The 60,727-nt window shown below is 42.6% G+C and overlaps 2 protein-coding genes across 3 annotated transcripts; both read right to left on the bottom strand.

The window, feature by feature from the left end:
- Positions 1 to 20,255: 20,255 nt before the first annotated feature.
- Positions 20,256 to 21,103, bottom strand: LOC137432368 (histone H4-like). The gene has a single exon (XM_078783148.1). It carries the CDS (start codon positions 21,066 to 21,068, stop codon positions 20,670 to 20,672), a length of 399 nt encoding a protein of 132 aa, XP_078639274.1. The 5' UTR covers positions 21,069 to 21,103; the 3' UTR covers positions 20,256 to 20,669.
- Positions 21,104 to 30,133: 9,030 nt separating this feature from the next.
- Positions 30,134 to 60,499, bottom strand: LOC144893259 (P2X purinoceptor 4-like). Of its 2 annotated transcripts, none has more exons than XM_078783139.1 (13): positions 60,155 to 60,499; positions 59,681 to 59,797; positions 57,560 to 57,719; positions 56,825 to 56,896; positions 50,291 to 50,351; positions 50,114 to 50,195; positions 47,315 to 47,395; positions 45,496 to 45,634; positions 41,716 to 41,852; positions 40,921 to 41,002; positions 35,268 to 35,333; positions 31,945 to 32,040; positions 30,134 to 31,831 (listed from the first exon to the last, which is right to left on the bottom strand). In XM_078783139.1, the coding sequence occupies exons 2-13, from the start codon at positions 59,794 to 59,796 to the stop codon at positions 31,802 to 31,804; spliced, it is 1,122 nt and encodes a 373-aa protein (XP_078639265.1). In that variant the 5' UTR covers position 59,797; positions 60,155 to 60,499; the 3' UTR covers positions 30,134 to 31,801. The 2 variants fall into 2 exon arrangements, with proteins under 2 accessions (XP_078639265.1, XP_078639266.1); XM_078783140.1 differs by having other exon boundaries at positions 57,560 to 57,687; positions 60,155 to 60,250.
- Positions 60,500 to 60,727: the final 228 nt, after the last annotated feature.

Raw genomic sequence — 60,727 nt, 5'->3', positions numbered from 1 at the left:
ACACACACACACATGCATTATGCATATTTGTTTGCGTTGGAACCATTATTTACAGATCAGATGGGTGTCAATTTTATTTCAATTTCATAAAATTTGTCAATAATAATAATAATAATAATGCATTTATTTTATATAGCGCTTTTCAGGAAGCCCAAAGACGCTTTGACAGAGTGCAAAACATAACGCATAGCAAAACATAAAGACAATTGCAAAAAAAGAAGAATCAATAGGGAAATATTCAAAGCACAAAGGAGGGAGAAGGAGAGGAGATAGTCAGGGGTTAGATGCTGTGGGTTAAATGTTGAATGCAGTGTTGAACAGGTGGGTCTTGAGTGATGTTTTGAATGTGGTGAGTGAGGAGGAGTCTCTGATGGTGTGAGGTAGCGAGTTCCAGAGGGTGGGAGCAGCGATGGAGAAGGCCCTGTCCCCCCAGGATCTAAATTTGGTCCGGATGGGGGGGGTCAGGAGGTTGGTACCAGCAGAGCGGAGGTTGCGGGTGGGAGTGTGTCTGGAGAGGAGGTCAGCCAGGTAGGATGGGGCCAGGTTATGGAGGGCTTTGTAGGTCAAGAGGAGGATTTTGTACTGGATTCTCTGGGAGATGGGGAGCCAGTGAAGCTTGTAAAGGACGGGGGTGATGTGGTCACGGGTCCGGGAATGGGTGAGTAGACGGGCAGCGGAGTTCTGAATGTATTGGAGTTTATTGGTGATTGTTGAGGGTGAACCATAAAGGAGGCTATTGCAGTAGTCCAGACGGGAAGTCAATCAAATTCAAAATGCTTATAGACAAATAAACCAAAAGTCCATTCTTAGAAAACCCTTATGATGTCAAATTGAAATTACCCTTTCTGCCTTCACAATAATCTATCCAAATTTTGACTACACACCCATTTGCATGTCAGTCGACCATTGACCTATCAATCGTGCGGAACAATAGTCCGAAATTCCCACCTGATCATCATGTGACTCTTGTTACTTGGTTTGCCAACAATTGCAACGCAATTGTTCCAAACTTTGTAAATTTAAAATTGCTGTGCCCAAAATAGAAGATCCAATTTTGGCATTTGATCAATTAATTATTAATTTGTTAACAAGCAAAAAGAAAAATGAATCATTCTTGCTCTGAAAACTTTTCAGACACAAGAATCATTGACAGTTGTTCATGTTTGTCCAGTAATCGAATCTGTTGAGGCCAATCATCATTTGGGATTTGCAGCAATGAAGGCCTAATCATTGTCTGAGGTACCGGTAAGCACTGGTACCCTTGATCTTGGTTTGCCCCATGACCTTGTCTTCCTGTTGACATACGGACATCTTCTTCTCCAATGTCCCATCTTTCCACACTCGAAACACCGGTTTCTGTCGTTGTCTGATCTGTGCGCCTGTGCACTTGTATTGCTGGGCTGCATCTCTACATCCCTGAGTTGCCACTGCAATCTCTCGTTATCTCCTGAAACACGAAAAAATTCTCTGTACCGTCCTTTTTGGGGAGACAACTGGAAATCAGATGGGACAACTGTGACTTTCATTCCTAATTTCGAGGGCAGTTGTGCATTTGTCTCCTCCACTGTATCCTGTATCCTTTTTATTTTAAGTTCTAGTTCCGTTATCCGTTCTTGCTGTTCCCGTTGTCTGGATTCACCATCCCAAAGATGGAATGCAAGCCAGTCTACCGTTAGATTCTGTCTCTTCCTGGCTTTCAATCTTTGTTCCAATCTTTCCAATCGACTTCGCTCAAATGTACCATCTCTTGGAAACTCCTCATCATGTCCCTTTGTCCACAAATACCAATTCTCGACCTGCCTTATAGCTTCGGCACCATAACGGTCGTACATATGATGTGTACAAGTACCTTTTTGTGGAATCTCTGGTTGTCCTTGTGTGTTCTTGCAGGCTCCATTTCCCATTCTGCCTTTTATCAAAGTAGCGTTGGATGTGTTGTAGCTTGTTCCAGGTTCCTCTAAAGCTTCACTCGTAACTCCAGGAAGGATCTCTCCACCTGTTCGCACGGTGATTTCCAGAGAATCTCCCTCAGCTGTGGCTTTTGCACAATCCAATCTCACAGATCAGTATTTGCAGATGAGCCGGAGGGTCAGTATGAAGTGGGTGAATCCTCAGGTGTCCGCTCTGTTTGACGGGGAAATCACACAATGGTAACCGCACATATATATCTGTATATAAACTCACCACCTTGCTCAATTTTCCCAGGTTGTCTCCACATTGATAATATCTCGCAAAGATATCAAAGCTTCTTTCTTGAGACCGCATTTTCATCAATCAAACAATCAATATATTCAATTCAATTTATTCAGTTCAATTTATGCAATTAAATTCAATCAATTAGATTCAATCAATTAACAATTCAATCAATTATTCAATTTCAATTAATTCATCAATATTCATCAATAAATCAAATTAATCATTCTGAATGACTCCTTGCATAAGCCCTTTCCCCAATGATGTCAGGACAGGTCCATCCATTGACTGAGATCGACTCATCGGTCGTCACCTCTGGTTCGTACCTCATGCCAATTGATGAATCACCGTCCTGTCCTAGGGTCATATCTGACATATTTCCCCATTTTGCCTGGTCTCCACAAATTTTCTTTGCAACCACTAAAGGCAACTCATCCTTCATTCGTGAGACAGCCAAAATGGATGGCAGATATTAAAGTTCATTGGGAAAAATATCTCATCATTTTTCTTTTAATAGTATCCAAAATCTCTTGGCAATATAAATTTCGTAAAACTCCTGAAATAAGACTGTAAAATTTCTTCAATCATGCTAAATTTTGAAACTCCATCGCTTGTAATACCCAATTTATCCCATAGGGCTTGAAAGTTCTTTCCCAAGTTCATGCAGCATTCTGCATTTGAACCCTATGATATCATTCATAATAATCATCATGATTTTATAGTCATGGTCCTATCATAATCATCTATTTAAAACGAACATTTCCTTTATCACCACAGCTATGTGGTATAATCAACAATAGAATAAAACTGTACATAGCAACAGGCTACCTCATGGCCACTTAGTATACCTATTGACAATAAGTCATAACAATATCGAATAATCACTGAACAATTCAAAAATCGCTTCCCCTGCTCCAGCCGCAGCATCCGTGATATTTGTTTGCTCATTCACTATTCCTGATTCGTCATCAAGGATCTCCATCATCACACAGCGTACTTAATTCCGCATTCTAATGAGAATTCAACAGGATTTTACGACTCAAAGGAAAAGAACGAGCAGACCTTTTGCAGGACGATAACTGGAATTAGTCGTGAAAATATATCCAAATACACAAAAATACACACCCACACAAATAAACAACATTTATTCCGTTTAACAGAACAAACATTTCCTCTATCATGACATGCATGTCTTCAAAATTATATGCCCAAGAGAAAAGTAAAATTAATTAAAACTGCGGGCAGTGATGATCCGGGGACCATACCGCTCCATCCTGATTGGACGAGTGCGTGCTAGAGTCGTTAACAACGACAGTCCAGATCCGATTGTTCAAAATTTCAACTCAATCGATCGAAAAATGAACGCAGGGATGCATTTTAAAGGTGCAGTGGCACTAACTGAGTTGCCACGAATATGGCCACGAAATTGCCAATATGGCCATCGCAAAATATTTTCCTTAATCAATTGGCTCATAGCATAACCAATCTGCAAGTATTTCATCCGAAGATGTATCTCTGAGGAATTTTAATTAAATAAGTCATTTATAAATCAACGAGTTAATTTATTAAATGATTAATCAATAAATCAATATTTTCCTTGACAGCCACATCACTTGGTCAGTGTCATGTCCAAATATCAGCTTCCTTACTCAAAAGGTGCCTGAGTTAATGTAATGTAATTACTGTAATAAGATTACTGCAATTACTGTAATGATTACTGTAATTACTGTAATTACCGGAACTGTAATTACTGTAATTACCTCAGGTAATTACTGTAATGTAATTACTGTAATGTAATAAGAAATGTAATTAATTAAATAAGTACTTCATTAATCGTTAATAATGAAATAATTCCTGATTTCTCATTCGATTCACTTGACATTCGAATGTCCCCAAAACGTTGGAGCAAAACGTTGCAACAACGAAAGTGAAACGTTGTAGCGACGTTGTGGAAACGTCAGCAAAACACAACATTTGAATGTTCCCAAAACGTTGGAGCAAAACGTTGCAACAACGAAAGTGAAACGTTGTAGCGACGTTGTGGAAACGTTAGCACAGCCCAACATTTGAATGTTCCCAAAACGTTGGAGCAAAACGTTGCAACAACGAAAGTGAAACGTTGTAGCGACGTTGTGGAAACGTTAGCACAACCCAACATTTGAATGTTCCCAAAACGTTGGAGCAAAACGTTGCAACAACGAAAGTGAAACGTTGTAGCGACGTTGTGGAAACGTTAGCACAACCCAACATTTGAATGTTCCCAAAACGTTGGAGCAAAACGTTGCAACAACGAAAGTGAAACGTTGTAGCGACGTTGTGGAAACGTTAGCACAACCCAACATTTAAATGTTCACAAAACGTTGGAGCAAAACGTTGCCACAACGAAAGTGAAACGTTGTAGCGACGTTGTGGAAACGTTAGCACAACCCAACATTTAAATGTTCACAAAACGTTGGAGCAAAACGTTGCCACAACGAAAGTGAAACGTTGTGGCGACGTTGTGGAAACGTTAGCACAACCCAACATTTAAATGTTCACAAAACGTTGGAGCAAAACGTTGCCACAACGAAAGTGAAACGTTGTGGCGACGTTGTGGAAACGTTAGCACAACCCAACATTTAAATGTTCACAAAACGTTGGAGCAAAACGTTGCCACAACGAAAGTGAAACGTTGTGGCGACGTTGTGGAAACGTTAGCACAACCCAACATTTAAATGTTCACAAAACGTTGGAGCAAAACGTTGCCACAACGAAAGTGAAACGTTGTGGCGACGTTGTGGAAACGTTAGCACAACCCAACCTTTGAATGGTCCCAAACGTTTCAACAACAAATGGTCACAAGTCATTATCACATTGCAATGACCTCTAAACATTCCTAAACCAATATCCCATTAAAAAATTCCATTAAAATCCCATATTTTATCACCCTTTGCATTGTTGAAAGCAATTAATTCCATAACTTAATATTACCTCAATTTATATATACTAGGGCGTGCCCGCACGTACGTGCTCGCCCGTACGTGCTTGCAAAAAACATGCGTGCAAACAACAACAACAAAACTTTGAAACCACGTGGCAGTAACGACCACAGAACCCCCCCTTCTATTTACATGCAATGGTTTGGTCCATTCGCAAAGCCAAAGCGAACGACCACAGAACCCCCCTTCTATTTACATGCAATGGTTCGGTCCATCCGCAGAGCCAAAGCGAACGGCTTGCGAGTACGGTGACCATACCTTGGGACCCCCTTGTCCGATTAATTTCAAACCTTGACAAATTTTCCATTCCTTCCCTTCCTGATCTTTCGATGTAGGGCTGGGTTCTTTTTTTAGGATCATGTTGCATCGAGCATTATTTTCCAAAACAGTGTGAACATTAACCCACACCAAAACCTCTGACATCCCACCATTAACACCTATTGTAAGCGTGCCGAATCAGTAAGCATCACCCCTTCTATGAGCCTCGACCAGAGGGTGGTTGTCACCCACAAACACTCGTCGCGAGCTGTTCCATTGTCTGTTGATTCCCATTCTGCTGTTTTTGTCTCATAATCAAGATAAATTTGGAACAGCCCTTAAACTAACACCAAGCAGATCAATTTTTATATTTAAATATAAAATCATTTCGTCATTAATTCATAATCATAAAATCATTTAATCCGTGTCACCCATGCTATTTATCTAGCAAATTTCGTCAAAAAAAAAACAGCACTGGTTCCGTGGAAGCGTCCTACAAAACGCTTTGCTTCTCGCAAAACGTCCACCAACGGGAAGTAAAGGGAGGGAAAAAGAGCGGGAGGAAGAGACAGGGTGCCGGAATGGACATGAGGGACAATGAGGGACAGTGAGGGAGTGTTGGTATGCAAATTTTTTTTCCAATCGCCATCTTTCACAGTAATTCTGGACCGGCATGAGGTGGGATTGTCTGTCATGAATTTATTTGTTGATCGAACGAGTTTTAGTTATGGCGGGAAAACTGAAAAAATTCTCTATTTAAAACGGGTGTACACGATTGTACACGTGTACGGACCTTACCGAACCGGCAAACAAGTCGCTTCATGCACATCAGTGGTGCGTTTCTTCGTGGCGCGTGTCAGAAGAATTACACAGCGCAGGAAAAATACGTATTTACAGAAATCGTTAAAAAAACTCGGATAATCGCTAAAATCGTTGTGGCCGGTGTACTGTCAGGGATTAAATATTCATATTTACAATATTGTTAGAATATATATCAATGTAATCTTGTTTAAAGTGGAATTATGTTTTACTTTACGAATGAGCAAAAGAGCATAGAACTAGCATTAACATGTGGTCAGGAGAGTTAATTTCAGACAAGAATGTGTAACGCTCTCGGACCGCCACCTGTCGATCATTAATAGCCTCTGTTCAGGGCACTGCGCACACGCTGCAAATTCTTCTTCCAGCAGGTCAGAGTATTTGACCTCTTGAACAGAAATAAGTATTTGCTGGCCGAGAAAGCCATATAAGGTTTTTGGATAAGGAACACCCTGCATGCTCTGCAACATCAAAGGAGTTTGGGGCTTTAAAACCAGGAGAAAGTTGCGAGGAGAGAGAGAGGAGAGTGGACTGGGACAGTGAACTGAAGAGGAGTGAAAACTGAAGACCAGTTGAAACTGATCAACCAACTGGAGATTGTCAACAACTGAACGAGCTTCAGAAAGACCTACTGAACGAGCTTCAAAAGACCGACCAAACAAGCTTCAACAAACTCTGGAACAGACTCATTAAAGATCTCGGCTTAGTATACAACAAATTCTCTAAAGTGAATAAACCATTGATTTTGCTAAACCGAGTCTCTTGAAGTTTTACTAACATAACACCAGTAATTGTTAATAATTCTCCAACAAGTGGTGGCCCGTAGGGACTCAACTGCCCAGGTAAGCTTTGTTTGTTATCTGTGTAGTCTGATGTTAATCTGTGAAAATAGTTCAGTGTTTGAGTTTTGTGTACGTTTGTTGATGTGTGGAAGGAAAAAACACGAGGCCTTTAACAGGTTTCAGAAATCATGCCAATTTTTTTCTTCCAAAATTTATGTATACGCATTTTTGAGGGATGGTGCCATGAACTGTCACAAATATCCACTAAAGCTTGGTGTCTTTAGAAAAGGTGCTGTGCTTTCATGAAGGATTTGTTTTAAAATTTCAGAAGTCATGACGATAAAAAAAAATTTTTTTAAAAATTAATAATCAATTATTTTTTTGTTTTTTCTGTAATTTGAATTTTTTTTTTCGGTACATTTTACGAGTTTAATGAGACGATTGCAAAGAGCCACTAACGAACCCCGGGCGTTAGCCAACAGGTGCTGCATTCGTCTTGTCATGTACAACTGAAATATGGATTTTGTATATTTCTTGCTCATTTCACGAACGTCATGAATTCATGAAATAGAGCGTCAATTTTGTAAATATCTTTAAAATGATTTCCAGCAATGGTCTGCATTCAAATCTCTGCTCGTTTTCGTGATTAAATGACTTATAAGTGTGTCGATTTACCCGTTAAAATAATGGTTGAGATCCTGCTTGGTTGTGACCACAGGCACGAGCAGATTGCAGAATGGACACTATTTGCTTTATAATCATATTCGCGGTTTTTGTAGAAAGCGATTTTTCAAGCGATTTTAAAAAAAAAGCGATTAAAGCAATGATAACAGCGTCTGTACAGTAAGCCAAATAATGGTAAAATCGGCTGGATTCGATTTTCAAACATGCATTTCCAGTGTGGTAACAAAAAGTGAGTTTAGTATTTAGCATTGTTTAGTATTTAGCCAATTTGTCTGCACGAGTCGACAGACAGTCCAAAAATAGGCATTCTTTTCCACACTGACCCTGCCACTGGAATGCGTGCAGGCAGGTTGCCCATGGTAACCGTTTGGTGTTGTGTCCTGGGTCCCGTAAGATTTGCACACACTGACCCTGCCACTGGAATGCGTGCAGGCAGGTTGCCCATGGTAACCGTTTGGTGTTGTGTCCACTTATCTATGGAATCAGAAGCGATTTTAAATGTAACCTCTTTACATCCTGATTAGAAAAAATATATATATATTTTTAGGATTTTATGGCGGCGGCCATCTTGGACCACAGCTAAAAATCCTTCAATCAAGATGAAATTTAATGTGAGCCAATCCCATGCTACTGTGATCCGTAATCTCTACAAAATAGAACCATCCAATGTACCTTTGATCACTTTATATTTCATCTGTCTTTTAAGATTTTAAAAAGGGAATTTATTGATATAAGATCCTATGACATTTGCCAAGGCAATTAAATGGAGGGAAACCAATGATGAAATATATTGTGATCTGTTTATACATGAATGAATTTACATGTACATGAATTTGTTGACCCCAACCCAATCTTAATATTACTGATTGAATGAGGCATGTATAGGATTGTTGATCCCATATCCCATTGGATCCCATGTTGATTTTAGCATATCACCTCATTATGTGGCTTGCTGTGTTTTTGTGTGTATGGGTGTGGGTATGTATGTGTGGGTATGCATGTGTTTTTGCACCCCTCTCTCCCCCCCCCCTCCTCCAACCATGGCCCCAATACTGCTACAATAATTTGTGAAATGGTACGACACAGTTTAAATGGTTAAATAATACACAGATGAGTGTAATGGCTCGCACAGAAGTTCGAGAGGGAGACAGTATTTACCATATAATCTCACAGCCTTGTAAGGGAGCCATGAGTGCGGCCAATGATACACAGCTATCTTTAGGTTAAAATACAATGAGTGTCGTATTTCGCATAGTATTAATTCCTCATTCCTCCCTTGGCATTCTGCCACTTCTCCTCCTCCCTTCCCCACCCTTTTCCTCCCCCCTTTCCTTCTCCTTTCCTCCTCTTTTGCTTCTTCTTTTACCTGTTTTCACCTTTCATAGTTCTCATTGTTTTCTCATTTCTCTCATTGTTTCTCATTCTCATTGTTTTCTCTCATTGTTGATGAGATTCATCATTGTCATCATGATTGTCATATGCTGATTATTATTGATGTTCATTCTCAAATTTTGTACAATTATGGTAAATTTATATTTACAATTTACAATTACAATGATTTACAATGGTCATGATTTTACAATCATGGGGAAAAAAATTGCTATGATTATCAGGCATGTCATCATTGGGTTTTGATGTAAATCGATTGCATGGACTTTAAGGATAGCTTTATAGCCCTGCAGGATTAATGATGTATTACAAGTTACAAAGTTTATTGGAGTGTCGAAATTTCGGTATGATTGGATTCCATTGATAAATATTAAAAATTGATTGCCATTCATTGGTACACATTTCAGGAATATTACACCATTTTAATTGTCAAGAACTTTGAGTCTCTTTCAAAGTGCGACATGGTGGGTGACACATCACATGATGTGTGACATGTGACACGTGTGACATGTGGCACGTGACATGTGCGACATTGCCCAATGGACTGGCTCATATCTGTTGGATCAATTTTCGCTGATTGTCTCACAAATGAAGGGTTGAGTTGCCTTCAGTGGTTGTTCAGCTTTAATTTGTGATATAATGACCACACAGGATTGAACAAATATGTCAGATATGATCCAGAGGCAGAACGGTTATTTGTCAATTGGCGGCAGGTATGGGTACGAGGTGACGACCGACATGATCAAATACCTCCGCCAGCGGACGGAACTGTTTTGCCTACATTGCGAACAGGCATAGATATAGAGTTATCAGACTGATAAATGTGAATTTTGATATTTTGATATTTTCAATGATAAATTCAATGATGATTTGATATTTGAATTTTGATATTATCATTTATGATATTTTATTATGTATTATTATTAGGATTTTATTGATTAATGTTGGTGAATTGATTGAGATTGCATATTTGAATTGATTCTGATTCTGATCCGATTGATCTGATTGATTTTGATCTGATTAATTTAATCTGATCTGATTTTAATTTAAATTTAATTTAATCAAGTCAATTGATGGATGAATAAAAAGTGCGGTCTCAAGAAAGAAGCTTTGAGACATTTGCGAAACATCGATGTGCAGACAACCTTGGACGATGAGCGAGGTGGTGAGTGTAGTGGTTATTTGTTATATTACGTGGTTATTTTTGTTTGACCCCCCCTTAACAGGACTTACTGATCCAGACTCATCTGCAACTCTGATCAGTGAGATTGGGGTGTGGGAAAAGCCACAGGGCAGGGGGACTCTCTGGAAATCACCTGCAGTCATCAAGTGGACAGGTGGAGAGATACTTCCTGGAAGACCACAGAGTGGAGCTTATCGGAATAAGCTAGACAACAACGCATTCAACGCTACTTTGTATAAAGTGGAACAAACTTCTGCGATTTTTGCAGTACACACATTTGATAGTGGATACAGGTGTAGTCCGATGTGTAGTCCTTGTAGTTATTTGATATATTGAGTGAGTATAAAGAGGTACTCACACACAGGCAAAATGGGACATTGGATAAGGCGATGCCCATATCAAAGACAATTTCGGAAGAACAACCAAGAACAGGGATACTACCAGTTACCACCGCCTCCATCAACAAATAGGGTTCTATTGAGGAATGCCCCAAATTCAGGGAGGACCTCAGCAGACTAAATGGTCTGCCACACCCTGTTGACTAGACCAAAATGACCAAGTGGCAGCGCTTCCTTTAATCTCAGGGTCGGCTGCACAGGAACCAAGTGTTAATTTGACAGTAGGTGGACGCAAGGCACCCTTTCTCGTCGATACGGGAGCTACGCGTTCCACGTTACGACAAGCAGATTTTCCCGATATACCATTGTCAAAATACTATACAAAGGTGGTCGGAGTGTCAGGAGTTCCCATACACACGCCAGTCACGGAAGAATTGCGTGTCCAATTTGGTCCATTGACTGCACAACATGCCTTTCTTGTGGCATCTGGCGTTCCAGTAAATTTGATGGGAAGAGATTTATTGTGTAAATTGAATTGCACTGTCATCTGTAATGAAAACGGAGTGTATCTAGAAATGCCAGAACACTCCCACGACTTTATTTCTAAGGTACTAGATGGCCTGACAAGACCAACAACACATCGATGGGATATCGATGATACAATCATGGCGGAACTTTTGTGTGTTAGTTTTATGACACTGAAGGATGAAATGCCCGAAGTACAGGAATGGTTAGATAATTTTTTGATGGACTTTCTGACACGGCAGACTGATCTTCACTGTACAACATGTTATGATGCTACAGGAGAAGAGGGGTCCTATGCAGAGCGGGGTTTTAAATACCTGCACACCAAGTATGATATACATCTGACGTCATTGTGGGTGGGACGACAGGGAGTTGGGATGTCAGTGTCTTTGACGCCAGACCAACAACTCCTGTGGAATCAACCCGAAACAACAACCCCACACGTCACCTTAGCGGTGGCACAAGGGTACGAAGCAAAAGATGTTGGAATAATGATTGCAACTCTGAAAGAGTGTAACAACAGGGGATACATGGGAGAAATTCAAAGCGCCCCACTCTATGACTTAGATGGAGATGGATTTTGTTGGCAGCTCGGACAGCAGGTGCTTTCTACAACCTTCAACATGATTGTTGAATCGAATGATACTGACGATATTGGGGTATACCTACTCAGCTCTGACGCTGACGGTGACCAGGACCCACTCGATCAAATACCAATATGCTTGTGGACAACGCATCCAAATGATGTGGGACGAATCAAGAGTATTGCACCTGTAAGGATCACAGTAGATGATTCTAAGCCATTGCCTAGAAAGCGCCAATATCCATTGAGACCAGAGGCAAAAGCTGGTATTGCACCAGTGATTCGATCATTGGTGGAACAGGGAGTTATAGTTCGCACTGTGAGCATGTGCAACACTCCTATTTTACCTATGAAGAAGCCAGGCAAGACTACTTGGAGATTTGTTCAAGATCTTCGAGCAATTAATGATTGTGTCATCCCAGCCTATCCAGTGGTCCCTAACCCGATCACTGTACTGTCAAGTATTCCATGCAACACGAAGTTTTATTCTGTGGTGGACTTATGTTCAGCGTTCTTCAGTGTACCCATTCATGTGGATTCGCGTTAACTTTTCGCATTCACGTACGAAAATTTACAGTTTACCTGGACTGTGTTACCACAAGGGTACACGGAGAGCCCAACTTTGTTTTCACGTGCTCTACATGAAGACCTCAGCGATGTTGAATTTCCTGGGGGTTCAGTGATGGTACAATATGTTGATGACCTTCTCATATGCTCAACTTCAAAGGAAGCATGTGAGCAGGACACTGTTGTGCTACTGACAGCGTTGGCAGACAAAGGCCACAAGGCCTCGAGAGATAAGTTGCAGTTCTGTAAGGAAGAGGTGAAATATTTAGGACATATTTCGAAAGGCGACACGAGACGATTGTGCCCTGAACGTGTAAAAGTGATCAGGACACTTCCAAAACCTAAAACTGTCAAGCAGATGAAATCTTTTCTAGGGACGGGGAGACCAAAGCAAAGATGGGGGGCTTGAAGAAAGAGGTGATACAGATACAGCATAGGTTGTGTAAGGTAGCAAATCAGATGCCTCTTCAAGTCAGTAATGGAGAGCAATCCCAACCCAAATTGTATCCAGAAGCCAGATCATACGAGACAAATGAACTGGAAGATGAAACTCCTCCACCTTATCGGAGACATATTGTATATCAGCCACAGGTAGTGCCTGTACCTGTACCTGCCGAAAGACCAGAACAGAGTGCAGCGATTGGTTCTAGTCAACAGAGGACAGGTGAAAGACGTGACCCATTTGAGGTAACTACCCAAGAGGGTGCAATTGGGGCACAGGAACCGACTCAAAGTGGGCAAACGATGCAACCAGCTGTTATACCCTTATCATGCTCTCCATTTCACCATACAAGGAGTAAGGGTCGTGTGATAAATGCCAATCAATCTAACGATCAATGTGATTGGCTAATGAATGATCAAAAGTTGACTCTCTCACAAGGAGGGTTTGAGCAAGTGGTGTTATGAATTTTCCTCAGCGGCAATTTCCAGGGGCAAATCAGCAACATCCAGATCTGATGTATAGACCATGGCAGGTACATCAATTGAAGGCATTGCAGAGTAGTATGCCATCAATCAAAACAGATCCACTTCAATTTGCGGAGGAACTGCGGTTAATTGTGGAAACTCAGTTGCCCACTGCAAGAGACATGGAAATACTTTTAAAATGGTTAATTCCTAATACCACCACTTTGAGGAACTTAATGCGTGAGGCCAACTGGGTAAATACGGAAGATGGACAGGTGGACATGCCCACGGAGGCTAGAACGGCACAGATCAATAACTTGATAGAGGCCATAAAAAAAATTGCCACCAGTGACGGATTGGAACAAAGTGGTTACATGCAAGCAGAAAACAGGCGAAGATGCTAGCGATTATTTGGACAGATTGCGAGATGTTTTCCGACTATATTCAGGCATAGACCGGGCACAAATTGACAATGCCTTAAAACCCCTTTTTATTAATGGTCTATTGCCCAAATTGAAGAGTGAAGTGGAAAGACAATGTATTGCTTGGGAAGGCAAGCCAATGCAAGAAATATTGAATTACGCCTTGCATCATCAGCGGATTCAAGCCAGGAATAGTGCTGTAAATGCCGAGAAATTGATGCAACTACAGACTCAAGCCCTGATGACTACGAATCAACGCAATAGGTTTTCTGGGCAACAACGCAACAATGCAGTAGGAGATAACCAGGGAGTGGGGTGGCAACTCAGGGATCTGGAGAGGCAGCCCAGCGATACAAGTGAACAGGTGGACAAACCAGCCAATGACAGACATCGATGTTTTAATTGTGGAAATATTGGACACTGGAAACGATGTTGGCCATATTCAAATAGGAAGACGAGTTCATAGGACGAACCAAGATCAAGGGTACCAGTGCTTACCGGTACCTCAGATAACGATTAGGCCTTCATTGCTGCAGATCCCAAATGCCAAAAGACCAACATGAATAATTGTTCATGCTTCTTGTCTCAAACATTTTTGGAGCAAGAATGAATTTTACTTTTGCTTATTAGCAAATTAATAATTAGTTGATTAAATGCCAAAATTGGATTTTTTTTGGAACATGAATTAAAAGATCCAGAATTAGAGTTCATTCTGGAAGCCTCATATTTGCCAATTATACATGTGGTTTTAGGGAGTATTTTGGGCGAAACAATTTTTTACAACAAAACAATTACCAAAGTGTGGAACATTGCTTTGCAAAATTTTTTGGAAAACCAAGTGACAAGCGTCACATGATCAGCAGGGGGGCATTTTGGACTATTTTTTTGCATGCTGATAGGTCAGTGGTCGACTGACATGTAAATAGAGGTGTTGTAAAATTTGTACAATTTGTAAATTTGTACAATTTGGATAAATTATTGTAGGACAAAAAAAAAAAGGGTAATTTCAATGTGACATTAGGGGTTTTCTAAAAATAAACCTTTTGTCTATTTGTGTATTAGCGTTTCTAACATTAAAGGATAAATTTTACGAAATTGAAATGAAAATTGACACCCATCTTGATTTGTTAATGATGGTTCAAATGCAAACAAATATACATAATGCTTGGGTGTGTTTGTGTTTCAATGTTTTGTTTTGTGTGTCAATCTTACAAGAATATCCAGAAAATTCGTAAAATAAAATAGGAATATAATTTGATTATGAACATTATCTCTGTTGTCAAGGGATACAGATTTGATGTGCTGGGTTATGAGCAGCCATTAATTAATAGTAAAATTGTGAGTAATTTTAGGATTCCATTTTTGATAGAATTTATATGAGAATAACAGCTATTTATGGATAGGAGCTTCATAAACAAAAGGAGTACAAAATTAGTCAAATTTGGAAGTGGTCTTACACTGACTTTCCAGAGTACTCTGCTCATGGATTTTTACATATATAAACTTGACCTTAATCAGCATATAAATTGTGCTGTATGTATGGATGTGTCTTAGGCATAGATGATATGGGCAGATAGTAAAGAAAATTTTGTTGCATTGAACTATTGTGAGTTTTACAACGAAATGCATTGTGAATCTTAAAACCAAGGGGCAGACGTGAACGCGCTGTTATGTTTTTTACACTCAGATGTTTTTTGGGTTTTTATGGGTTTTTACACTCAGAACACGATGTTACGTGTACCTGCAACATATTTTGTTAATCTGCCACACCTATATTGGCATACTGGTGTCAGTAGTCTTCACTAAGTTGCATAGAAAATGGAGGAACAACTTTTAAGGGAGTATACAACCACGTATTTGGATATTTTCTACAAAAGTAGGGGTTTCAATAAGTGGTAGCTGTACGCATGGGATTTATCAAATTAAGTTATGCAGTTTAAACAAAGTTACTGGTAAACAGAAGGGAAATGGATAGTAAATAAATTCTTCAATGCTGGGTACAGTTAATGAGATATTACAAAGACTTAAGAGCTACTGTTCTTCCTTATAGCAGTGGGAGAAGAGAGAATTCGTACCAAATGAATTTATAAATGAATGTGATAGGGATAATATCCTTAATTTGTGTTACTTATTTGATTGTGGGTAAAGAAATTATTTTATCGGAATGGATTGATAACAGCAGCCTGCAATGTCCTGAGAGTGTGCATCCATGTAATTAGAAATCCCAGATTTGTTTCTACAACCAACATTTGGTAGAGGTCTTATGTCGATGAGCACTTACTTGGTAGATAAAAATGGTACTGCATGTTGGCAGCCACTTTTGCGGCCATTTAGGCCAAACACATTGAGAGAAAATTGTCGTTCAATACGTAATTTACACATGGCTATTTGTAAAAGGGAAGTTGTTGCGATGGGAAACATTTCTGAAGGTTTATTAAAATGTTATAATATGACATGTGTCAAGGCAAACTATTGGATGGGAATATTAGATCTGGTTATAGAATGAATTTGCTGACCCTTTGAGTTTAATTTTTTGAAATTGATTGTTTTATTAGTATTTTGAGTTCACATTGGAAATAGTTTGGTAGAGCTTTGTTAAAACCTATAGTTGTGGTATCTTGGAACGAATTCACAGATCATAGGAAGTTGATAACAATAGAAATGAATATGGACCCCGGGAAATAGGGGCATCAGAATAAGGCAAATAATCAGATTTATGTTACATATTAAGGGATTTTTCTTTAGTCACATTTTAAGAAGTTTGTTAGTTTGGTATATAATGTTGAATGTCATTGACATAAATGAGGGCATAACAACTTGTTGTGCACTATGTCCGTTTTACACGATCGATGAACTCATATCACCACAAGTAACACTGTTAAAGGAAAAAAAAAAAAAAAAAAGCGGGGAGGACTATGCTAATAACACATTAGGCATAGTTTGTTTGTTTGCAAGAATTGTTGGGAATTAGATATTCCTGTTTGTGATTTAAATCATATAATCATTATTAATGCATTTATTTTCTTTGAGTTGAGTTACAACACCTGCATGAGTTTAATTTTTTGAATTATATGAACCTGAAAGCAATTGTGGATGCTATTCTTAGTTTTAGTAGTGTAAAACACATGTCTGAGTTGAATATTATTCGTGTGAAGTTGTTCTAAAATATAGTGATTTCATGTTACAATGTACCCCATCTGATTCAATCTGTGTGGAGAGCAGATATAAATGTGGCTAAGTAAAGGAAAGACAAGACCACATCCCAAATGGAGTGATAACGACATCTGGGAAGAAGTTTGAAAAAGGAAAATTTGTGAAAATGAAGTTAATCTTGGCATACACCCTCTTTCTCAAAGAATGATGAAGAAATGCTCCTTTGGAGGATGGATGTTTACCTTCACCAAGGGAAAATTATGTGACCATTTGTCTGGGTCACACTGCAACATATGGAAAAAGGACGATCACTTACTTGTGTTCAAATACATCGAACAGTCATCACATCAGCAATTGCAGGACGACGATATTTTACCTGCAACGTTTACGGGATACGGTGACGTGTGTCATTACTTCACCAACTTCCGGGGAGCCAGCATGGAGCTGCAAGCGAACGACTGCCTTTTCCTTCACAACAGCTGTGCACGATTCTGCTGTGTGCTCCTGGTATGGACCATGGACAACTGAGTACCATGGTCCCAACATCATCATTGCGGATGCATCCGGCATCCCTGCTCCACATCTTGTTGACAAATCAACATCACATCAATACTTGCTCCATGCTCACAATTAGTGAGGAGGCAAGTCGACTACAACTGGATGGAGGCCTTGTTCAAATCTACTATGGCTCACAGCAAGAGTGGCAAGGATGCTGCATGGAGAGCAGGGTCAGTCTTTGACTCTGCCCAGCTATCACAACAGCAGAAAATCCTATGCAAATAGTGAAGGTGTGATGAAGACAACAGGAGAAAATGTTTTATGCTGAAATTCCAAACACAAGTGATCCGCCCCTTTTTTCAAACAAAGAAAGTCAATATTTGATTAAAGGCAAATATTTTGCCAAATGTTGCAGATGCTTTATTATTTTGATGAACTGAAATTATTGCGTTTTGGTGAAGGTGAAATGTTTTGTGATCTTTATGCAAATGAGTTGAATTGAATTATCAACATAGAAAGAGTCAATGAACAAGGAAATGCATTGTGATCAAAATTCTTCCAGAATGACGGTGTATGCCTTAGGAAATTGAATTACCAGATTAGTGGTATGAATATTTAATGTGGTAATGTTTAGATTAATGGTTAATATAAACATAAAAGAAAAACTGGGGATTGTCAGGGATTAAATATTCATATTGACAATATTGTTAGAATATATATCAATGTAATCTTGTTTAAAGTGGAATTATGTTTTACTTTACGAATGAGCAAAAGAGCATAGAACTAGCATTAACATGTGGTCAGGAGAGTTAATTTCAGACAAGAATGTGTAACGCTCTCGGACCGCCACCTGTCGATCATTAATAGCCTCTGTTCAGGGCACTGCGCACACGCTGCAAATTCTTCTTCCAGCAGGTCAGAGTATTTGACCTCTTGAACAGAAATAAGTATTTGCTGGCCGAGAAAGCCATATAAGGTTTTTGGATAAGGAACACCCTGCATGCTCTGCAACATCAAAGGAGTTTGGGGCTTTAAAACCAGGAGAAAGTTGCGAGGAGAGAGAGAGGAGAGTGGACTGGGACAGTGAACTGAAGAGGAGTGAAAACTGAAGACCAGTTGAAACTGATCAACCAACTGGAGATTGTCAACAACTGAACGAGCTTCAGAAAGACCTACTGAACGAGCTTCAAAAGACCGACCAAACAAGCTTCAACAAACTCTGGAACAGACTCATTAAAGATCTCGGCTTAGTATACAACAAATTCTCTAAAGTGAATAAACCATTGATTTTGCTAAACCGAGTCTCTTGAAGTTTTACTAACATAACACCAGTAATTGTTAATAATTCTCCAACAGTACCATATTGGAAATATATATATATATATATATAATTCCGTTTCCCGGTTCCCTGTCGCTCGCCGAGCGCCGAGCAAGTCAAGTGCTTCGAACAAGTGCAAAAAAAAAAAAAGTAGTACTTTATACGTGTGCGGGTGGGTAAACGAGTGTACCGGCCTTACACGTCCTGGAAGCAAGCGGTCGCAAGGTGCACACTTGCTCCGCTTGCCTCCAGGTCACAGCAAGGCCCTTTAATAACCAGCGCAAAATACGTATTTACAGAAATTATTTAGAAAAAAAAACGAATAAATTGCTACAGTCGTTTATCGAAATCCCATTCGTGATGGCTCACGCCACCTATATCGCGGCATCGGTGCGCAAAGAAGCCCCAGACCACCTGCTCCCCCATGTATGTACACATAACTTCCAAGTTCGTAAATCATATTGGACAAGACAAGACACACTCACCTTTTAAAGAAGACTTGCTTGTACAATTGATCCCAGCGGTGCCTCCAAGATTGTCAGGGAATTTGTAGTGGGGGACTCACAGGACTCCAATGACCGCACACAGGTTTACAAAATGTCTGGTTTATTAACTGTATTTATTTCATTTCCAATTACCAAAATGATACCGCATAATATAATGGATCAGGTTAACTCTTTTCGCTGGCCCTTCTCGTTCATCCGACACTCCCGTTCGGTCAGCGCTTCACGTAGCAAGTACTGTCGACTCCACGTTTGCTCTAGTTTATATGGACGAACTGGACTTAATCCTCTGTCCGCTGAAACGTTAATCCTTCTTCTGCTGATGCCCCGAGGTCATGTATTGCACCAAGCCCTGGCATCAACGCGCTCCCCTCCTGCTGTGATTTCCATTTACACAGTAGGAGGGTGCTCCAGCCTGGGGCTGTGACCAGGTGGACAAGAGATTACCATGTTCGGGCACATTCCTGACACTCATTTACGAACTCGGCTTTCACAGAGGTTGCAGGTAAAATGTATCTGCTTCGTTACCAGTCTTAATCAATAAGTTACCAGTGCCAATCAATAAGTTACACTGAATTACACTTCCACAGTAGTCATAGTAGTAGTAGTCGTGGTAGTAGTAGTAGTCATAGTAGTAGTAGTCATAGTAATAGTAGTCATAGTAGTAGTAGTCGTGGTAGTAGTAGTAGTAGTCATAGTAGTCATAGTAATAGTAGTCATAGTAATAGTAGTCATAGTAATAGTAGTCATAGTAGTAGTAGTCGTAGTAGTGGTAGTCATAGTAATAGTAGTCATCGTAGTCGTAGTAGTACTTGTAGTAGTAGTCGTAGTCATAGTAATAGTAGTCATAGTAGTAGTAGTCGTGGTAGTAGTAGTAGTCATAGTAGTAGTAGTCATAGTAATAGTAGTCATAGTAGTAGTAGTCGTGGTAGTAGTAGTCGTAGTAATAGTAGTAGTGGTAGTCATAGTAATAGTAGTCGTAGTAGTCATAGTAATAGTAGTAGTGGTAGTCATAGTAATAGTAGTCGTAGTAGTCATAGTAATAGTAGTCGTAGTAGTAGAAGTAGTAGTCATAGTAGTAGTCGTAGCAATAGTCGTGGTAGCAGTAGTAGTAGTAATAGTAGTAGTAGTAGTCATAGTAGTAGTCATAGTAATAGTAGTCATAGTAATAGTAGTCATCGTAGTCGTAGTAGTACTTGTAGTAGTAGTCGTAGTCATAGTAATAGTAGTCATAGTAGTAGTAGTCGTGGTAGTAGTAGTAGTCATAGTAGTAGTAGTCATAGTAATAGTAGTCATAGTAGTAGTAGTCGTGGTAGTAGTAGTCGTAGTAATAGTAGTAGTGGTAGTCATAGTAATAGTAGTCGTAGTAGTCATAGTAATAGTAGTAGTGGTAGTCATAGTAATAGTAGTCGTAGTAGTCATAGTAATAGTAGTCGTAGTAGTAGAAGTAGTAGTCATAGTAGTAGTCGTAGCAATAGTCGTGGTAGCAGTAGTAGTAGTAATAGTAGTAGTAGTAGTCATAGTAGTAGTCGTTGTTGTAGTAGTTGCTGATGATGAACTCACAAAATGTTTAACCACCGAAACCGTAGAGTGTGCGGCCCTGGCGCTTCAAAGCGTACACCACATCCATGGCAGTAACGGTCTTTCGCTTTGCGTGCTCCGTGTAGGTGACAGCATCGCGGGTAACATTTTCCAGGAACACCTTGAGAACTCCACGGGTTTCCTCGTCGATGAGACCCGAGATGCGCTTTACTCCACCACGACGAGCAAGGCGACGAATAGCAGGCGTTGTGATTCCCTGGATGTTATCACGCAGTACCTTGCGATGACGTTTAGCACCTCCTTTACCGAGACCTTTTCCACCTTTACCACGTCCAGACATGACGACACCGTTTGATTCCAAAACAAATTGACGCAGTAGTAGTAGTATAGTAGTAGTAGTAGTAGTATAAACCAACGACTTCATCATGGTGGAGGAAAAGACCGAAATGAAAGTGTCAGCATTAAAAAGCGTTTATTGATTATATTGTTGATTTGAGAAGCCGATTCCATCTTAATTCGTTTTGCTGGTTACATTTGCTTGTACATAAAAGTCACCGATAATAGTAAGGGAAACATATGAAAATCTGTTAACTAAATTGTTACCAAAAAATTTCTTCACCAATATGTTTGTAAAGGTGTGTAATAACATGTGTTAAAATGTTGAAGGTCAACTCCCGTGGGAAACCCAGAAAAAAATCTGTTGAATTCGGGTACCGAAAAATTATTTTCGAGAATTTTTATTTTTTTTAATCGGCCCTTAAGTAACTTATGAGGGGTCAAATAAGGGTTTTTCATGATTCTGAGTTGATTGTTAACATTTATATTTCACCACAGACACTCCTTTGTGGAAAAATAAGTGTGTCTTTGTACTAAAATACTAAATAAGTACTAAAATAAATTTAAGTGTCTTTGTGGAAGATGGGAGCCAGACACTCAGACCCAGTAGTGCCAGTGTTTGAGCAAAGGTTTGAAGAAACCTTCAAACGACTCGCAAAAGGAGGAAGAACACCTGCACTCTGGGTGGAGTACCACCACATGGTAGATGTGATCAAGGTCTTTATCAGAACCGAGCGACTTGCAGACCACAATGGGCATCTGTCCTGCATTGTTACCAAGATGCTTCACATCTTTGCCGCTGCAGGCCATCATCAGTATGCCAACGGCGCACGGCTGTACTGTCAACTCATGAAGGAACTAGAAACTTTGCCTGCTTACAAAGACACCTTAGAACGTCTCACTGCCCACGGGAACCACGTTGTCCGTTACTCAAGTCATGAGTGGTCCGGCACATGGTGTGACATTTGCATTGAGCAGACATTAATGAAGGCAGCCAAGTCACAAGGTGGACCGAGCAGAGGAAGAATGAGAAACAGTTTTTCTGGCCACAAATGCTGGGTGCTCATCCTCAGTCACCTGTCTGATGTCAACCGGCGGATGGAGGAGGACGTCAGTAAACATGTTCCAGTCCACAGAGACCTTGCCAAGACACAGATGAAGCGAGATGCAGAGGCAGTTGAACTTGTCCTAAAATGGTTTGAGGAGATCAAGCCATTCGACAACGATAGAGACAAGGAGTTGCTCGTGTCTTTGTCAACAGGATTCACAAGCACTGGAGATGACGCAGTCAATGCTGAGAGAGCAGCTGAAGTTGGGATGGAGATGCAGATCAAGCTGGATGGACAGTCAGTGACGTCGACCATGGATGTCAAGTCAAAGATAAAAGCCCCGTCATCACTAAGAAAATTTCCCTTGGTCAACGAGAAAAAGATTCACCTTGACTCACTAAAGTTGTTCAACCGACTGATCATTTTCGCCCAGCGGGATATGACAGTTGAGACAAGCTTACAGTATGAGCTGACTCCCTTCCCATTGTCCCTGTTCAGCAACAAAGATCAGAAGATGAACAAGGCAAACAAGGCAGACTTTTCAAATACAAGCCTGAAGGCGTTAACTGATCCACTTGACTTGACTAACCAACCCTGCTGCACCCTCGTAATTGATGGCGGCTGGCTTGTCTACATGGAGAAGTGGGAACAACGTCAGACCTGGCAGGAGATCGCCAACAGTTACCTGAGCTACGTGCAGTATCTGGGCCGCTGCTCCCAGAAGATAATTGTGGTCTTTGATGGCTACAGCAGATCACCAAAAGATCACGACCACATCCGGCGTACCAAGAATTCCTGCTGTAATCTCCAGATTCGACCGGATATGTCCAACTGGACCCCAAGAGCAAAGTTTCTAGACAACATTTACCATGGACGAGATACTACATTGGGTGAAATTCGGTACAACATGTTCTCGAGGAAGGCAGCGGCAGGAGTGATCAAACCAGAGACTCTACCTCCAACAGAGGGTGCAGCTGCACAACATTCACTCCGTGCCTACCTGCAGACCCGGGACTGGATCCTTCTACAGAGCATGTCTCTGAACCCCAGTGACTATGGATGGACAATAGGTGTGCATGGGTATGAGCCAGTTCCAACACTGGACCCCACGGCTCCTGAGGAGCTATTGCAGTTCACGAGCCGTAATTGTCATGGAGATTGCAGCAACCGGCGATGCAGCTGCAAGATGAATGGGGTCACGTGCATCTCGGCCTGTGGAGTCTGTAATGGCATTACATGCAGAAACTGCAGTCATGATGTTGTTGAGTCTGAAGAAGACATAGACAATGACTGTTGAAACTTCTGACATTGTGAATGAGAAATAACTCTTGAGTATTATATATGTATGTGAAATAAAAGCTACTTTGTGTGTAAATGTAAAAGTGAAAATATAAATGTTAACAATCAACTCAGAATCATGAAAAACCCTTATTTGACCCCTCATAAGTTACTTAAGGGCCGATTAAAAAAAATAAAAATTCTCGAAAATATTTTTCGGTACCCGAATTCAACAGCTTTTTTTCTGGGTTTCCCACGGGAGTTGAACTTCAACATTTTAACACATGTTATTACACACCTTTACAAACATATTGGTGAAGAAATTTTTTGGTAACAATTTAGTTAACAGATTTGTGAAATATCTCATAAAATGCCCTTACTATAAGACTTTTTAACAAAACCTAAACTTTCAAACTGTTCTTCCAACTCTTCCCTGTGCAGCCCCAGCTTCCCATATTGAAGCCAGGAACGCTCACGTTTGGTCCCCTCTGTCCGCGGTTATCATAAGCAAAGGCAGCTGTTCCCACCCGAAGGGGAAACTCCATTTTCAATCCTATTTTCCCCTTCAGGGTGGGAACAGCTCGATTTGCTTATGCTAACCAGCGGAAGAGGCGGACCAACGTGAGCGTTCCTGGCTTCAATATGGAAGCTGGGGCTGCACAGGGAAGAGTTGGAAGAACAGTCTTGAAAGTTTAGGTCTTGTCTAAAGTCCTTATAGTAAGGGATATGAGAATTCACAAATCCTGTTACAGATAAAGTGTACAAGCATTCTTCATATAATATCCATAAACGTGTACATATTGCACGTCGCATCATAAACCTTGCACACATCAACAAGACAGACTTGGTGTGTTTTCTGCCAAAGGTTCGAACCCGGACCGAGTCACACCAAAGACTTTTAAAACCTCTCCCTGCTGCTCCCTCGCTCGATATTGAAAAAGAATAGAGCATGGATACACAACCATAGGTTGGCAACCGTCACATCGGTGTGATTGGCCGAATGGCCTCCACCTGCGATGGTCCTTGCAAGGAAACTTTTATTATGAACATGTTAGTGCAGATCCTGGAGGTGGTTGGAACACAACGTGGTTGCTTTTGTCAACACGTGATAAGGCGTTTGTTTGCCTTCTATGGTGACGTGTACTGCTGCAAGTTACACAAAGGGATGGGGTTTATCAAGGGAACATTGAATGCCAAACTCGTTCTGATGTTTGCAGAACATTCCCGAAACATGGACAGATAGGAATGTTATGGTACGTGTGAACGCACATAGGAACGATATGGTAGTTGTGAATTTGCGGTTTAAAATCTTCTTTAACACCAAGGGGAGAAGTTTGGAAACGGGGGGAAAATGGTGGAGTAGGGTAGTGCAGAACATGTTGAAAGTGGTCAAACACACAAATATCACACACATATATCACACACACACACACACACACACACACACACACACACACACACACACACACACACACACACACACACACACACACACACACACACACTAATTTCTCTCACACACACACACACACAAATATCACACACACACACACACACACAAACACACTAATATCACACACACACACACACACACAAACATCACACACACACAAATATCACACACACACAAATATCACACAAATATCACACACACACACACACACACACACAAATATCACACACACACACACACAAACAAATATCACACGCACACAAGCACACATACACACGCACACACAAACACACACATGCACGCAAGCACACATACACACACACACACACAAACACACGCACACATACACACACAAACACAAAAATCACACACACACAAAAATCACACACAAACACAAAAATCACACACACACAAAAATCACACACAAACACAAATATCACACACACACACGCACACACACACACACACACACCGAAAGAATACCTCACACTTTCAGGGGTGTTTGTGCTTTTATCCTCGTGCACGTTTAAAACTCTGATTCTGCAGCTTTGAATCAACTCCGATCATTGCACAGTTTTCGGTTCTTCCGAGCTCGTGTTTTGTTCACGTGTCCAACGGGATGTAATTTATCTAAATAATAATACCGTAAGGACTCGACTTTGTTATCCCTTTTACGCCGCACCCAGTGACCCGATGCCCACGGCACTAATGGATTTATGATCTACGAACCGCGCTCTTTGTTTATCACGTACAGCCATACTCGAAAAATCTGAATTAGCCGACGTTGGGGCCCAAAAGCATCCGATTAACTGCCGATACGACGCCATCTTACGACGCCATCGTATTGGCGTCTGCTGGGTGAAGGCGAAGCGAGCCGTCCACTGATTGGGCAGTCGAGTGGTGTGAACATGGGTGGTGTGAACCAAATGGTCTTTTTATTCCCTTGAACATTTTAAATTAGGATATATAAGGAAACGACTTTATCGTCATTTTAATAAAGTTAAATGGAGTGACGTTGCGATACTCGGGGTGCGTTGCATAAATCCTCATAACTCAGAGAGGTGTAGCAAGTGGCGAGACGTAAGGAAGCTTAAAGATAACGAGCTGAAACAGACGAACGATATGTCAATCCCTTTCTACACCGAACGGCAATAAAAGTATGAGAGCGGGAAGACATGGCCTGAGCACTTCGAGCAGAGAGGACTGATTGGACTTACCTTAAAGAGAAAAAATTGGAGCTTAACGGAAGAAGAAGATCCCATGACTGCTTCCCTATGCCATCCATAATGGTACACTTTATCCATACACCACATCCTCCCTTCCGTGGATGTTCCACGGGTTTCGGCTAGTCTATATAATAATAGCGTAAGGACTCGACTTTGTTATCCCTTTTACGCCGCACCCAGTGACCCGATGCCCACGGCACTAATGGATTTACGATCTACGAACCGCACTCTTTGTTTATCACGTACAGCCATACTCGAAAAATCTGAATTAGCCGACGTTGGGGCCCAAAAGCATCCGATTAACTGCCGATACGACGCCATCGTATTGGCGTCTGCTGGGCGAAGGCGAAGCAAGCCGTCCGCTGATTGGACAGGCGAAGGCAAAAGCAAGCCGTCCACTGAGTGGACAATCCAGAGCATGCATTTGTGCCGGTGTCGGCGATCGTTGTTCATATACGCACTCTTCATTCTCATCTTTCTTCCTAACTCTTACTCGGACAAGCAAATCCCCTATGCCATCCATACACCACATCCTCCCTTCCGTGGATGTTCCACGGGTTTCGGCTAGTTTATTACTAAAACAATAACGATTTAAAACCATTTTCTAAACATATTTCATTTTACTAAAACAATTTTTTTTTACAATTTTCTCTTAAATTGATTCATTTGCATAAAAAATAACAAACAACTGGGAATATTATATATGCATGGATGAGAATGACGTCACGGCCCCGCAACCTTACACAGGTGCGACCATCCCCGACGTGCTGGTGCCGCTCTGGTCTCGATGCACCTGGAGCGCTCGGTGCGTCCTTGCGTTTCGCCTCCAGGTTTTGCAGTTTCTGGGTGATCTTACGTTCGTGACCACCTGGAGAGTGTCTGTTCGTGTGCTCCTCTGCCTCCCGCTTCGTGCGCAGTTTCCCGCTCCCTCTGCCTTGCTCTGGGGGTGAGGGAGGGTCGGCGGCGGTGCCATCGTCCTTTTTCACATACGGACAACCTTTGGCTTTGGTAATCGTACCAGGTGCAAACCATATGATATGCTCAACTTACCTGCCGTGCGGTCATTTATGTTGTAAAAGTCGTACTCGTCATAGTATTCGGCCTCGAACTCGCCAATGTCCATTTTGTTTAAAAACAAAAACTTTCAATAAACGTCTCCCAAGACCTTGGTGGTTCTCAAAACGAAGTAAACAGGGTCAGCTCTGGAGAATGAGGGTGGGCGTGGCTTTGGAGGCGAATGGGTGACGTAAAATCTACGAGTGCAATGTGATTGGTCTAAAATGTGGGCGTATTTAACTGGCTTTGTCGTGATTGCTCAGAATCACATAAACTTGTGGTGTTGTGAAGATGGTTCTATTTGCTGGAACGGACGTTCGTCGTGGAAATCCCGAAACACGTGGCACCAATTCACAATCCATATGGAGTGTCATCCATGGTGGACTCCAAACAATGTTCGTTAACTCTGTATTCAGACCGGGTGGCCATAGAAACGATCATTACATTCACAGCACGAACTTTCAGGTGACGTGTAACTCCTGGTGTAAACAAACCGTTTCGTTCGACTCCACAAAGCACGACCGAGTAAAAGGAGATCGAGTTTGATATGCGGAGAGAAAACGGAGCCGCTTTGGAAGGTGTTTACATTTATTACGTACGCATATTTAGCGGAATATGACCCAGCTTTTACATTTATTACGTACACATATTTAGTGGAATATGCCCCAGCGTTTATATTTATTACGTACGCATATTTAGCGGAATATGACCCAGCGTTTATATTTATTACACACGCATATTTAGCGGAATATGACCCAGCTTTTACATTTATTACACACGCATATTCTGCGGAATATGACCTAGCGTTTATATTTATTACGTACGCATATTTAGTGGAATATGCCCCAGCGTTTATATTTATTACGTACGCATATTTAGCGGAATATGACCCAGCTTTTACATTTATTACACACGCATATTCTGCGGAATATGACCTAGCGTTTATATTTATTACGTACGCATATTTAGCGGAATGACCCAGCGCTTATATTTGTTACATTCGCATATTTGGCGGAATATGACCCAGCGTTTACATTTATTACGTACGCATATTTAGCGGAATGACCTAGCGTTTATATTTGTTACGTACGCATATTTGGCGGAATATGACCCAGCGTTTACATTTATTACGTACGCATATTTTGCGGAATATGACCCAGCTTTTATATTTATTACGTACGCATATTTAGTGGAATATGACCCAGCCTTTACATTTATTACGTACGCATATTTAGCGGAATATGGCCCAGCGTTTACATTTATTACGTACGCATATTTGGCGGAATATGACCCAGCGTTTACATTTATTACGTACACATATTTTGCGGAATGTGACCCAGCGTTTATATTTATTACGTACACATAATTAGCGGAATATGACCCAGCGTTTATATTTGTGACGTACGCATATTTAGCGGATTATGACCAAGCCTTTACATTTATTACATACGCATATTTAACGGCATGTGACCCAGCGTGTACATTTATTACATACGCATATTTAGTGGAATATGACCCACACCCACCACAATGATATTTGTCCCAGAACCGACCTTCATTACACTTCCCTTATTCCCATTTCAATTCCTTTCACGTCACATCACTACCGCTTTTTGCGAACGTAATAAATAGACGGCCAGCATGAAAAAATAGCACAGTATGCCATCCCACCACACGTAACATGACGACGTGGTATGATGAGGTTGCTCTCTGCTGTTGTACATGTCTGCTTCCCTCTCTCTCCCAATCTTGTCTCCCGCTCCCCTTATTTATATGTTTTATGTGTGTGTTTTTTTTTTTGTGATTAATGTTAGCTCTTACACGAGCCTCGATCTTGTATACAAAAAAAAATAAAAAAAATAAAAGGTGTTCCATGAACTCTCTAGTTGTCTTTGTCTGAGGAGGTCCGGTTGGATATTATTTTTTCCATTACCAATGACACTAATGGGTTTTTTTTCATTACCTTCCTTATTTTCATTTAAGAATCGCGAGATGGAATCTGGTGATATTACGAAAAACGTTCCGTCATTATTTAACTTTAACCTTATTCTTAACAAACAGGACTTAAAGAAGAAAGGAGGAGGGGAGGACAGAGCTAGTGGGCACATAGTTGGATGGGCACAGAGTTGGAAGGTTGTCGGTGGGCAAAGAGTTGGGAGATGGGGTTTGCAGACTTCATTAAAGGGGAGTGGGGGATTGAGAATTTGGGGTTGGATGGCCATGGGTTGAGGACTTTAAGTGGGGGGGCATTTGAAGGCATGGGGTTGGTTGGGGGAGGAGTTGGACTCTGTGGTTGGGAGGGGGAGAGTTGAGGGTGCTGAGGTTGGCAGGGGGGAGTTACTTGGACTCGAGGTTGGGGGGAGGGAGGGGTGGTTGTGGACTTGTAGTTGGGGGGGACAGTTGAAGACGAGCCACATTTTACAGTACGGTGAATTTATGCAGGGCCTACTAGTTAGTCTCACTCCGAAGAGGTTTCGAGACTATTGTAATGCCCGTGCCAGACTGTCTGTCGATCTGCCTGTGTGTCCACGTCTATATATCTCTGCAACTGCTAACCTTCACTCCTTCATTCCTCTTTTCTCCCGCCTCTGGAACAAACTCCCACACTCCCTTCAATCCCACTCCTCCCTCCAGGTCTTTAAAACGGCTGTTCACCACCATCTCTTATCTTCCCCCATCCAGGACCTTGATCTTTTCTACCCCCACTAATTCACCCCAGATCCACCTTGTTTGTAATTCCAACTTCTTTCCTGGAAGTCCTGGCAGTGTCCATATGTTTTATGCCTCTCCCACCCCCTTTCCCATGCCTCCCCCCCCAAAGCCCTCTCCCTCCCACAGATCTCTTGATGTCTCCATGTCTCTCGGTTCCTGCTCTCAAATGTTGTGTTTGTGTCCTTCCCCCTCTCTCCCCATCTTGTCTACCGCTCCCGATGTTATTTGTTTTATGTGTCGGTTTGTCGGTTATGTGTCGGTTTGTCGGTTTGTCTTTCTGTGTGATAAATGTTCGCTCTTTCACGAGCCTCGATCTTGTATACAAAAAAAAAACCAAAAAAAAAAACCGTTTGTCTCATCAATGCAAAACTTTAAACATTGGAAGGATTTCCCCTGGAGAATATTTTATTGATAACTGTCACAGATCACACGGCATGGCAGCCATATTGGATTAAAGGAAAAAAAATTGGACACCTCCAAAACCTCTCAACAACAAAAAAAATGAAACTTGGCATATGTCGTCAGCCCCCCACGGGGTATATGCAGGGTGTTTCAAAAAGATTGATCCAACTTTGACTTCCTGTCATTTCTTTGTTTTTTGACCTATACCGTTTTCCTTTTCAGGGTTTGGTGGTGTTATCGTCGTATTTGTTCCCTGGGATTTCTAGCTCCGTAGCTCAACTAAGCCATTGACAGTGGAGCAGAAGACAAAAGTGGTCAAATCAACAACATCAACAACCACAACAACATTTTCTGGGGGGCAGAACCACCTTGGGAGATCACTGAGAGGTACCTGAAAGGGCCTAAGGTGACATGCTTCTGCACCTTCAATGCCAATGGGTAATGCTAGGGCCTTACTGGTTTGAGAATGACAACAGCAGGACGGTGATGATCAACGGTGAGCGCTACCGGGCCGTGCTCCAGATGTTCCATAATGATCGAGCCCAAAAGGTCACCCCAAACCAGTTCAGCATGACCTGGTTTATGCAGGATGGTGCACCCCAGCATACAGCTGGTGACACCATCACTTTCCTGCAGCAGCTCTTCAGAGACCACCTCGTTGTCCTGGGTACCGCTCCTGACTGGGCACACCACAGCCAGACTTGAACCTTCTAGACTACTGGTTCTGGGGGGCTGCCAAGGGCTCTGTCAACATCAACCGCCCTGCCACACTGGATGATCTGAAGCAGGTGGTGTCAGACTACCGCCGGGCAGTGCCACATGAGACCTACAGGAAAGTTGGACAGAACTTTGGAGTCAGGATCAATGCCTGTCTGAACCGCGGAGGGGCACACATCGAGAACGTCAATTACAAGGATTTTGCATAGATGCCAATTTCAGAAAACTTAGCTTTGATGAACTGTAAGGAGGAACTGCATGACCCAACGTCCAACGTGCTCACACCCGGAATCGGAAGACATCAACAATGGTGTCAATGGGCCTCCAAGAAGACCAGACCAATTCCTACCCACGGTCCAGGCAGAAATTAGTAACATGTTCATGGTGCCGGCGATAACTCGTCTACTCTTCATGGACGTCATGGTGGGAAATTTAGCGTCCATAATACAGATCCTCCAGTTTATTGCTCATTCGAGGGACGGTGCACAAATTGTTTCACCCTGCATGCAAAACACCAGGGTGAGAGCTAATGGCTGGGTTGAGATTCAAACCCAGGCGAGTAAAGTTGGGAGTTTTGAACCTCGACCTGCCACATGTCTTAATAATATGATCCAATAGTTCCAGTGATTCAATGTGATGATGCAACGGCTTTTATAAAGTTTCCACTTTGACCATTTTTACCGCTCAAGCAGGGCATGTGTGCATGAGTGGTGAGCATATTTAGATATACATAAAACCTTGTATCAAAAATTGCACTTTCAACTCAAATATTCAGCCGTTTGTGTCATTTTTGTATCGAATGCAGAACTTTATTTATCTGCAAATCAATAAAATAATTTCTCCCCTCCACCACATTCCCCTTCTTCAAATGACATCAAGTTGTCAGTTTAATTTCAAACACACAATGGAGTGGCCTTCTCTTTCTGTTCCCTCAATCCATTTGGCTGTAAGAAGACAAATTCTGTGAGGAGTAAGGAGGGGGGGGGGGGGGTGGGGGGGTGAGCAGGTAACCTAATAAATATTCATTACCTCCATCATCACGGTTTCTGCAGCTTGGCCTCCTTAAAGACTCACGTTTGAGCCTTCATCCACATGTTTGAACTTTTTGTCCAGGTAAAGGTGTCTGTGCCCAAGGCAGTAAATCACAAAGATGTCACAGATGATGGTCACCTGTGGTGAGGGGAAAGAAAAGTGACGACCAATCTGAAATTGAGATTGATGTTTAAAAACCTGCTTATTACTGTTCAATCATACATTTGTCTGCAGAACTGAGCTGCTGGTTGCATCATTTCTGGGAGAGTGTGTGCTACCGATGACACTGCACGTGAGGGATTTGTTCAGGGTATCGACAGCGTAACTCGATGACTCGGAGATACCAATGGAGAACGTCTAACGTGGATCATCAATCAATGTGGAACGTTTAACATCGACCAGCAATGTCCCCTCTGACACATTTGTAGCCATGCCTGTGCAACACCAGAGTGGTAGTTTCTAATCAGATCAGCAATTTAACCCAGGGTAGACTGTGCAAAGGTGTGTGCTACCTTCCAGCTACTCTGCTACCCCATTTATATTGCTACCTCTGCCACTGAAGGTTGGACGGAGGTTATGTATTCACCCGCTTGCCCGTGAGCAGGATATCTCAAAAAGTTATGGACATATTCAGGCAAAACCTGTTGGACACATTGGGTATGTGACAAGGACGAATTTATTAGACCAGCACACGCATCACACACTCCCTAAGGGAACGACAGGAAGGGTCGTGTTGTTATCCTCTTTGGAGTATATAGATTACAGCAGATCTGGGCTGGGGTCTGTTAGTCTGTGGGGACGCGATAAGCATGTAATGCCTCAAGAATCAAGAACAGTCAAGAACGACCGAATGTATTGCGGTTAAACAGACAGACAGACACCAAATAGCGCATTTTTGTACGATTTTAGTGAATATCCGAATCCGGACACCGTACAATTGTTTGTAATTCTTCACAATTGAGAGATATGGTCAAAAACGATATATAGCACGATATCTCAAAAAGTTGTGAACGGATTCGTACGAAGCTGGGTGGTTGAGTTGGGTAGGTGAGAACAACAAGGTGATTCGATTTTGGTTTAGGTATGGATGTAGATATGACCGATCAGTGGTCAACAAAATGTAAACTGTTCAGCCAGGCGGAGGTATGCGCTCTACCATGTGACGTCCTAGTTACCTCCACCACCAAAGGTGGATGGAGGTTAAGTTTTCACATCTGTCTGTGTGTCTGTCTGTGAACAAGATATCTCAAAAAGTTGTGGACGGATTCGGACGAAATTTGGCAGGGAGGTAGTGCATGTGAAATGGACGAAATTTGGCAGGGAGGTAGTACATGTGAAACGGACGAAATTTGGCAGGGAGGTGGTGCATGTGAAATGGACAAAATTTGGCAGGGAGGTAGTGCATGTGAAATGGTCGAAATTTGGCAGGGAGGTAGTGCATGTGAAATGGACGAAATTTGGCAGGGAGGTAGTACATGTGAAATGGACGAAATTTGGCAGGGAGGTAGTGCATGTGAAATGGACGAAATTTGGCAGGGAGGTAGTGCATGTGAAACGGACGAAATTTGGCAGGGAGGTAGTACATGTGAAATGGATGAAATTTGGCAGGGAGGTCGTACATGTGAAATGGATGAAATTTGGCAGGGAGGTAGTGCATGTGAAACGGACGAAATTTGGCAGAGGGGTAGTGCATGTGAAACGGACGAAATTTGGCAGGGAGGTAGTGCATGTGAAACGGACGAAATTTGGCAGGGAGGTAGTGCATGTGAAACGGACGAAATTTGGCAGGGAGGTAGTACATGTGAAACGGACGAAATTTGGCAGGGAGGTAGTACATGTGAAACGGACGAAATTTGGCAGGGAGGTAGTGCATGTGAAACGGACGAAATTTGGCAGGGAGGTAGTACATGTGAAATGGACGAAATTTGGCAGGGAGGTAGTGCATGTGAAACGGACGAAATTTGGCAGGGAGGTAGTGCATGTGAAATGGACGAAATTTGGCAGGGAGGTAGTACATGTGAAATGGACGAAATTTGGCAGGGAGGTAGTACATGTGAAATGGACGAAATTTGGCAGGGAGGTAGTACATGTGAAATGGACGAAATTTGGCAGGGAGGTAGTGCATGTGAAACTGACGAAATTTGGCAGGGAGGTAGTGCATGTGAAACTGACGAAATTTGGCAGGGAGGTAGTACATGTGAAATGGACGAAATTTGGCAGGGAGGTAGTGCATGTGAAACGGACGAAATTTGGCAGGGAGGTAGTACATGTGAAATGGACGAAATTTGGCAGGGAGGTAGTGCATGTGAAACTGACGAAATTTGGCAGGGAGGTAGTACATGTGAAATGGACGAAATTTGGCAGGGAGGTAGTGCATGTGAAACGGACGAAATTTGGCAGGGAGGTAGTACATGTGAAACTGACGAAATTTGGCAGGGAGGTGGTGCATGTGAAATGGACGAAATTTGGCAGGGAGGTAGTACATGTGAAACTGACGAAATTTGGCAGGGAGGTAGTACATGTGAAACTGACGAAATTTGGCAGGGAGGTAGTACATGTGAAATGGACGAAATTTGGCAGGGAGGTAGTACATGTGAAATGGACGAAATTTGGCAGGGAGGTAGTACATGTGAAACTGACGAAATTTGGCAGGGAGGTGGTGCATGTGAAATGGACGAAATTTGGCAGGGAGGTAGTGTATGTGAAATGGACGAAATTTGGCAGGGAGGTAGTACATGTGAAACGGACGAAATTTGGCAGGGAGGTAGTACATGTGAAATGGACGAAATTTGGCAGGGAGGTAGTGCATGTGAAATGGACGAAATTATTAGATTTTGGTGAAGATATGGATTCGGATCCGGGTAGTATAATTTTTAAAGTGATTCTTCACCATTGGGAGATAGGGCCAAAAATTATACATAGCAGGATATCTCAAAAAGTTATGGACGGATTTAGACGAAACTTGGTGGACAGGTTGTGTGTGTGACAAGGACAAACAGATTCGATTTTGGTGAAGATCTCAATATGGATTCGGATTTGAGAATTATTTAATTTATAAGTGTTTCTTCACCATTGAGGGATCGGGTGAATAGTGATATACAACATGATATTAAAAAAATTTATGCATGACTTGTGACTAAACTTGGTGAATGAGTTGGTTAGGTGACAAGAACAAGCGATTCGATTTTGGTTCAGGTCCGAATCCAGATCCGGCATATCATTGGGATACAAAACATTGGGATGCTCTACCAAGTGCCGTTCTAGTTTAGCATGCTTTCACTTCAATATGCATTGCTTTAGCTTTGATAACTTGGCAATTATAACCAAATATAAAATAAACTCAAATAATGTGCGGATTTACTTACCCCACCAAGCAAGGCAATCCCCGAGGCAATGTTTAGTACAGTCGGGACAATTCCAAATTTGCGAGCCTGATGAGAGAATGTAAATATGTGAAAGAAAATGTAAAACAATTATCCAGTTTAACGTCCATCCGATGGACGGAGCAAACATTGATATTTATCCCTGCATGTTAATCACCAGGGTAACAGTTTACAACAACAAACAACAACAACATGCATTTTAAGGCCATGTTCCCTGCTAGAGCGGGGGTTAGCCTTGCGGTCCCCATGACAATCTTCTCCATTTTGCCCTATTTTCTGCATCTCTCCTTGTTAACCCCCTTGCCCGCATTTCTTCTTCCACCATCTTTAGCCAAGTCTTTCTTGGTCTTCCCCGTCCTCTACTTCCTTCTACATTAACTTCCATCACTCTTCTCAACCAGTCACTTTCATCCTTCCTCAATACATGACCAAACCATCTCAACCTGTTCCTCTTCACAGCATCAATCACAGGCAATATTCCCATCATCTTTCGCAATTCATCATTTGTCTTCCTCTCTCTCAACGATACTCCGCACATCCATCGAACCATTCGCATTTCCACCCTTTCCAGCCTTCGTTGCTGCTCTACGTTCATTACCCATGTCTCGCTCCCATAAATCATAACACTTCTCACACATGCAGCATACACCTTTCCCTTCAGCTTCAGCGACACTCTCCTCCTCATCAGCATGCCACTCAGTTCCCGAAACTTCTTCCATGCACATCTCACTCGAGCAACCGTTGCCGAGTCTGATCCACCTTCTCCATTCAGCATGTCTCCGAGGTAGCAAAATGTTTTCACACCTTCCAGCTTCACGCCGTCTCCAAGATCCAACTCAACATTTCCTCCATCTGCAGCTCCCTCTGTGCACACCTTACATTTGAATGTAGCTGCCACACTGGTTAATGACCCTCTCAGACCACTACATTTTTGATGAACCCACTCAGCACACATTGTACATTGAATGGAGTTCACTCCGACACCCTTCCTGCACACAGCACACGGCCACTTCCCAGTTCTTTCCACCTCACCACATGCTTTACCACTTGCCATCACCTTTGTCTTTCCGATATTCACCTTCAGACCTTTTGTCTCCATACATTCCTTCCACTTGTTCATCTTTTCCTTCAGTCCATCCATACTTTCCGCAATCAACACCAGATCATCTGCATACAACAACTCCCACGGTAAACCCTCCTTTACGGTCTGAGCCAGCACCTCCATCACAGCTACAAATAGTAGTGGACTTAGTACCGACCCCTGATGCACTCCCACCTTCACCTCAAACTCACCACTGTTCCCGTCCTTTGTCCTTACAGCTGTGCGTGCTCTTTTGTACATTGCCATCACTACTCTGATCAACCATTCCTCCACTCCTAACTTCCTCAATGCCCATGTCAATACTTTGCGTGGAACCCTATCGAATGCTTTCTCCAGATCAACAAACCCAAAAAACAACTTCTTCCTCTTATCCATGTACTTCTCCTGCAACTGCCTCACAATGAAAAGCGCATCTGTCGTTCCTCTTCCTGGCATAAATCCAAACTGCATTTCGTCGATCTTCACTTTCTTCCTTATCCTCCTCTCCAACACCCTTTCCAATACCTTCATTCCATGCTCCAATAACTTTATCGCTCGGTACGGGCCACACTCCAGAGGGTCACCTTTCCCCTTGTATAGAGGGACGAGGGTACTCAGTTCCCAATCCACTGGAATGCGGCCTTCTTTCACCACCAGATTACAGATCTCTGTCATTCTCTTCACACCCCAACTTCCTGCTGCCTTCAACATATCTCCCACAACTCCCGTCGGCCCTCCCGCTTTTCCACTCTTCATTGCTTTTATCGCTTCCTCAACTTCCTTCTCAGTTATCTTCTCTGCCGGTCCTAAAACTGGGTTACTCTCTATGTTGCCATCCCATTCATTCTCTGTATTCAACAGCATTTCCATATATCTTTTCCATCTTCCTTTAATTCCATCTGGGTCGACAACGATTTGTCCCACTTCATCCTTCAAGCAACTCACCCCCATCACATCACACCTCTCTTTCGCTATCTGCTTTGCAATCCTGAATACTGCTTTCTGACCCTCTTCCGAATCCAAGCGTTCTCCGAACATTTCCCTACATGCCTCCTGCGCCTTTGCTACCTCTTTCTTTGCAGCCTTCCTGGCTGCCTTATAACTTTCATGCTCTGCTGTTTCTGCTCCCGTACCCTTTGCCTTCTGCCACTCTTTGAACTTCTTCCTCTTCTCGTCAATCCTCTTTCCAACCTCAACATCCCACCACCATGTTTCCGAGTGCCTCGGTGGTCCTTTTGTCCATCCACATACCTCACCAACGGCTCCCAACAGACTAGCTTTCATTGACATCCAACCACTTTCAAGCTCAACCACATCATCCTCTACCCTACTCAGCCTCTCTTTTAATGCCTCCCTTACTGTCACCTCTTTCAACCTCCACACCTTCATTCTCGGTTGGTACTTCACCCGCCGAGCTCTCCTCGCACCTTTCACCCTTATGTCGCAGACAACCAAGTGGTGCTGTGAAACAGCCTCCTCCCCCGGGATCACCTTTGTGTCCCGGAGGTGCCCCCTATCTCGCCGACGCACCATCAGGTAGTCAACGGTTGTCGTCGACCCACCTGACGTGTATGTAACAAGCTTATTGTCCTCTTTCTGGAACTGAGTATTACAAATCAACAAATCAGCTCCATCAGCAAACTCCAAAATCCTTTCACCTTCTCCATTTCTCACACCATATCCGTAACCCCCATGAACTCCCTCAAAACCATCCATACTCCTTCCCACATGTCCATTCAGGTCTCCTCCCACCACAACAACTTCCTCATCTTTCACGTTTTCCATCAGCTTCTCTATCGCACACCAGAACTTGTCCTTCTCTTCATCGCTTCGACCAACCTGCGGAGCATATCCCGAGATGACGTTCACCAAGAGCTTTCCAATCATCATTTTCACCATCATCAACCTATCACTCACTCTAGTCACACTCACCACACTGTGTACAAACTCCTCAGAAAACAGGACACCAACACCATTCACGCCCTCCGGGCACCCTTGCCACACAAACTTGTATTTCTGTCCCTGCCTACCCTTCACCATTCTCACACCACTTCCCTTCCATCTCGTCTCTTGCACACAACATATGTCCACTCTTCTTCTGACCAATACTTCCACCACTTCTCCTGATCTCCCTGTCATTGTCCCCACATTCCATGTCCCAAACCTCAGAAACCGATCTCCACTTCGGGCTGCACCCTGCCCATATGTACTTGTGATTGTCATGGTTCTCTTTTTGAGGCAATGTTTTTATGGCCGGATGCCCTTCCTGACGCCAACCCTCTTAGTCGTCTCTTACGACACGCAGGGATACGGTGTACCTATTCTGACCAGGGTACACACTGGGAAATGTTTAAAACATGTAAATTCTGGGGGGGGGGGGGGGGGGGGTGTCAGCATCACGGCTGAGGTTTAAACATATTCCAACAATATCCAAACAGAACGATGAAAAAACAATCCGGGAAAAGTCTCCAAGCGAGAACGTGGATTTGAGAAAGAAGGAGCAGAGGCGGAAGAAAACGAGATACAGGGGGCGGGACACAAGCCGAGACGAGGAGGAGAGCGAACAAGCACGTGTCCGGGAGGAGAGAAAGAATCAATATATAATTATTTGTCTAGGGAGGTGAGGTGAGGGGGAGAAAACAAAATAAAAGAAACAAGCAATACAGCGAAGGAAATAACCCAAACCGACAAAACACCGACGGGGGGAGGGAAGCCCAAGTCACCAGGCCGCGCACGAGGTACGAGTCAGAAAACGATTAACTACACACAAGTTTGCACGAACCACAAACCAACACCAACTAGAAACACACAATAACACGTACACAGCAAAATAACCAGTGGAAATTTGACAAAGCCAAGAATGGGAAAACACTCAAACTTCGATGCCGTGGAGAGCTCGAAGCACGCCTCACTCGCCCGAGGAACCCCATAGTTTATAGGTAATATAGGTAACCCCATAGGTAACAGTTTACAGATGGCCCCATATTCAAACCCAGGCCAAAAGACTAATGCAATACCTCTAGGCCATCCTGTCAGCCTCAAATGGTTATGAAAAAATTTCCCATACGGAGAAGTAAAAACGCGACCCCTCAAAACATATAATTATAAACTCTCTTACTCCACTCATTAAACCAATCCTATAGCCCCTCACAAAGTCAGTTTTGAAATGACTTCACATACAACACAAGAGCTTTTCAAGGCCTCAAACTTTGGGATTCAGTGCTGCTCATGTTTTTCCAAAGTAAAAGTTAGCATTCAAATAATCATTATAGCATTTGTTGCGGTTTGGGGATTTTCGCACGTGCTGGTGAAAGCTGCAGCTCCCATTTCCACCTCACTGAAGTCAAGTTTTCCAAACCGGATTCATCGTGCTTTTAATGTCATGTCGTTTAAAACGGGTTATAAGGTTTGAATTGGACTTCAAACCTTGCATCTCAATCTGTTTTACACGAGTGTTTAGCCGATGCTGTAACCAGTTATCGTTTCTGGAATCACATTCTCTCAAAAACTTCCCCTTCAGTGTTCAACTTTCCCGTGGAAGAGTGTTCAGCCAACTTTTCCGAAGAAAATAGTTGGTTTAACACGCACGTGCATGGTCACGTTACAACTTTGCTATGACCAATTTAGATTACCAATGTAATCAATGTAATTTATTAATTTGCCAATTATTGATTATTTAATTAATTAACTTAATGCCCAATATAATTTAATTAATTACCTCCGCCACCGAAGGTGGATGGAGGTTATGTTTTCACCCCTGTCTGTCTGTGAACAAAATATCTCAAGTTGTGGACGGAATCGGATGAAATTTGGCGGAGAGGATGAGGTATGTGACAAGGACGAAATGATTAGATTTTGGTGAAGAACCGGATCCGGATCCGGCTATGAGAATTTTAAAAGTGATTCTTCACCATTGGGAGATAGGGCCAAAAACGATACGTAGCAGGATATCTCCAAAAATTAGACGCATTTGGACGAAACTTGGTTGACAGGTTGTTTGTGCGACACGGACAAATAGATTCGATTTTGAAGATCTGAATATGGATTCGAATATGAGGATTATTTAATTTTTTCTCAAGTGATTCTTCACCATTGAGAGATCGGGCGAAAAATGATATTTAACATGATATCTCAAAAAGTTATGGACGAGTTATGACTAAACTTGGTGGACGAGTTGGTTAGGCGACAAGAACAAGCTGATTAGATTTTGGTTCAGGTCCGCATCCAGATCCGGCCGATCATTGGGATACAAAACAAACTGTTCAGCCTTGCGGAGGTATGCGCTCCACCGAGTGCCGTTCTAGTTTAGATTGCAATTACGTGTGTGTGTGTGTGTGTGTGTGTGTGTGTGTGTGTGTGTGTGTGTGTGTGTGTGTGTGTGTATTGTTAATGTCCGGCTTCCTTCTTGGGACTACAGTGCAGTAATTGGTCTTTATTTTGATTAGCCAAAACAATATCTGGCCAGGTTATAACCACAAACATTTATTTGGTCAAAGACACTTGAACCATTCAATTACGTTGGCAAAAAGCAGATAAAAGGATAATAAAACTCACCTTGCCATAGACTTGGATCTCAAACCTTATGCCGTAGGCCTTAATGAGCGTTCTTTCATTCTGGTTGTGATAGATAGCGTAACTGAGAAAGAAAGACAAAATGTAGATGAGAAACGGGACAAGAGGAGTGAATAAAGGGGATTTCATGTTTTCTGGTTTTTCATGATTTCATGTTTCTGGCTCCTTCTATATATGGAATTACAGTATCTCATATGTATGAGTGGGTTCATAAAGGGAGGGATTTTTGGGAGCTGTGTATGTAAGTGGCAGAGCAGAGTCAAGAGGGAGCGGAGAGCATTGCTGTGTACAGTGCTGTGCCGGTGTGCTTCGTGTATCGGTTTTTTATTTTTTTTTATTTTTAAATAATCCCAACTTTGGATGACATCCGCCTGCCAGTTGACATTGATCGATCAAAGAACCTTGGCTTTTATGATACTCTTAAAGTGAAACGCAGGGCATATACATGAACTGATCGTTACCAAATCTGATCATATAATTAAGGCCCAATATGAAATGTGTGATGGAGGTACAATGTGTGTAGGTACAAGATCATGACTGGGAGACTTATGATGGGCGACCAGAGTTATTAAAGACCAGTCGAGACTTTAAAAAATGCAATGTTGAGGCTCAGGGAGGAGCGAGAACATAAAAGTGCTTGGTTGGTCACCAGTTATGTCAGCACTCATGTACACAATCTTTGCATTGACATTTCCCATTAACACAGTCAAATTTAGGGAGTGGAGAGAGGGTGGATGGTTGTGTGAGAGGGGCGGGGAGTGTGCAAGAAAGACAAACCGGAAGTTATATCCAGGTGAGATGGTGGACTGTCGACTTGGGTTGTCCAGTCGACGAAAGGTATAAGTTGGCCGACATAGTGAGACCCGATAGTCAAAATCACAAAACCAAGCAACACGAATTCCGATTACGCCACCCTGCTCACCACATTCATTCGGTAATGCATAGCATCTCAACCTCCATAACCATTTACCTTGCATTCCTTACAATCATATCACTTGGTTAGCGGAGGAACAACAAACAGGATCCAACTGGGGAAAACCTCAACTTTGGCCATGAATGCTCAACATGTCTTGGTTTATGAAATTCTGTTCCAGTGCAAGACCCAACCTGTATTCATACAAGGGTTAAATTTTAAGCTTATGAAAAGTAATCTTGGCAGTGGGGTATTCCATTGTCCTGTCGTTTCTCCCTGGTCCTTCTTGTGTGGTATGGCCGGGACCCGTTAGGGTTTATCTCGTTAAGTATCTACAGTGTGTACGATATCCAGTGCTCGTATTTCGGGTATAAATAGTACTGTAGAATAAAGGCTCTCGTGTCGTTTGTTATAGTAAACCCTCCCCTGTTATAATAAACACACGCATTAAGTCACTTGGTCTCTGAGTTTCCCTGGTGGTGAGCCACATCATTAATCGTCCATTAAATGACAGATTATGTTCGGGATCATTAGTGCCCTGCATGAAACGCTTCACGCTTCCGTTGTGGCAGAACCACCCGTGCTGTCACTTCAGTGCCGGGCATGAGGGAAGTACCAGCACGTGGCGTAACTGGCTCAAACGTTCCACTGAAGTATGGTAGCATGGCACATAGGCCCGTGAACCTGCATCCGAAACTGTGGACCGGCATGACCACTTTAAGCATGGTTTGTCAGGATTTGGACAGGCAACTGGCCTGGGCTGACAACTGTAACAATATATATATACAAACAATGTGTGTGGGTGAGTTACTTCTCCTACTTTCTGACCCAGCTATGTTCCCTCTCCCCCTCAATCCTCCTCCTTGGTGATTTCAATATCCACATGGACTCCACTGACTCCACGCTAACCACTGACTTCACTGATTTACTCACCTGCTTTAACCTCACTCAACATGTCAACTTTCCTACCCATAACCGTGGTCACATTTTGGACCTTGTCTGCTCTACTGGACTAATTTTGCACCATCTCTCTGGCTCCGACCTCACTCTCTCTGACCACCTAGCCATCACTCTGACCATCAACATCCCCACCCCAGCACCAAGGCATTATCGCACTATCAACTTCCGTAAGCTAAACGCTCTTTCACCTGCCTCATTCTCATCGACCCTCTCTGAAAAAATGTCCACTTCTCCCTTCGTTGACCTCCACACCCCTTCTGACCTCACTGACTACTACAACCACACTCTCTCCTCCTGCCTTGACCAACTTGCGCCTATAAAAACCAAAACAGTTTCTTTCACCCATTCTGCTCCCTGGTTTACCCCTGAACTCCGCCTGATGAAAACTCGTGCTCGCCAACTTGAAAGACTCCGCAATAAGACAGGTCTCACAGTTCACTCCCAGGCCTACAAGGACCACATACAACACTATAAAGATGCCCTCTCCCACGCCCGCTCCGCCTACTACTCTCAAATTATCCACTCTGGCTCCGGAAACCCAAAAGCACTCTTCTCTACAATAAACAAACTCCTCAGCCCCCTGAACACCACCACCCAGTCATTCACAATAGACAACTGCATCTCCTTCCTTTCATTCTTCCAACGCAAAATTGAAAACATCTACAACAGCTTGACCACCGCCGCACCCGCTCCCCCTCAAACCACCTGTCCCGTCCCCCCTTATCCTGCCATCCCCTGTCTCAATTCCCCCCAGTCTCCCCTACTGACCTCTCTGAACTCATCGGAATGAAAACTGCCACCTGCACTCTTGACCCCATCCCCTCCAGCTTTGTCAAGGCCTCCCTTCCTGCTCTCTCTCCACTTATAATTGCAACAATAAACTCCTCCCTGTCTACAGGCATCGTCCCACCATCCCTCAAAATTGCTGCTGTTACCCCCATTCTGAAAAAACCTGGACTAAACCCTGACACCCTAAATAACTTCAGACCTATCTCCAACCTACCCTTTCTGTCAAAGGTTTTGGAATGCGCTGTAGCCACTCAACTCAAACATCACCTCTCTGCCAATAACCTGTATGAAACATTCCAATCCGGATTCCGCTCCAACCACAGTACTGAAACTGCTCTCCTCAAAATCACCAACGACCTTCTCCTCTCCTCTGACGCTGGCAACCTCAACATTCTCATCCTCCTCGACCTCAGCGCCGCCTTTGACACCATCGATCACACCATCCTCCTCACCCGACTTGAAACCACCTTTAACATTACCGGCACTGCCCTCTCTTGGATTAAATCATACCTCTCTGACAGACGTCAGTTCATCTCCATCAATAACTGCAAATCCCCCACTGCTCCCCTCCCCCAAGGTGTCCCCCAAGGTTCAGTTCTTGGCCCCCTCCTCTTCATCCTTTACCTGTCCCCCCTCGGTCACTTAATCCGCCCTCATGGTCTCCAATTCCACTGCTTCGCCGATGACATCCAGCTTTTCATCTCCACCAAGTCCATCTCCACCGCCACCCACTCTATCCTGACAAACTGCATCACTGAAATAAAATCCTGGCTTCAAATCAACTTCCTCAAACTTAACTGTGATAAATCTGAAATAATCATCATTGGCCCAAAAACGCTCACCAAGTCCACCCATAACTTTGCCCTCAACATCGACGGTTTCCCAGTATCCACCTCCCCTCACATCCGGAATCTTGGCGTCATCTTTGACCAAACCCTCTCCTTCGACAAATACACTAAACAGATCACAAAGACAGCCTTCTTTCACCTGAAAAACATCGCCCGTCTCCGTCCATCCCTCTCCTCCGTGGCTTCAGAAACCCTCATCCACGCCTTCATCACTTCCCGTCTGGACTACTGCAATAGCCTCCTTTATGGTTCACCCTCAACAATCACCAATAAACTCCAATACATTCAGAACTCCGCTGCCCGTCTACTCACCCATTCCCGGACCCGTGACCACATCACCCCCGTCCTTTACAAGCTTCACTGGCTCCCCATCTCCCAGAGAATCCAGTACAAAATCCTCCTCTTGACCTACAAAACCCTCCATAACCTGGCCCCATCCTACCTGGCTGACCTCCTCTCCAGACACACTCCCACCCGCAACCTCCGCTCTGCTGGTACCAACCTCCTGACCCCCCCCATCCGGACCAAATTTAGATCCTGGGGGGACAGGGCCTTCTCCATCGCTGCTCCCACCCTCTGGAACTCGCTACCTCACACCATCAGAGACTCCTCACTCACCACATTCAAAACATCACTCAAGACCCACCTGTTCAACACTGCATTCAACATTTAACCCACAGCATCTAACCCCTGACTATCTCCTCTCCTTCTCCCTCCTTTGTGCTTTGAATATTTCCCTATTGATTCTTCTTTTTTTGCAATTGTCTTTATGTTTTGCTATGCATTATGTTTTGCACTCTGTCAAAGCGTCTTTGGGCTTCCTGAAAAGCGCTATATAAAATAAATGCATTATTATTATTATTATTATTAAACATAGTATACTTAAAACTTTAATTGCCTCACCTAACACATAAAGGTTGTCATGATATTTGATTAACCAATGAAAAAATAAACCTACAATAGCAATTCGTTTTGACTTGTACCTCACAAACAGCAGCTAGATGTGCTTGATTAAAGCCACATGGGCTGTCTTTTTGGAATGCAAACCTGGGTCGCAAGAGTTTCAAAATCTTGTCCAGCTGCAGCCACCATATCACCAAGACGGAAGATTGGACACGTGTTGTTCTTGGTACTGAATCTGCAGCTTTTCATCCACGTCGTGTTGGCATCATCTGGGATATTCCGTCTGTGACAATACACCCATGTTGTTTAGGTAGCGTACATGTAAGAGAAAATGGTTGCATCAATACCAATAGTGCCCCTAATGGCAAATACACAGCAACAACTCCAAAGTGACTTTTTATTTTTACCCCGTGCACGCGAGGCAAAAAGTGGGTTTAAGCAATTGGTTCATGTCCGTCCATCTGTATATTTATGAACGTCAGTTTATGATTGAGAATTATTATAATTATTAATTATCGAGAATTATATATTAACTTATTTCAATTGAATGTTATATTTTGAACATGAATCGGAAAAATTAATCTGCCATTTTAGAGTACTTTTTAAAGCCTGTCTGGCAGTAAAAAAATAGAAAATAATTCCAACCAGGAAACAATGTTTTTAACAACGTCATAAAGGCCACAAACAATCGGCATGAAGAACAATTGTAACGTTGTTGTTGTTGTTGTTGTTGTATAGCCCTGGACAGTTCTGTCAAACAAGCCCGCGGCACGGAGACAGCCGATCATTATCCAAGGAGCGACCCAGGGATCCCCCACATCCAGAATGGTGTACCCTTCCTTCACGAAGTCAGGGCCATGACAGTTAGAGAAAGAGAAGAGAAGAGACAGAGACAAAAGGGAAAGGGTCGGTCCATGGGGACCGATCGGCACTCTGACCGTGACCCCGCTGCCCTGACTAATCCGGGCAGCACGATTGTAGCAAGTTAAATAAGGTGGTGTAATAGCCACTGCGTCAACGGTGGTAAATTCCGTGATTAATCTATTTATTTGTACGACTTTTACAATATTTATTTTATTTAAATTGAATTATATACAGACAGTCCTGGACTTCCAAACTCCTTGACATATGAACGTCCGTACTGACAAAAGAAGTCCCATTAAAATAAATGCAGTTCGATGTCTTAAATTATCAATAGCTGAGGCTATCATAGATCTTTGGACCACACTCTTAACCTCCTTCTTTTTCTGCATTCACACAACAAACACCACAGCGCATGACGAGTTGTGACATGCTCTCCCACCACCGCCTTGCAGTCTTTGATCCTCCACAGCTGTTCATTCCGAACCATCACCAAATCCATACCACACGCGTAGTCGTTCATTCATTGACAGCAGCAGTCGCCATTTTAGATTCGCACTCGGTGGCTTTTTTAATTTAACAGTCAAGGGAATGAACAAAAATTTTTTTTTAACTCTACCTGTGTGGTGTACATTTTGTTTTAGTTTTACATTATCTATGTGTTTTTCATCAATGTGTGTGTGCCGTCCTTCGGATGAACGTTAAACTGAATGTCCCGTCGCACACTCGCCTCGAAGCTGTGTCTAGTCTGATTTAAAATCTCGGTAATCACATCCCTATTTGCCCCATGTCACGCTCCACTTTATTTTGTCACTCTTCCCTGCTCTTGGTTGTTTCCTTTCTGTTCCTTTCATTTTTTTTGTCCGTATCCGTTCTAGCTCTTCCACGAGCATCAATGCTGTATAGGGCAGGGTGGGGGAGAAGGCAAGTTTTGAGTTAGCGTAAGATGCATAAAACTTAATTAATAGCGCCAAACTACCGGATTTTTTTTTTTGAACGATCTTCAAAATCATTATATTACTTGAATTGAAGTATGCTCTGAAACACTACATGGGGTATCGTGTTCTATGAACTCTCTAGTTTACTGTTATCACAATGATACCTGCTGATGTTGAACCGAGGAAAGTAAACAGAAATCTTGATCAGTGCTGTGAGGTTTTCTGCTCCCTTAAGCTTTGGAGGCCTGTTGTTTAGGGGAAGACATAAGCGGGAAGGGGGTGGGGGAGGGGGTGGCAGAATTCATTACAACCTGGTCCTCAGAGGGGAGAAAAATCTCAGGATACTCTAAAATGCCTCATTTCTCTCTGATGTTCATTCATTTACTATTATTATCCTATTGTTTGACTTAATAATCATATGTATGCATCTTATTTTGAACAACGTTAAAAGAAAATATTTACATATTACATATTACATATTACATACACGTAAATGTTCAAACCTTTTGGAACTTCCTCTCCCTCACCCACTTAAATACTGCTGTGGGAATGTCTTCTAGGAGGTAACTTTGCATAGTATAACAATAGTCATTTCCCTTAATGCGCGTATTAGAATAAGCGTGAGGTAATTTAATTGCAATATAGAGATATGCGTCGTTATGTGTATAGAAAGCTGTCACTTTCCTTCCCCACATGTGTGTCTAAACCCACTTTCTCTTCACACCATTTTATTTTTTGTCCCTTTGTAATCTGTCTTAAATGTCCTTTAAAGTGATCTAACAGGCCATTGGCACCAATTTATGGGGAAACGCCATGACCACTTAGCACCATGAGGAGATGATAGGTTGCCCCGCGCACGAACTACACCCCGAACCAATGACAACCAAGCAGGGAGAGGCTAGTGGTGTCATGGCTTGAGGTGGGGATAAACAAAAAGGCACGTTACGAGCCGTGAGGGAGAGGAGATATCTGAGACCTTTGCGGGGGAAGCTGCGCACAGAATCCCTTGGGCTTTCTGCGCGACAAAGACACATCCGTTAGTCTTCCACTATGCCCCCACCGCAGGCCTCGCCTACACCCTAATAGATAATCTTCGTCCGACTATACTTATCCAAGTTGCTAAACACATCCGATTCCATATAAATTTTTTGCCTTATTCACAGCTTTCTTCTCTTGCTGTTTTCCTCTTAGGCCTAGACAATTGCTATAACACTGCATCTAGATGTCCTCCTCCCCTAACCCTGCATCCTTGATCTTTTCTATCCAAACTCCCAAACCTCCTTCTCACCAACTGCCTTTGCCACTTCCTCAATCCACCACACCTGGTTTCGATTCCCTGACATTGTACCCTTTCCTGATGTTCTTCTCCACAGATTTTCTGCAATTGCCCTAAATGCCTCTCTGTACTTCTTCCACTCCTCCTCCAAGCACTAGGCTTTCTCATTAAGTTCCTCATACTTAACCTTCACCATCTCCTTGCACTTCAGTGACATCATATTTCTACTTTCACCACTTGATCGGCTTTCGGCCCACACTCTTAACCTCCTTCCGCTTCTGCATTTGCACAACAAACACCACAGCGCGCGTGCCAAGTTGTGACATGCTCTCCCACGACTGTCATACAGTCCTTGATCCTCCACAGCTGTTCATTCCGAATCATCAACAAATCCAATTCCGTTTTGTGCTGTCCCACTCCCGTATGTGACCTTGTGGCTCTCCCGCTTCTGCAAGAATGAACCATCAGATCTCTATCCTCTCTATTCCTCATTCAAATCTACAAATACATTCCTCTTCACCCGGCTACATTACTCCCACATATAATAATAATAATAATAAAAATAAAAATAATAATAATAAAGGAGTCTTTTATAGCCCCATCAAGCAGAGTAAACTACCCTCATGGCACTTTACATTATCACGCGAATGCACACACACCGCACACACACACACACAAACATACACACACACAGCCACACCTTCACTTTTGCCCTATTCCTCTCCCTCCCCATTCAAAACCCACAGATGTGTACTCCCCCTCCTCCTCCCCTCCCTCCCCCGCACATGTACACAGACATACTCTCGATCTCTGTCCCACCTCAAACCAAAGGGAAAACAGGACTTACACTTTGAAAGACTTGTGAAACACATAGTGTGCAAATTTTGTATTGCACACGAGCAGAGACAGGTAGCCAGTGTAAAGATTCAAGAAGCGGAGTAACATGGTCAGACTTCTTCGCCTTACAGACAAGACGAGCGGCAGAGTTTTGAACCTTTTGTAACTTATCCAAGAGAAACTGAGGGCAGCCAGCATACAAAGAATTACAATAGTCTAGCCTTGAGAGGACAAGGGCACAGACCAGAGTTAGAGCAGCTTGAGGAGTAAGAAAGTGGCGAATGGATGCGATCTTTCGCAGCTGAAAGTATGCTGATTTGCAAGTTGCAATGACATATGCAATGAAGTCTACCGCAGAGCTTAGCTTCACCTCCGGCTTAACCCTTCCCATCCTCCTCTCAAGTGCGTTCCTGAATCTGCTTCTTCACCTCAGTCCATCCCATCTGTGGCCCGTACGCCGACGTAACACATTCCATTTGTTTCTGCATCATCAACCATGCCATAACCATCCCTTTTTCCACTCGTCACATCCTTTCCCATCTCTTCTGAAACTATTATTCCAACTCCATTACTTCTTCCATCTCATATGTGTAACATCGTGTAACCTCCTACCAACCTCCTTCTCTGTGTCATCTCTACCACCTTCACTCCTCTCCCCACTATTGTCTAATTTGCATAATAGCAAGTACATCGTTTTCTTCAACAACGAGCATATCTTTCACGCTATTAGCATGGACACATACCATTTGTTTGTCTTAAAGACCTTTAAACTAAATGGGGAAGGGGTGGAATAAAGCAATACAGCACTTTGAAATGGGACACAGGTGTAAGTAAATGCAAAAATGCTCACTTTGGTGGTACTTCCTTTTTTTCTAATGGACACCAAGAATGAATTTCACACGATGTATTGATACATTTCCCTGTGAACACCCCTGGAAGCAAGGGAGAGGGGATACGTTTGACAGTTGGAGTGATGCAGAAGCAGGGAAAGTAGGCAATGTCGGCATGTGATACGGATAAACCTTACCCACTCCTTCGGGATCCATCTCTGTTTTAGGGCAGTCCTGCGGCAATTCACAATGAGCTGTCTGTGCAACAATCATATTTCTATGTAAGAACATGAAAGAGTTTCTCTGAAAATCAAATTTGCTCAACACAGTTAAAGTTCAGATATTAAATCTTCAAACAAATAAGAAAAGAAAAATAATTCCTCAAGACGACAAAGAAAACAATGCTGGCAGGTAATAATTAGGCCTCCCCCAGAGGGGAAGGCTTATACACGTTGTTGGTTTGTTTCTACAATTGGCGCCCCCAATATTTAATGGTACCACAGAGTTTCTTAAACCCCAGGAATACATTTCAAAAATATATATATATATATATATATATATATATATTTATATATTCTATATATATATATATATTCTTCCTGCACTCTCAACACTCCAAATTTCCAAACTATCAATTTTCGAGCTGTATCTCAGAGCCAGCTGGGAATTTTGGAATTCCATTTTGCATCTACAATGTCAATAGAAAGCAGGCTGAGTTGACCTATTTTTGACTTTGACTTATTTTTAAGGTCATGACCTAATTATTCATTTTAACATTTCTCACCATAACTCAACTAACGTTTGTCCGATCGGGACGAAAGTTCTCTCTATAGATAGCTTTGGGTAAGGTGCATTTGAATTACATTTACACCATACCCCTCAGGGTTAAACGGTCATGGTCTTGCACCCGGTGGAGTACTAAACCCCCATTTAGGATTTTGTCCCTTTTTTCTGCCAATTTACAAGCTGTATCTCAGAGCTGGCTGAAACTTTAGGAATTAAATGTTTCAGCAAGAATGGGAATAAAAAGTTTGTGGGATTGATACTTTTTTTGACCTTGACCTAATTTTCAGGTCATGACCAAATTAGACGTTTTAACATTTTTCCACCACAACTCGACGAAGGTCTGTCCAATCGGAGCCAAATTGCCATCTCGATAGCATAGAACAAGCCGCATTTACGCTTTATTTGCATTATTCCCCTCCGAGTAGATAAAGGTAAAATGTTGGTCTGAAAAAAGAAAATTAAGTATTTTGTTATCACTCGGTTTTGCCAATTTGGAATGTCAAACGTTCAAAATTCAAAACTCAAAATTGTCAAATGTCAAAATTCGGAAGCTCAATTTCGCTTTCCAATATGTTTTTGCATCAAGCCACTGCACTTGCACTGAAGTTGTGCTCCTGATATTTAATGTGTCCTTTGTCCGTCCGTCAGTCCATCCGTAAACACTTGAAACTTCTTCTCCGAAACCACTGAAGGGATTGCGACCAAATTTGGCACAAATTATATTTGTTGTGTTGTGACGAAAGTTTGTTCATGGCATTAGAAAAAAAAAAATCGGGGTCTAAGGGGGGTTTACCAGGGTCAAAGTGGATCCATGTTTAACCCCCCCCCCAAAATAGGAATTTGCTTTTTCCTCTGAAACTACACACACTATTTCGATTAAACTAGACCACAACCTTCACCACCAATTCTGTACCAAAGTCTGTTCACGGCATTAAAAACATCTGCCCCTTTGGGGTATACGGGGGGGGGGGGCTGCCCCCCCAAAATAGGTATTAGCTTTTTTTCTCAGAAACTACACACACACAATTTCGATGAAACTTGACCACAACCTTCACCACCCGTGATGTACCCAAAGTATGTTCACGGCATTAACATTATCTGCCCCTTTGGGGGTGTATGGGGGGTTGCCCCCCAAAATAGGTATTTGCTTTCTTCTCTGAAACTACACACACGATTTCGATGAAACCTGACCACAACCTTCACCACCCGTGATGTACCAAAGTATGCTCACGACATTTAAAAAAAGCTGCCCCTTTAGAGGTCTATGGGAGAGGGTTTCCCCCAAAAATAGGTATTTGCTTTCTTCGCAGAAACTACACACGCAATTTCGATGAAACTTCACCACAACCTTAATCACCCATGATGTACCAACGTTTGTTCAAGGCATTAGAAAAATTGGGGTCTTAAGATGTATATGGGTTGGAGGAGTGGGGGTTGACCCCCAAAATAGGTATTTTTTTATTTGTTTGTTTAAAGTTTTATGATTATGTTAGTATGATTGTACATGCTGCCCTGTCTTCTAGCAACCATTGAAATTGGTTTAAAATAACCTTAATCGGTGCAGTATACTGTTTATTCTACCAGGTGAGTGCCAGGGGTATTGCCCCTATGTTTCGGATTGTAGCCGAATTAACAAAAAACACATTTTTTATCACAACTTGAATAATTTCCCTCCAATTTTCATGACGGAGGTTTTATGGATAGACTGGAGATGGGGAAAAAACCACCTTTAGAGGCCATTTTTCCCCGCAAAGCGGGGGTTGGCCTTTTTCGGGGACCGTGGTTGTTGTTGTTTTTTGGTCCCCTTTTTGAAGCAATGTTTTACGGCCGGATGCCCTTCCTGCCGCCAACCCTTTTTGTCGCCTTTTACGACAAGCAGGGAATTACCAGTGAACTGGTACTCAATTAGCCGACCTCGGAAGGATGACAGGTTGAGTCAACCCCCCTGGCGTTAATTCAGCAATCGACCGGGATTCGAACCAAGGATCCTAGGAATCCTAAGCTGGCACCCTAGCCGCTACACCAACACCAGGCTATGGGGAAACATGTTCTGAATTCTATTCCTAAGTGTTGAAGGTCAATGTCATTGTCATGTGGTGGTCCAAACAAAATATCCATCATTGGATTACAGAGCAAGGGCAAGTTGTAGGCGATCGCCAAGAGTAAGCCTCCCCCATCAGGGAAGGCTTACAGTTGGTGATAACAATGTGATCGCAGATATCTGGTTATTATTGCCCTCAGAGGGTGCAACATGTTTCAAATAAATTCCATATAACACAACTTCCGTTTGAGATATTTTTGGTGTTGGATCTCACATGAACCAGAAGCTACTGAAAGCTCAAATGTATGTTGAAAATAATGAAAGGTTATAATAGTTATTAGAAGCATTGTCAATAATGTGGTATAATATATGACCAAAAACGATTATTTAAAAAACTAACTAGAACGACACTCTTTGACGTTGACCTTTGACCGAAACACTCTTCCACGCACATTATTACATCATCTAATATATAAAGAAGAAAGTTTGTTTGTGTGTTTGTTTATGCATTCGGATGCTGCAGGAATAAGTGCAACCAAAGTTTGCATGGCCTCCTCTTTCATCCAGAGGAAGGCCAAGGGCTATGCTTGGATAAAAAAAAACTAGTGATGTACCCATGCTACGCACGGATGAGAGGCCAGAAGCAAACAGACAATGCAGAAATGGCGAATGCTAAAGCATTAAGCCAATAAATTCCACATTCCTGTAGCACCTTCAGTCGCACGTCAGACATGGACAGCAAGTTCGTGAAGGACTTCCATGAAAAATGTACCCGTTCGCAAAAAAACGGGTACATTCACGAATAGAAACATCGAACGTGGGTCCGTGGTGAATTTGCATATGGCGATCCGCGAATTTCACGTTTACACTTGTTTCACGTTGATCTTATTGCGTTTCACGTTGATCTTATTGCGTTTCACGTTTACGTCATTTCGTCATTCACTTGAACTCGATATCTCTTTTTTCATTCCAAACAGCATAACTCCAATCACAAATTAAATAGCATTAATATAAAAAAATTAACTTTTAGCAACATTCGTGACATAAACAAATATTTAAATCCTGATGTGAAGTTCCGTACGGTTGGGTGAATACAATTACGAATTCAAAATCGTAATTGTATTCACTCAATTCCAGTCATCAATTGATACTTCAACAAAACGATTAACACGATTAACGTTTAACGATTTAACATTACGATTGAATGACGGTTGTATTGGGATATTATCAAATCCGCGCAATGCCGTCAACTGTCTACTTCCGCATTCGTGGCAGGTTCATAATTCTCATCAAAATCTAAACAGTATTTGTCGAATTTCAATAAAAGCCACATCACTGTTCATATCGGTAAATATTATTCCATCGTGTTTGGGAAAACTGGAAAATTGGAAAAACAATATAGCCTATTTTACTCCAGGGGTCCCAGGAATACCCACCCAAAATATCATTGCGATTGGTTCAGCCGTTTTTGCGGTACCATCAAACGGACGGACGGATGGACAGACGGACATTTGGTGAATTATAGTAAGATAAACAAAAAAGAAAAAAAAGAAGCAGATAATTGGCCTTTAGGCCTCAATCGGGTTTTGTGGTGATACACTCACTCCCTGTGTATTTTTTTTCCTGGGAGCAATCGGGTAATATGTTTGGTTGAGGTTGTGTATCGTGATTTGTTGTCAACAACACAAATTTAATGACAATAGTGTTTACATTTGCGCCTGTTATTAAAAAGATTGGTTTACACCGGTTTATTATAACATCTCCGTGTTCAGGCCTCGAGTGAGTATGTTGGTTCTACACTACCGCGATCGAGTAATATGTATTGTGAAGATCTTATGTTGAGGTCGCATGTATGCAAGCTAATAAGGAAAACTGTATTCCGTTGGTACGTTTCTCCCCCACCCTCTAACCCTCTCTGTCTCTGTATGATCCGTCTGTTAATTTTTCTTTGTTATTAACTTTAATCCACTGCGTCACGAAGGTTGGCATGGTAAGATGCCAGTCGGAGCACTTCTGGCGAGTTCACCCAATAGAGATAGCTCTGGCAAGGGCCATTTAGGGCGCATTGCACCTCCAGATTTATAACGCCACCACCGTGTTCATGCTCCCCCACCTCTAATCCTCTTTGTCTGTTGTACAGAAATTACATGGGCTAAACTACTGATGGTAATTATTCGGTTTTTAAAATTTTTTATTTTGCATCCCCACGTCATTTAAACTAACTTTGCGTGCAAGTGATGTACCTCTGGAATACAAAGATATTTTTGATTCTGACTCAATATTTCAATACATATTGCATCAAATTCCCCCAGGCAGCGCCAGCTAGTTATACACACTTGTACCAAGTTTGATTTAAATCCCTTCAGCTGTTCTCAAGTATCACATTTTTACCTGAAGTAACCTCTGCCCTTTTGTTGCCAAAATCTAATCAGTTCATCTTTGCATCATAATATCTATATATATAAAACACAGTTTGTGTGTGTGTGTGTGTAATGTTACCGATAGACTCCTAAACGGAGAGGCTTACGTGCTTGATATTTGGCATAGACATGGCCATTGAGCCTGGGACGAACTTGGCCGAACTCAAAATATTTGACGATCCATATTTTTTATTCATATTTACCTCAGCGCATTTCAGCGCACGGAATCAACGGAATCAGAGCAGGTGGGCACTGATTCGCTCAGAGCGATCACGTGATGACGCTATGACGCTATGAAAAAAAAAATCGCTATGAAACGCTATGACGCTATGAAAAAAAAAATCGCTATGACACTATGAAAAAAAAAATCGCTATGACGCTATGAACGCTATGAAAAAAAAAAAATCGCTCGCTTTACCAAGGGGCTCGCTCTCCCCCCGTTCCCCTCCCCTCCCCTTCCCCCTCCCCCTCCCCTCCCCCGCCCGGCAATGCCGGGTACTTCTGCTAGTATGCTTATACAGGGAGTTCTCAATACAAGTAGTCCCGTTATCCGTTTTTTCTCTACAATATTGTTGAATTAACACTTTTCTGATACAAGTAGGAAAGTTTTGGTATAAAAAAAAACAATCATCAAGTGAGGCTAGTGCGTCTGTGAGCAAGAAGAGATGCAAATTAGATGTGTTGAGGGGGTTTGATGTTGGTGATCGTGCATATAGCCATCGTCACTGGGATACCCGTGAGGACAATCAGGACAAACAAGGACAAGGTGAGAGCCGTTTGGCAGTGCAATACGACATTGGGTGCTTCGAGGAATGTTCGCACTCGTAGTTTGGTGGTGGAGAATATGGACCGTTTATTATCGGTCTGGATCGAATTCCCAAACCAACCTGATGTGCAAATAAGTTTGATTGCGATCCAGGCTAAACCCCGCAGTTGATTTAACGACCTGAAGGCGAACAAGGCGAGTCGAGTCAAAGTGAAACCTTTAAGGTGAGCAGAGGCTGGTTTGAACAGGTCACCATGCGACTTCGTCAGCAGAGGCATGAAAAGCTCTTGCCAATTGCTTCATTAATTGATAACTCATCACAGAAACAAGAGTTGATGAACATCTATTACCATGTATGCATGATGTAATTACCTCCATTCACCTTTGGTGGATATAGATATTTTCACCCCTGTGTTTGTGTTTTCACCCCTGTCTGTGAATAGGTTATTTCAAAAAGTTACTGATGGAATCAGACGAAACTTGGTAGACAGGTTGATTGGGTGTCAATAACGAGCCGATTAGATTTTGATTAAGGTCCTGATGTAGATCCGGCTTGTCAGTGGGATACATAACGTAATCTGTTCAGCCTGGTGGAATTCCAGTTGTTTTATGTCATTATCCATAACGGCAGATCATGAATTAAACAGAAACACAGGACAAATGATTGGCTGGGGGTGTGGTGGGTGTAAGGCAAGGCATTAGGCCATATGGCAAATACCGATAGACAGGTGCTACGGCTTTGATTTGCGGTCGGGATGAAATTCGTAACAATAAAGAATGCATTCTCTTCCTGGGGAGGGGATGGAATAGAGAAGGAAGAAACAGGTTAAAAGAAGATATTTTGTCCAAACTTTTAAAACATTTAACTTTTCTTATGTATGAGTAATAAAAGGTTACCAGAGATCAATCTGACACAGTTAGCGGGGATACAACGTCATCTGTGACCAAACCTTATTATTCTCTTCAGAAAGAAGAGGTACAGAAAGAAGAGAGATTAATAAGGTGGGAATACAATGGCAATTCCAATGGAAATTTTGAACTAGTCTGGATGTCGATTCTGGATTTTACTCCCGACCAGACAATAAGCTGTAATCCTGGAATTTTGCAAGCTCCATTCTTTAAGGGGATGTTAGGACGGTTATCCCATCTGATAACATTCACTTGTGGATGTTAATGATCTTGTGGCGCCTTTTGAAAAGAGTGGGCCACTGTGTGCTGATATTTGAGCCATATTCTCAAGTCCTGCCATAATCTACAGGGCCAGTGCATCAACAGCATGGCTGCACCTGCATGAACAATGGGAACAATAGCTGGGGGGTGGCAGGAGGTCGGCAGGGAGAGAAAGAGCAAGATATGCAAGGGGAGGGGTGGGGGATAACGGGCAAGATTTGCAATATGCCCTTCTTTGTGCTTAAATATTTTGTCACTCCTGATCTTTAGCATTACAACTCACCTCTGGAGGGATTACGTAGTCGGCCGCATCCCAGACCGAGACACCTCCACTCGATGATGAATCGTTGTCACGGTAAAATGCCACACCTTTCAGCTTGCTCGTTACTGTGGAAACTGGCACTTCCATGTCTTGGTAGCCATGCCGATAAATGATTACCCAACTGTTTACAATAAGGCAATAAATTGTTATAAAAGGACAAACATTATAGACTTATCTCATTATGAACTTTGCACTCATCACAGACAGGTGACAAATTGATTCCGTTTTGGTGATGATCCGAATCCGGATCTGGATACGAGCTTTTAATAATAAAAAGTGATTCTTCACCATTGAGAGATGGGGTCAAAAACTTTATATATAGCACGATATCTCAAAAAGTTGTGGATGGGTTATGCTAAAACTAGGTGGATGAGTTGGTCAGATGACATGAACAAGCCGATCAGATTTTGGATCAGGTTCGAATCCAGATCCGACACATCAGTGGGATACAAAACGTGAACTGTTCAGCCTGGCGGAGGTATGTGCTCAACTGAGTGATGTCCGAGTTTTTATTGTGATATAACAAGTGGAACATGTCTTTCAATCCTGACAAATCTCACACTCTTACGATGTCTCTCCGAAAAGACCGACTGGACAACCCTCCCATCCACTTTCTGAATAATCCTCTCCAAGAAGTTCTGTCACTCAAGCTTTTGGGTCTCACTATCTGCCATGATCTTTCCTGGGAAAAGCACATTTCAAATCTGGCCTCCAAAGCCAGTCGCCGACTGGGCATCCTCCGTCGTGCGAAGTCCTTCCTTGGCACACCTGAGCTCCTCACCACATACAAGGCTTTCATCCGCAGCTCAATGGATTACTGTTCCCCCCTCCGGGCCGGTGCTCCTGCCTCACACCTAGCTCGTCTTTACGCTGTTGAAACCAAAGCGTTCAGAATCATTGGAATCTCCCGCGATGAAGCTAACTCTGGGGGCCTTTCACTTACTCACCGCAGGCAGGTTGGTGGTCTTTCCGTCTTCTACCGACTCCTCTCCGGCCTTGCCCCCCCAGCTCTCTCTGGGCTCTGTCCCCCAAATATTCCTACAGGTCGCACAAGATCTGCCTGCAACCCTCTTCTGGTGAAACTGCCAAAATCAAGACTCTCTGCTCACCTTCACTCCTTCATTCCTCTTTTCTCCCACCTCTGGAACAAACTCCCTCACTCTCTTCAATCCCACTCCTCCCTCCAGGTCTTTAAAACAGCTGTTCACCACCATCTCTTATCGTCCCCCATCCAAAACCTTGATCTTTTCGACCACCTCTAATTTCACCCCAAATCCACTTTTTTGAAATACCAACTTCTTTCCTGGAAGTCCTTGGTGTCCTTGTTTTATATTTCTCCCACCCCCTCCCTTCCCACGCTTCCTCCCCCCAAGCCCTCTCTCTCCCACACATCTCCCGACGTCGCTGCTCTCAAATGTTGTGTTTGTGTGCTTCCCCTTCTCTCATCTTGTCTTCCCCTCCCTCTTTTTATATATTTTGTTTGTCTGTTTGATTTGTTTGTGTGATAAATGTTAGCTCCTTCACGAGCCTCGATTCTGTATACAAAAAAAAAAAAAAAAAAAGAAAAGAAATGCAAGTAAAACGAGCTAGTATGTATAATGCATTTCATCAACTAGAACGGCACTCAGTAGAGAGCAAACCTCCACCTGGTTGGCCATGTCAGTCAATGGTGAAGAATTACTTCAAAAATTATATGAGCTGGATGCGGATCTTCACCAAAATTGAATCGATTCTTCCTTGTCACACACAAACTGTCCAACAAGTTTCGTCCAAATCCATCCACAACGTTGAGATATCCTGCTATGTATCGTTTTTGGCCCGATCTCCCAATGGTGAAGAATCACTTAAAAGATTCTAGTAACCGGATCCGAATCCGGATCTTCACCAAAATCTAATCATTTCGTCCTTGTGACATACTACGCTACATCTCTGCAAACTTTCGTCCGAATCCATCCACAACTTTTTGAGATATTTTATTCACAAACAAACGGACAGACAGGGGTGAAAACATCACCTCCATCCACCTTTAGTGGCTGAGGTAATAAGCCTTTTGTTTGTAACCGTGTTTGTTACGTCACACACCCGATGACGTAGGCGACCACAGCAATCTGGAGCAGGTATTGCAGGCAGGCGGCGCTTGTGCTGCGAATTTGCACGAACCGCGGCGTGTCATAAGAGCACAACCAATCACAGGGCATCCTGCGTGTGCACGTGAGGTGAGCGAGACAAATCAGTGTGGGCGATCGCGGCGCTGAGCAGCGAGCAGGAAGCACGAAGTGGCGGACTTTGTCACATGAAAATGAAATGATGAAAAAAAAAAAATACCCAAGCAGCTTGCTAGCGCTCGCCAAGCCGGCCATTCCCAATTAACGGTTTTGAGTGGAGTGCTTAAGCCACTTGGCGAGCGCTCGACAATAAACCTGGTTACCGAACACACCTGGAAATCCCAAGCGATTACAGATTTACAGTGAACGAGGCTTCGTGGTGAAATAAATAAACGATACACCTTGAATCGCAGGCTACCTTGTTCTTGTAGTTGTACACCGATCTGCTTACCTTCTCAATTTCGTTTTCTTTCGAGTGAATAAACGAGAGGAGCTCGGTGGTTGCACTTGGAGTTCGCACGTGACCGGGATGGGCGCGGGCGGAGACAAGCGAAAATGGGTGAGATTGATACAAAACAAGACCAGAAGAACAGCGGCGTAGCCGGGATTGTAAAATATTATAAACCACAAACACACATGATTAGCTTTTCAAACAGTCGATAATGCTGTTTATAATATTAAACAAAGAAATTTGGAGAAATCCCGAAACCCATGAGGTAAGTTTTACTTACAGAACTGACGATAGATCTACTGTAATCTATACACCCCACAGGGGTATGAGGTCTGCTCATTCACCAAGCAGCTAGCTAGCGCTTGCCAAGCCAGCCGTTCCTTAACGGTTTTGAATGGAGTGCTTGCTCGAATGCTTAAACCAAATGGCGATCTCTCCACAAGAAACTTGGTAAATGAACACACACCCAATGTTCTTGATACCCGACCATAGATTGACTAGTCGATATACCCCAAAGAGGAATGACCTTTCCTGCCGCTTTCGAAGTGAGCGGGTGTTTACGCCGTAATGCCA

This window comes from Myxine glutinosa, chromosome 8 (assembly GCF_964187855.1).
Source record: "Myxine glutinosa chromosome 8, kmMyxGlut1.1, whole genome shotgun sequence".
NCBI classification, from domain to species: Eukaryota; Metazoa; Chordata; class Myxini; order Myxiniformes; family Myxinidae; genus Myxine; species Myxine glutinosa.
The sequence above is the reverse complement of the archived record's forward strand: the minus strand, read 5'-3'. Positions and strand labels throughout refer to the sequence as shown.

Excerpts from the sequence above, each read along its gene's own strand:
- LOC137432368 (XM_078783148.1), bottom strand. The coding sequence starts at position 21,068 with ATGATGAAGTCGTTGGTTTATACTACTACTACTACTACTATACTACTA.
- LOC144893259 (XM_078783139.1), bottom strand. The coding sequence starts at position 59,796 with ATGCCCTGTGATTGGTTGTGCTCTTATGACACGCCGCGGTTCGTGCAA. Across the intron at positions 50,352-56,824 it reads GCCGTAGCACCTGTCTATCG|ACAGCTCATTGTGAATTGCC; the intron begins GTATTTGCCATA and ends ATTGTTGCACAG. Across the intron at positions 31,832-31,944 it reads ATGTGGATGAAGGCTCAAAC|AATTTGTCTTCTTACAGCCA; the intron begins GTGAGTCTTTAA and ends TACTCCTCACAG.